This window comes from Toxorhynchites rutilus, chromosome 2 (genome assembly GCF_029784135.1).
Source record: "Toxorhynchites rutilus septentrionalis strain SRP chromosome 2, ASM2978413v1, whole genome shotgun sequence".
In the NCBI taxonomy this organism is placed as follows: Eukaryota; Metazoa; Arthropoda; class Insecta; order Diptera; family Culicidae; genus Toxorhynchites; species Toxorhynchites rutilus.
Window position 1 is genome coordinate 11,152,991 of NC_073745.1, and position 72,089 is coordinate 11,225,079.

Genomic DNA, 72,089 nt, shown 5'->3' on the forward strand with positions numbered 1-72,089 from the left:
CAGAATGGAAAACGAATCTGAATATCTGGCATGGTATGTGTGAAGCCAACCACTCAGTCGCAGAAGCATACACATATCAAGATTGTTGATGTTTATTTGACTCTACAAAGCTGCCAAGTTGGCTAACAATGAGGGGCTTAGAAGGAAAGTGGTGTAAATGCTTTGATCAATTTCTCTTCATCAACTGTTTCTTTAGTTAATAACTCAACGGCAAAAATGTTCTAATTTGAATTTTTCTATAGAATCCGATAGATGAGGTTCTGACATATCTTCCACATTGTCAAATACAGCTGGGAACGTGTTTGCAGCTAAGTTACGACCAAAAGAGAGAGTCGATGTAGAGAAATCGTTGTTGTCACTTACCCCCCTTTCATTTGGAGCCCCTCAAAATCAAATTATGTTAAACTACATTCAGAAAACTTGAGCGAACAAATTGTTGCCAGATAATACAATTGAGATTATTCCTATGAATTACCTGTTATTTTCAATGAACGAAACTAAATATTTTGTTTACTTGATTGGGAAGACGTCACGCTTAACTTTTCAATAGGACCGATCTGTTTTGGTCGATTCTCTTCATCGATATCCTCTACCGTTAAAAACTCAGAGGTAAAAGCATTTCCTCATTTGTTCGACGACCAGGTGTGTAGAAGGGAACTTCATTAATCAAACTATGTGGCAAAACTGGTGTAGAATTTGTCTGCGAGACCGTGGTAATCGAAAAAGAAAGTCAATAAAGAGAATTGATCATAACCGATAGGTCCTATTGAAAAGAACCTTTTCCTCCTTAGAACTGGTCCTTTTCCTTAGAACACAGTTGAAAAAGTTCACTTGGCAACCGGTAATTAAGTATCCGAACACATCTCTAGAGCAACATGTCAAAAGGGCCTATCTTCTTTGATCGATTCTCTTCATCTACATTCTCTTTCATTAATACCTCATCTGTAAAAGCATTTCTTTATGTTTTCGACGATAAGGAGTGTGAAAGGGAATCTCGTTTATCAAACTACACGGAAAAACTGGATCAAAATCTGTCTGAAACACCGCAGTTATCGAAAGAGAAAGTTGATGAAGAGAATCGATCAAAGAAGATAGACCCTTTTGACATGTTGCTCTAGATCTTTTTCGTTTCATTTGTGAGAGGCTCAGAATGAAAGGGGTGTAAGTGATTTGATCGATTTCTCTTCATCAACTCTGTCTTTAGTTAATAACACGACTGCAAAAACGTTCCCGTTTGAGTTTGCTATAGAATCTAATAGATGAGGCTCTGACCACCTTCCATCTTCCACGTTGTCGAATACAGCTGTTTGCAGCTAAGTTATGACTAAAAGAGAGAGCCGATGTAGAGAAGTCGATGATGTCACCTACACCTGTTTCATTTTTAGCCCCTCATGTACGAGTTTTAACTGCTCTAGAATTATATAACAGATAGCTATACGAGAAAGCTACTGCTCGATAACCCAAACATCTGGAGTTCCAATCCCATCGGAGCAATTTTCTTAACTCCTGGGATTTTTAATAAAAACAATCATTGTTTGGGCAAAGCTGTATTTATTCCTCAACATAGTTTCCTTCGAGGGCAATACACTTGGTATAGCGAGTTTCCAACATTTCGATTCCCTTTTTCTAGTGCGGAATGTCTAAAGGTAATATTATACTATCAGGCACGTAGCGTAACCGGCACGGCACGTTTCATGCAAGACGCATATTATTGCGTGTGTTTCAGATGTGTATGCGTATATATAGTGGAACGGCACCGGTCATACACAGCACGTTTCAGACAAATGCATGGAGGAATTCTCGAAAAGAATATTTTGCCGGTGCCGGACACGAACTACACAAGCAAGTGGCACCATACATGTATGTATCGTGCTACTTGCCCGTGTAGTCGAACGTCGAAGTTCGTCGTATGGGTGCGTTCGTCACTCTTCGGTAGAACATCGGTTCAATTACCACTAGCTACGCTTGACTCAATTTCGTCAAAGCGAATTTAGTCTCTCGCTTTCTCCGCTCCGTCTGCGCTGCCGGTCCGTACAGAAAAGTTGCTATGTCTGATAATATAAATACATCATGTATTTGTCTGCCCGTGACGGTACGTACCGTTTACGCTACGTGCTGGATAATATAAAACGGCCTTAAGTGTTTCAAAATTTGCTTGTCAGCCACTCTGCATACTTCCCGTTGGACTCAGATGTATGGAAATGGATTCACGTTTCATCCATTGTCACAAAACGTCGGAAGAACTCGATTACACTTCAACAAGGCCAAACCGGCTGTTGAATCATCAACGCGCCGCTGGTTTTAGTCGACGGTCAGCAAACGCGGCACCCAAAATTGTCGGGCAAAATGTATCCCACTCGTTCTTTTGAAATGCCTACGGCCTCAGCTAACTCGCGAAACTTCACTTTACGATCGTTCTAAACGAGTCAATGCACTTGTTTTACGACTTTTGGATTCGTAGCCTCTTTCGGCCGTCCAGAGCGAGGTGCATCTGCGGTGCTTGTACGGCACATTTTTAATTCACTAAACCACCGGTAAACCAGTGTTCTCGAAGGAGCAAAAGTCGAATAACATTTCGTGAATCACTGCATTGATGGTTCTGGAGCTTTTCCCTTTAAAAAAAACTGTTTGATCAGATATTCCTCTATACGAATGCTCAAGTAGTGACACTGTAAACAACTGTAGTTTGTGAACAAATAAACGTCATGTCATGTAAAATATCATGAAACTTGACACATAAGCTAGTGACAGATGAACCACTCAGAATGAATATTGTTCATTTTTTAATGGCGCCATCTGTTGAAAAATCCCGGGACTTTTAGTCCATGTCGTATATAATCCGTTTATTCATTTAAACTAATTTTCAAGCACATGTTATGTATGTATATCGCCTTCACTTTTCTATTCATGTCAGTTAGGCGCATCATATACCACCCAAAATTTAGGATATATGCTGCTGTATATACGCTGGTTATACGATTTGATGTTTGCTTGGCCAACCCCAGCAAACATTCTTGAATGGTTTTCACGTTCCCTATGGAACTTTTGCCGTCTCAACGTATGCATTAACTAGCATCATTTATTGACACTTAGTTGAGATTTCTTAAGCCAAATAACACGCCTTAAATGTATTCCGAGGTTCAAGCTATAGAATACGCGTGATCACAGTGCAAGTCGAAGGAAATTTCTTTGACGAAAAATCCCCCGGCCAGGACGGGAGTCGAACCCGAACACCCGGCATGATAATGTGAGACGCTCACCACTCGGCCACGGGTGCACTACCCCAGCAAACATTAAAACGTATGACTATCCATAATTGGAGGCGATATACGTACATCCAAGACAAATTTGGATGATATATAATGCATATAACTGGCATATACACGCAAAAATGTGCCATATTTTATACGCATACACTGCGTTGCATAACTATAGAACTACTCCATTATTCTGTGTTTCCAGAGATATGTATGAAATCGGTAGAATTGAAGTATATAGTGTAAGATATAGTGAAGTCTCGATTATATCACTATGCGTTTTTATCACGGTTCGTGGGATACATCACTCTCGATTTTATCACTGAAAATGTTTTGCTTACATCACGTTTTTCGAAACATAAGAAATAATGTGAAAAGTTAAAATCTTCGTTACATTATGGAACAAAACATGAGAATCAAGCAGAAAAAAATAGTTTATAGGATTTATGCCAATTGTAATGATCACCCGTATTCACGGCGCTTACGATTTTTTTTTGCTATATTATTTTGTAGCGTTTAACCTATTGCTTTCCGAAGCTCTTCATATCACTTTCATAGCTTCAGAATCAACAAATATGGATTATTTTGAGTGACTTTCTCTTCGATTGTTTAAGACGGGATTTGCCGTTTCCCAAAATTGATCCGTGTAAGAGGCAGTAGTGGAGTATTTTTTGAATGCTATAGGATGTGACCACCTCTACGCCAAGATTTACGTGTCCGAAGAACTTTGAAAAAAAGCATCAACATATACAAAAAAGTAGGAAGTAAAAAGTATAATAAAAAACATAATTTGTGAGGTTTACGAAAGATTGGATTTTTCGAAGAAACTAAAATACAGTGACTTCAAACATAAAAAGCGAAAAAAAGTGAAAAATAAAAAAATATGCTGAAGATAGAATTTATTTGACCGATAGAATAAATGTTACTTTGAAGACAGACACAGTCAACTAGGAACAGCCTCAAACAACGAGAATGTAACATAATCAATTCTTTGAATAAATTACCGTGTAGGCTAAAAAATTTTGAGTACCTACGCCGTATGAATACCTTCATTTTTAAGAGAGGTTCGGCATTCGATAACTTAATATATCGTATGCGGCAAAATGTTTTCGGTCGATTTTCTGATAATGGATAGTTTCAAGATTTGAAAATTTAGATTTGACTGTTGATCAAGTATATAAATGCGACAAATCTGTTTTATTTGTGAAAACATAACACAAACTCAAACAACATTGCAGAAATTGAAGCTGCATTCGATAGTTTCGACACGTGGTGTTATATAGTATTATGATTTGTTGTATTACGTGTTCATGTGATAAATAAATAATGTAATAAATATGTTTCGATTTATTATGTATGTCACAAGTAAAATAGTTTTAAAATCATACATGTTGGAGCAAGAAATAGATTTTTCATTAGAAAAAAAGTATTTGTTTCGAATATATCACGTTTCCATTATATCCCACGGATTTTTTTGAGCGTGATATAATCGAGACGTTACTGTATAATAATTATCTTCATTTATAAGACTGGCCGTTTGAACTTTATTGTTGTGTCCATGCACGAAACATTGAAAATACTGAAATTCATAACTATAGAACCAGATAGAAAAAACTCTCACTCCTTTACAAAACTAACGTCAAATTCACATGAATAACAATAAGTTTCTTATTCGTAGGCCATCTTTAGTTATGAATCAGTTCAAATAACTCATTCGGGATGGTTTCGATCAAACTGCGTCCTGTTGTAGTGTGTATCTCGTTCTACGCAAAGGATACTGGTCGTTTTAGCTCATCAAATCACTCATACTGCTTGTAACCTGCATCTATCATTCGTACGATCACGTACGGATCACGTACGATTTCCGGATTTCATGAATTGATGCCAAATTACCCAATTATAATGATATTTTTGTTGCGAAAACAGAAGTAAATGATTCTGAAGTACTTCATTGCACTTCTGATTGTTCATTCGTGTTACCATGTTGATGGTAAGCTTTCCAAACTTGTTCTTCGCGAAGTGTGCTGTAGAGAATCTACAATACGTACGTTTCACGATGGTCAACCATCTAACATATCGTGGCCAATCAACCCAAGAATGTGCAGAGGATTAAGGGCCGATTCTTCAACATCAACATTATTAACGTACATAGTCCTCACCTTGAGAGCCTAAAGGGTGTTATGAGACGAGCGGCCTTTAACTTGCGTGGTACGATTTTCAATATCACATCAGACTTAAACACGAAGCAGAGAGAGATGGACAAGAATCAATGCGTCTAAAACCAAATATTGTACATGTTGCCTTCTGGATCCGAGCACGACAGGACCCAATTAGGTAGTAGTGTAGTGATCGACGGCGATGAGTTCGAGGTAGTGAACCAATTTATCTACCTTAGCTCAGTGGTCATTACATTTGCGGCGCCAAATGATACTAAACATAACGAGTTCAAGAATTGATTGAATGTTATTCTTGAGAATTATTCTTTTCGGAATTATTACAAAAAGACCGTTCTAAAGCCGAACTTTCTCAAAAGTCATTATGCAGATTATCCTCATCAACTACTACTCGACCATACCTTTCCGCACCCCCAACCCGGCGTTTATAATCAATTGGGGTTGAAGAATGTTGCCGGAGAATGGTAAGCCCATTCGCGAAGCATCCTCACCGGCATGCATGTGTTTGCTTTGAAAGTCCACTGTCAGTCGAATGGAAGCTAAGCAGTGCAGATGAATGAACGTGTTGATTGTAGTGTGGCAAGCAATTCTCCAAATACTACTCGGTACGAATGGAAATGGCAGAACAGGGATGCAAGCGCACATTCAAGAGAGATGATTTCTTTCACTCCGCTTTGAACAACATTCCGCCATCGAAATATACAAGTTGGCACAAGTAGATCTTTTTTTCGTCCAACAAACCAACGACAGGAAGGAGCGGTTCATACGTGGGTGAAAAGAGACACCTTGTTATGCTGCAACTTGGGCAACAAGCGGAAGAACGGGCAGATCCGCTTTTCATCCCAGTCGAGGCTCTTATGCTATTCATTCGGTTGCTCATTTCGGAGTCTAAGGCTCTGCTTCCTATGTATGTATGCAGATGGTTATGACGATGATGATGATGATAATGATAATGCTGATGACGCCGGCAATATCATTATTGAAATTAGAAAGTGTACTAACGATTATGACTATTTTTTGTCGAGCCAAGAATGAAACTCATGTCAGTTGAAGGGAGTGGTGTCGTACATCAGGAAATCAACTAAAAATCACTATATCACAAAAACATCACGACGTAAGTGAAATTTAACAATATAATAATAATTAAATGGTCACAATCCTTGAGTATAAATTATTATAAAGGAAACAAGGTTTAATCCTTAGAATACGGACATTGAATACTGTATATTTCAATATTTTGAATCTCCTTGAAATATTTCGATTGCGTCAAAAATCAAACACATCTATGACCCTTGATTTGTTGATAATGATTAATTACCGAGAAATCTGTTAATGTGATGCATTTTCAAACCTCAGTGTCGGCCGCTAGGAAGCGACACTGAGGTTTTTCGTCAAAAGAGCGTTGATCACTGGGACTGACAGTTACAAAGTAAGAAAATAAAAAATATATTATATAACACATATCTTCGAGAGCTGGGACCGATACTGATATAGTGTAAGCGCACGTGATGCGGGCTGAATGGAAACCGCAGCAAAAACAGTGTGGGGCTCATCGTGTTAATGACAATGTTCTTCCGGATCTGTAGTCAAATTTTTGATGTAGGACTACGTCTTTCATTTCTGTACTGGGTGTTCAAAGTTTCGAAATTGAGATCGTTACGTTTTGAACATTGAGAAGCATACAACAGAGCTCGTTCAGAATACCCATTCATTGAGAATGGATTTAAATGCAACTTCAAACAAATGTTTACTGAGCCAACGGAGGTCCTACCTCAACCGCTAGTTTGTATCACATTTATAGCCCAAACGACTCTGTTTTACATCGTGCGAGCGAGATTTCACATGCGCTTTGTGCCTGTCCACCTGCCTTGTGTGATATTTTCCAACCTTCCGAGCTTTTTCGATCTTTCGTAAACGGTTGGAGGCTATTTGATGACTAATGCCGGATTTACAATCATTCACATTGAGCGCGATTCTTTTTCTTTAATAACGATTTTTATTCGCCAACCAATCAGAGCAAAGCGCGAAATCACCCATGACAGTGCGAAAAAAGATAGAACTCTCCAAGCTTTTGCTGCGAAAATCGCGTTGCTTTGACAGGAGACGCTACATACATCAGAGAGGTGGAACAAGATATGCTAGATAAGAGGAATGATATATCGAAATGAATGTTCAGCTATATACATATGAACCGCTTCAATAAGTGAGAGCTAAGTCGATCAACTAATGCAAGCATATTGCTGCATAATCATAATTATTTTTACATATTTTTGTTAATATCCTATTGAATTAGCTAGTTTTTCAATCATTAATTATCTGAAATACTTGCATACACACTTCCAACGATATAATTTTGTTCCACCAATCTAGTACGACTTTGTCCATAACAAAAATGGCAGTGTGGTTAGAGGCAAGGCGCCTAGAAGTATATCCTAAGGTGGGCCAACTTGCTAAAACCATCCTTCAGCCATCTTGGAAGTCTACTGTGTTTTGTTTGTAAACAAAACACAATACGCTAGTGCCGAATCTCGCTCCTGATCAGTCTGTCTCTTTCACGCTACAAGCAAATAATTCCCCTTCTGCTTTCTTCCGTACTGCTTTCATATACCGCTCCCCTACCCAACTTAGTGACGAAACGGCCTCACCTAGTACCATAGACCCGTCTTGATTAGAGGGATGCAGGTTTGACAGACAGATTATGACAGATTGTCGCGCAATACCGCGCCCCATTGTAAAGAGTTTCTCTGAAAAATGTCGCGCGTGAGTATATCGCAGACGATTAAAAACCTGCATTGTAAAGGAAGCATAACGCCCAAAAATTTATGCAAGTATTTTGGTAATTGTGAATAATATTTGTCGATCAACTTGCTACTTAGGGTAGGGTATGTTTTTTTTTTTTTTTTTTTTATCTTCGCTTATTTTTCGTCGGCCTATTTCCGCCACTTTAGTGCCAATCACCGACATCAGGGAGGCGACTCCACCTGTTCCTACCTATCAGACTCAACAACTCATGAGCCGGGCCAACTTCTTTTACTTCCGCTCCGAAGGAAGACGTAACCAGAGATTTTTCGCCTCAGAAAATCCCAACGACGCCAGCTGGGATTGAACCCAGGCCGATCGGATTGTGAGGCTGTTACGCTAACCATACAACCACTGGCGCCGTCTCGGGGTATGTTGTTCGTATCATATATTTTATCAATAGTTACATTTGGTAGGTGTAGTATAAAATTGTTGCATATTTTTCAATAAACTACATGAAACTAGTTCGAAAGTATGTACCGTGAGGACATTATGTAGTGCACTTTCAAATATTATTGGCAGCCGTTTAGAGTTGACTAATCAGCAGTTAATCAAGGCGCTTAGAAGTACAGGCAAATCTGCATTTGTGCGACCGGACCGCACAAAAAAGCATAAAAAATCGAACAAAACATCACCAATATTGCTTTAAAACATAGTTCTCGCTAAATATTAAAAAAAAACAATTTTTTTATGCGGCGAATAGAAACCTCATAAAAAAGATTTCCTTAAATAATTAACCCTTTTTTTCTTTTGAAAATCGCACAAAAAAACGCACAAAACCAAGGTGTTCTACTATAGGTGGACCGCAATGTCTAAATTGTAAATTTGTTCACAAAACAAATCGTATCGTTTGGTGACAAATGAATTCGTTGGCAAAATAGCTGCTCGTGCTTTATTGTAGCTAGGTAATTTTCTGGATGCCCATTATAACAATTTCCCATAAGTGCTTCTATTTTTTCAGATATCTACAATAAGCGGTCGAATCATAACAGTGCAGAACGATGTTTTTAGTATATCTTTCCGCTTCTAACCGCGCAATCAATACCTTTCTTACCAAGCAAGATGTACTTCTGTTTGGCTACCATCAGCGGGGGAATGAGTACTATCAGCTTACGGCGATGGTGACAAAAAAATTACGCTGATTGTAGCTCCACTGATTTCGCTCAGGGTGGAGGAGAATGCTGTGCATATACCGGGATGGAGATTACCAGATCCAGAAGATCCGGAAAGGGATATTACATTGGTTTTGCAGAAAGGCTAGAGCAAAAGGAGGTTGACAATGATTGAAACAGGTTCGTGTATACTTTTCAAATTAGTTGTCTTTTGTGTTACTAATTTGCCATATATTACAGGAAAGTAACCAGTTGCGTTGGATTTTAGAGGCGAATGAACTGAAAAGTTTAAAGCCTCTTGAATTAAATATCATCATCATTGCGTTGGATGTTTTAATCAAGGGAAATCCTGAGCCTTGCATTTTGTGTTTTTTTGTTTTGTAAACACCGTAGAAATACTGCTGATATTTGAGATATAAATTAGATTAAGAGAGTGCACTATCTTGCAGGAATATATATTTGCTTATTGTTTCCTTCAGTTATTTTCCTCAGCGAATTGATATGAAACCATAACCACACAACCAAACGTAAATAAATGTGAAAGCTACGTCTCGCTACTCATCTCAAATCTTGTCATGAAAGTGTCAAGAACGAAACACCTATCGTTTCAGCATCTTGCACAAAACTGTATATCCTAAGCCATCTTGGAAGTACAGTAATTAGCATTTAATTAGAGATGGGCAAACCTTTCATGAACTGATCAAAAGAACTAGTTCACCAAAAAGAGTGAACGAACTGCCGTTCTTTTTTGCTGGGCAACAGTTCATATGAACTGTATACCCAGTTCAGAACGAACTGTGTACAGTGGTCGATGAACTGATAATACAGTTCAGAATGAACTGACCGCTGACTGAACTGTGTATACAGTTCAGAACGAATTGTGTATGCAGTTCAGAACGAACTGTATATACCAGTGGATGAACCCCCATTGAACTGACAAGAGCCAACATATCGGGTATCCCACTGACATTTTCCCTTTGTTTTCATATGAATTGAGTATCCCACTGACAGTTCTGCTTGAGATTTTGCTAACGATCCTAGCAACAATCATAGCACCCGGCTGGTATATACAGCTCAGAACGAACTGTGTGCGATGACCGCCGAATGAACTGTGTATGCAGTTCAGAACGAACTGACCACTGGCTGAACTGTGCATGCAGTTCAGAACGAACTGTGTACGGTAAGCGGTGCATAAGAGGAAAGAAAACGAACGAGTGATAGATGAATGGTGCTGCAAGGTAAATAGTTCTTAAAATAACGAATGGAAACAAACGATAGCCCCATGAAATAACAAAAATAATGTGTCGGTATTGCCGCTTTCAAAAAAAAACGCAAAATTTCAGGATACGATGGTTTTAAATTGGATTGTTAAATTTTAAATTATTTACCGAATAAAATTTTAATTTCATATTTTGGAGTTCACGGTAAATATTTCAGCAAGTTGATATGCAAATCTATCTCACTTAGAAAATATAGTTGAAAGCGGAAAGATTCAAACAGTCTTGTTTTATATTATATCATATTGTGCTCGATAATTTTGAGATGGACGTTCGCGGTTTGGGTACAGTTTTGCTATAGCATTTATTGCAATACATCGTAAGCAAAGCAGCACAATGCTAGTTTATGCTGAAAATAATGAATAACGACTCAAACAAAATCAAAATTTCAAAATCAAAGTTTGATTTTCTATTGTGCTAACTTACAATAACTACCTAACTAACAATATCGGACGAATAATGATAAAAACGGCATTTTATGAATGAACAGTCTTACATAACATCCCACACTTTTTATACTTGCATATCCCTCCACTGTACAAAAGAGTGAGTGAATTGCTCAAAAGAACTAGTTCACATAAGTGAACGGTTGGTCACTGAACGGTTCATTAAAGTGAATCGTTTTGCCCACCTCTACATTTAATGCGACATGCCGAGGCACCACTCAGTGTTGCATTGGAGGCGATTTTGACCTGTAATTGGACATTGGCGATGGAAGTGGTACAGTATCGACGTCTGGTGACGACTTTCTATGTAGGGCCATAATTTGGTCCCCGAATTCGACGTTTACAAAAATGTCCAATTAGAGGTAAAAATATCCAATTAAACGTGTCGCATTACAGGTCTGTCCAATTAGGGCGAGGACATAGTAAACGCGGTGCGGTACGATGCGATGCGAAGCGATCGCGTGTTATGACATACTGATCGCTTTAGATCGCGAGTTGTTTTATGTTTCATGCCACTCCATTCTACATGTAAACAACCCAGCAGAAGGATGCTCGATATGATAACATCTCTTCATTTTGTAAACAGTTGAATTGTGAATTTTATCTGTAAACATGGTAAATCGGAAGCCCATAACGTATCGTTTTCATTATATGCATTATGTAAATTGGAATAAAGTTATATGATTTATAGAACAAAACGAAAATAATAAGTTAACTACTCAATTTTTGTTTTCGTTCGATGAGTTCGATTTTTATAAAAATCGTCTGGCAACCTCCACTTGCGTTCACTCGCGGAAAAACACTCCACGAACAGTTTTGCGGCCGGGGATGCCAGGTGATTTCTTCAGGTGTCTTCACATGGTACGGAAAAATGTCTTAAAATGTTTTAACAATCAAATTGAATGAAAATTAAAATTCAAAACCTAATTTTAAACAATGTTTGATAGATTATTCAATATTTATTGTAATTGATATTGTTATATGGCGCGTTTCATTAAACATACCCTGAGTTTTTTGTGTTTATTTCAAATAATATGAACAAAGAATATATTGCGCAACTGTGAACTAAATTTTATTAGTTTAGAAATGGTGATTGACTTGATAAACCTTATATTGAATGAATATCGCCCCAATTCTTCCACAAAAACGGAACTGTTAAAAGAGTTATAAGGCTGGGCTGCACGAAGGTTCAAATGAAAAAAATTGAATGGATGATTCTCATTTGTCAAACATTTTTATAAATAACTCAATTTGTTTATTTCTGCATTGAAGTTTTCGTTGTATCTCAAACCATATCCATAAAACTAAATATTGAAACGGTTTGTAACCGGAAAACTTTCGATTTGTGAAGTGGTCGTGAAAAAAGCGAGTAAATGACATCAAGACAAAAGTCTCCATTGATTACTTAGGATAAAATTAAACAGGTGACACTGATGATGAAAAATATATAATGTCTAATGTCTATATCATAATGTCTTCAAAATGTCCTCACACCTTACACCTTACACGATCAAAATTATTGACAATAAGTGTCTTCAATATCGTGACAGCCAGGCTTTCGACATCCGATCTAACCTCAATCAATATTTTGTCACCTTACACGGTCAATATGGCCATCAACCTGGGAGTACGAAAGTATCCGCGATGACTAGGGGCGACATTCAAGTTTGGGATCCAAACTTTTCTCCATCAGTTTAGGAGGCTCTAAAGCGATATTAAATTGCTTAAATTAATGAAATTATTAAAATTTGGATGAATATTCCTACTTAGCGTTATTTAATTACTTGAAGCAAGAAGTCCTTACCTTAACTTAACCTATTTCCTCTAAATTTTCCTATATTCTAACAAAAACGTATTATTATAATATAAAATCAATTTCAGACTCAATTTTCGTATAAAACTTTCTCACTACTTGTAGAAAAAAAAGTAATTTGCATTCATAATTTACACTTTAAAATCCGTTTTTCCTTCTCAAAAACACATAATTATACTCGCTTCACAAATACAGGCTGTTCCTTTCTGTTTCAGAGATGCCAGTTTTTTTAGTTTGTGAAAATATATGCGAGTTACATTGTCTGCAAGCAAATATTTTTCTTCTATGAATAAGATTATATGAGGGACTGAGAAGTAAAAGGGTGTAAGTGACATTTTCTAGTTTCTCTTCATCGACTCTCACTTTCGGTCATAACTTAGGTGCAAATATATGTGAACGATAGGTCAGATCCTCAATTATCGGCTCAGTAGCAAACTCGAATTGGAACGTTTTTGCAGCTGAGCTATTCACGAAAGAAAATGTTTATGGTGGGAAAAACGATCAAGTCACTTACACCCCTTTCCTTTTGAACATCTCATATGAGGGGGCTTAGAATGAAAGGGGTGTAAGTGATTTCATCGATTTCTCTACATCGATTCTCTCTTTTGGTCATAACTTAGCTGCAAACACATTCCCAGCTGTATTTTACAATGTGGAAGACAGGTCAGAGCCTCATCTATCGGATTCTATAGCAAACTCAAATTGGAACGTTTTTGCAGTTGAGTTATTAACTGAAGAAAAAGTTGATGAAGAGAAATCGATCAAGTCACTTACACCCCTTGCATTCTAAGCCCCTCATATATAGTTTATAGATCATATTCACCCTACACCTTGAATTAACGCCCGTTTTTCCGCCTGTGATTTTTCTAGATCTTCTCATTCTCCAAATTTCATAACGGAATATGAAGAAACACACAACTTAGACTAAAGTGGCTACCCCGTAAAAAATTACCGAGTCCATAGCATTAAGAAATTCTTAAAACGCTGTTACGTTTAATCAACTCTCTCAACATCACATTGTCAGTTTACTTTGAGATTTCTATTTGTATTGCGAATACTACCGTATTTAGCTATTAAAAGTATCAGTTTTCCAAACCAAATGTTTTCATTTATGCTTCCTAGAATTTCTGAAGTTCATAAAATTCAATTGCAATCGCAAAAAAACTAACAAAAATTAAATGTCTTTGTATTTACAGACACGCTTGCAAATCTGGCAACTCAGTCTCGAAGTCCGTGAGGTAAAACGTCAGCATCATGGATTTATATGAAATGTCGCGATATTGATGATCGAAAATCAGAAAATCCGGATTTCTGCGTCGTCGGCTGTGTTCAGCTGTCACTATGCTCTCAAATGTTATCATATTGTCAATAATAGTGATCGTGTAAGATCCGCTTCACATGTGATTTGCTGAATTTACACTTGCACGGTAAATAAAAGTCATCTAATTTACTTGAATTAAAAAAGTGTTCCATTGAACAACTAATTGAACTTAGAGTGGAGTTACCTATTATCGATCGCGAAAATACTTTCAGAAAAAAAAATCTGGGCAAAACATAAGTGTTGGGAATTGTTTAAATAACAAAAAAAATAGTGGGTTATATCTATGATATAACCGCATGTTCACGTGGAACTACCTTAGCTTAGCAATCATTCGTTTGTATTGATTAAATTCTTGATTGAATGAAACAGTTTCCAAATTCAATTGAGTTCAATATATTTGCTCTGTGAGTGAAAAAAATGAACAAATGCCGTGTAAAGTCAATTCATTTATTGTGATTGATTGTTCTTCGTTACAAGTAAATTTAATGACGGACCTTTTACGTTTGGTATGATGACTAGAACAAAATATATGTACGGAAGAATTATCAAACGTTTGATGAACCAGCCTAAGGCTGAAAATCTTTCCAATAAAGACAAAAAAAATTATCAAACGAATATTTTATTTTACATTTCCCTCTGAAGTTTACATCCCAAAAGTGTACATACTTCTCGAATCTCGAATTTGCTTGAAACTGGGAAGTTCATTCGCTTCTAGTGGCTGCACGATTTTCCCAGGTTCCTAAGTTTAGAAGATCATGTTAGGACAGACATATTCCACTCTGCACAAAGGCAAGCGAGGACAAAAGTACTCGCAGTTTGCATTTATTTGCAGAGCCGATTTCCCCAGAAACCTCGGTTTTGAAGTCTGTGTTAGGGAAACACATTTCAATCGGAACAAAAATACCCCCGATTTGTATGAATTTGAAATACCGATTTCTCCAGGCACCTTGGTTTAGAAATCTCTATTAGGGAACACATTTCGGTGGGAACAAAAGCTCCCCCTACTTTCGTGTGTTCTTTTTCTTCTTTTTGGCTTTAAGAGGGTTTAAACTTTTCAGTTCACTCGCCTCTAGGCTCTTTCGTGTGCTTGCAATGCCGATTTCGCTGCTTGGTTTTAAAGTCTGTGTTAGGGAACATTTATCGATGAGAACAAAAGTCCCCCTACTTTCATGTATTTGCAATGCCGATTTCCCCAAGGCTGCTTGGTTTTGATGGCTGTATTAGGGAAACCGTAAATCGGGCCAATCAAAACGATGCAGTTAGGGCTTTTAGATAACGCCTAATATTTTACAGTCATTCAATTGTTTATCTAATGAAAAACAACATTTTGTTAGTTGCGATAGATGCGTAGAAATATTCCCTATCAAGTGATGCAAACATCTCTCCTATCCAGTACGAAATGTTCGAGCTATAAGCATTCGAAATCTTTCATTTTTTCCTGCATGTTCTGTGTTTAGGTTTTCATTTTACCCTCCATATATTCCGGTTAGACGTAGTCCCACGTCAAAAATCACTTATGGGACGATCTGTCAAGTTGATTTTATTTGTTTCGCAAAGTGGACTTAGTGAGCATTGAAACAATGCTTATGATTTTCTATGCGAGCCATTTTTGACATTTCCTTGAGCAACGTCTCCAAAGTTACAATAGATTTACTAGAACAAAATTCTATTTGAATCATGCAATAAAGTTATTCATGTTTTAAAAACAGCCTATCGATTCACTGTGCGATTGTAATTCTGAAATAAACTATAATTTATCAAAGACGAGAGTATATTTTTATTGTAGAAAAAATATCTCTGTAGTAAAATGTCCTACTGAGACATTCTAGAAATCAAATATCAGCTAATTATTTGGCCTAATTGAATTGTCATTGGCTTGAATTCTAGACATATTTTTGTCCTCTACGCACATACGAAATAAGAACATTGAAAAATCTTATCTCCGTGCATTCGTACATTCAGCTAATGCCCCCTTTAGACCCGCCAGCACTGTTCTCGCACTGTCAAACTGTCAGTTTTGTATCTTTCACACACTACACCGGCCCATTTCAGTCGTGCTGTTCGAACACAAAAAAAAGTGAGAAACATTACGGAGCAGAGAGTCAGTGCAATTCGTTCAGCAAAATACAGTAAAAAACCATCGCCAGTATGGCTAACGATTTTGCAAAAAGGTTTCCCGTTTTAAACTTAGCGAAATAGAACAATGGAATCAGAACCCAAAGTTATCAGTGTTACGAAACGGGATGGTTTCGGAAGTGAACGAGTGCTGAGTGCGGTGAGATCAAGGGCTCAGAACAGAAGTGCGTGAAATCAGACGAGAAATAATCGATTTTGAATCGTTCCTCCACCCGAATAACAAAAGAGAGAGTTTTCGTTTAATCGGAAGCGTTCAGTGAGGTTTTTCGTGAAATTTTCATCATTGTACTGATTGTTCTGAGCACTAAGCAAGGTTGTTATCACCGGAATCTCAACGAAAATTGAATCGCATATTTGGAGATTGGCATCCGGACAGTTAACCACTGGTCTCGGTCCGACCTAATCGACTAGGAACGGTGACGTTTGTCTCTGTTGTGAGTTGCAGTTGCACATTGTTTACTCCCCAAGGTGGAAACCGTCGCCTGCTGCCGAGCTGCTCATAAACCTAGGTAAGTGCACGAAGCGGATGATTCTGATCAAGGTTCGCTACTGCCGCTAGCTTTCAATGTGATAGATATTGAATAACATGGAGGCCACCGGGAGGATTTTTCACTCGCTCGACAGCATCAATCTAATTTGTTGCTTTTTTTTTCATTCTCGAAGGCCCCATCTTGCGAGTGTATGCTGTTTTGCTTACACGCAAGCAAGCGAGAAGTGAATAGTGGGTGAAACGTGGCGCTCATGTGGTCTAAATAATTCAGTTCTTAAAATTGAAATTTATAATTGGACTTGAAAAGATTTTTAAAGTCTATTCTGCGGTCGATAGGTCTATCGATAGGAAATTTGAATGAAAATTATTACTCGATCGTATTTGAATACTTTAAATATGTAGTTCTGACCATTGATAAACAATTTTGCTATAAACATTCTAGCATTTCCGTTTAAACTTTATCAATGAAGTAAAATCATTACCAGACATAGTTTTTGTTCAAATTTGTGTTTTATAACTTGCAAAAAATGTATTACTTTAATACATAGAACAAATTAATTCTGAAAACTTAATTATATGATTGAAAATTAGCTCTTTATTTTATTGTTTTTATCACAGAAATGCAACAAGAATTTTATCAGTGTTGAACGCATGATTATAACTCGCTCCAAGGTTTGTAATTATTTATGTTTTACAAATGCTGGAACATTTCGATCATGTAGTATCGATTAAATTCAAACCAACATCAACGTAGTTCGCAAAAGACGCATCTTCCGCTCCTGTGAAAACGTTTAGATATTCAAGACTCTTCTATTGTAATTCTACCAGCCACGAGCTCTCGATCGGGAACTGATCCAGTAATTGCTAATTGCAACACCCCGAAAAATGGAACCTGTTTTAGTATTAACTTGTTTCCCCACATGCAACAGATGCTACTTTAATGTTTCGTGAGCTTTGACGTTCTTTTGGTCCAAACAATCCACAAAACTTGTTTCCAGCACTCATTAAGATTTCTACGCATACTTTTTATCGAATAAAATTTCAAAATTTATATCATGTTCGCTGCAAGTCTTGAAGTTTTCTGAACGTACATTACACTCGAGGATAATCAGTTGCAGATGTGCCACGATGGTCGTACTCGTTTTCATTGTTTCCCTGGTTCGATGAGCCGCTTCCATCAATATCAGATCTTAAAATAAGTTGCACCTCAGTTAGCAAAGCATCCATTTTCTCGTTAAGTCATACGATTTCTATCTCACGCTTCGTGCTTTTAAAACTGACACATTCTTGTTAAATAAATGTTATATTTTTGGTTCAATTCAGGAGATTTTTCATAAAATTCAGTGCTGAGCACTTTTTTGCCGGCACTTCAGTTTGTCGGTTTCATTTCCAGCTTCTGTGTTTAACATATCTGCGTGTCTATTGAGACGCTTCCTTAAATCTGCATCTAAAACATAACAAGCAACAAGCACTAAAAGTAGCGGCGAGGTAAAAATGTTCTATCCTATTTGGTAATTTCTGATTTTGCTGCGCAAACATTCACGAATCTACGGATTTCATTTTTTGACGTGAGACTACATCTAACCGTTCAATATAGTGGCCCATTTCAATAATTCGATGTGTAAAAGGGTTAAGTTTTTGAACGTTAATATCTACTCAATTAATGTATGGATATTGATTCCAAATACACACAATAATTGGAAATATCCTCAGCAATTGTTTATATGCTATACATTACGGTATTCAGCTCACATAAAGTTCAAATTGATGACAACCAGAAAATGGCGTCCACGGTGACAAAATAATCAACTACTTTTTTAAACGGTTTCATTCAACTTGACCTGTTTGTATGTCTGTAGGGTTGTCACACATTAATAGAAATATTTCACCGTTCCTTCTGACTAATTAATCTGAAGTTTGGAACACACCTTTATCTCTGCTTTCAATATAATACAACGTATTCCATTATCTTGAAAAATCCAATTTGACCGCCGCTATAAAATGGCCTTGGTTTAATCCTACGTCTCTCCGGTTATGTTCCCGACATTACCCACCCGTCTTTTTACAAAGTCTCAGTTCGCGAAAATCTAATCGATGGAATATTCTTGTGTAAAATGATTTTGACTACGAAAAAATGCATTCATATAAAAGCTCGTATGCTTGAAATAGAGTAAGAGACGCAATTAAGATTGGGGGTAATTTTGACAAATACACTTCTTTTGAAGCGGACGATTTTTACGAGAGATAGTTGAAAATAACTGAGCTTTGTTGAAATATAACAAATTCAGCTAAAATTTTAACTGAACAGAATTGGAGTGTTTGCAAATACTCTTGAATTTAGATAACAGTGTTATCAAATTTGATTGATTTTTGACTTAGTTCTTTCAAAGTTTCGCTTGCAGACTGGATGAAAGGTCTTATTCAAAAATTTTCCTTAAATAGATTTCTAACAGAAAGTTTTATCGAAATTTTGGCTAAAGCTAGGTAAATTTTACAAAACTGATTAAAATTTGATTAATCATTTATAGATTGACAAGCTCGTTATTGTTAATTATGATTGAAAACTTTCACAATTTTATTTATCTGAACTTAAATTTTGCTTGCGGTTCTGATTTTGCAAAAATGTCTATATAAATGATAGAAACAAGAGAAAATTGTGCTTGAAACTTAGTTCTAATCTTCGTTTCTTGTTCGATCCTTGTTTACGTTTTTTACGTAGGACTACGTCTTACATTAAGGGTGCCAGATCAGAAAACAGATCACGTTTTTATGAAATAAAGTTAACGTTAATAACTACTTTTGCTGCGAACCGATTTCTACGACTTGCATACCAATCGAATCAGAAATTTTCTAAGATTTGTTTTATATGCTATACATTCCAATCCCATAGTCTTTATACGGTTTAAGTTGATGAATATTGGAAGCATTCCCATTTCCCCATACATTTATTCTGTCCGTTTGTGTGCTTTCCCGAACAGAGCTGTCAATAACGAGCAACTTATGCAACCGCTAGAATAGAAACAGTCGGAGACGAATGAATCGTTGGATTTAAAGTCTCCGTAAACAAAGGAAGAGAAGAAGAAGAAGAAGAATAGAAACAACGAAGGGGTATAGCGGAAAGAGAATATTTGCGTATAAGTATTGCATCTCCTCTGAGTAAAATTCTTGGAGAGACGAATGAACTCTATGAGTTTAAAGTCTCTTTAATTCAGAAGGAGAAAAAGAAGAAGAAGAAGGAGTAAAATTTTCAGAAAGACCGAAACAACAAAGGACGCTTATTCTGCTCGTTTTGTATTTTATGTTTCCCCTCGAGCTGTGAACGCTAGCGAATATTCACTTGTAGTTTATCGCTGCAACTCTGTGTGTATCTGTTAGACGCGTGTTTGATGCTTGTTGTATGGCGATGCACGGAAGATGCCTCTCGTTAAATACTCAGTGCAATGCGTGCATTGATATGAAGAAACAAATTGCGACATATGACCAATTAGTGTATTATTCTCGCAAAGGCAAGAAAGAATCGTTACTTCTCGAAATGATTCTTCAAAACCACGCAAGCCATTGAACCCTTTCAGGGTCCCCTGAACTTTTTACTAAAGAGTTATTTATGAAATTTCGACGTATTCGCAAATAATATTCGAAATGATAAATCAACAAATTAAAAAAAAAGATAACGCAGTCCTACGTTCTAAGCGATCGTGTCTCGGATACAAGCTTTCGATTTTTTTTTTGACTACGAGATAATTACTTTTTTAAAGGATTATATTACAGCCAAATTCTTTGACCTATATTCAGAACATTGTGAAAACTTTATGATTACGATGATTATGATTCTATATTCCGTAAGGACGGAATATAGAAAGACGGATGGGTAATGTCGGGTACATAACCGGAGTGACGTAGGATAATACAAAGGGATAATTTTTGTTTTAAATATATTGCTGAATTTTTTTTGAGTTCGCACATTTTTTACTTTAACGGCACATGCTTACAGGACAGAGACAAATCGGGAGGCTTAGCTAAAGGGGCGAGTCCAACGAGACGAATGAACGAAGAACAAAAGGAAGCGACAACAACAAAAATAGCTATTGTATTTTGTAAATAACTTTCAATAACTCTTTTGTGAATAATTTGGTGGCTCTGAAAAGTGCCAATATATTTTGTATCGTTCTCACGATGCCGAAGGTATTATCCTCATTTTGCAGAAGCATTTTTTTCGACAGACTGAATGCACTGGTGGCACTGGCACTGGCACTGGTGTGCTGGATCGGTTCCACGAAAGCGACGGATGACGGGTGTCCATTTGATGAAAACAGGGTGGTTGTTGCTACTGATATTCGTGAAACAATTGCCTTGAAGTCCCCAAAAACTGCAAACTTTTTATCGTCCAATAGTTTGATCGGCATCTTGATCAGCAGGGAGAGATATCCATACGCGCACGCACAATGCATCGATTTAGTTAGGCCGGTGCTTGCACTAGCCCAAACCGTACAAAACTACCGGCCAATCAAATGTATGCGATGGTGTTATGTGCGCATATGCATATTTCTCCATACTGACTAAGTCGGCCAATCAAACTATCGACCATAAAATAGTCTGCAATTTGAAGAGGCTCTTAGAGTATGAACGCCATACAATTAAAATTCGTTGCCCGCTTTCGCCGTTGTCATCGCTACACTTCTGCCGCTCATGACACTGCTCCAGCCTCTCCTGTTGTTGCTGCCGCTCCATGATACAACGATTAGCACATCTGTTCTGCTCCGCGGTTAGAAAAAGAATGATGGTTTTGGGAGGCAACAGCCAAATTTATATCATTCGATTTGCGGTAGAATCACAAGTTGTACCCGAATTATATTCCGCTATTACTCTGGTTGCTCGTTTTGGTCGGAGCCATTTAAGGAGTACAAATCGGACCAATCAAAACGAGGCACACAATGTGTTTGGACAATAAGTGATATTTCACAATTATTCAATTGTTTATCTCAAGAAAAATGAAATATTATTGATTGTGATAGGCGCGTACAAATATTTCGTATCAATTGATGCTAACACCCTTGTGATCGATTAAGAAATGCTCGAGATATAAGCGTTTTGAATCTTTCATTTTTTCCTACTTGTTCAGTGCCTAGATTTTCATTGTACCCCCCATATCTTCCGGTTAGACGTAGTCCTACATCAAAACAACAAAGTATGTTCCAATATATTCATTAACATCAATTTATGCAGTGACCTTGAAAATGGATCATAGATATTCAAAGACCTAACATAACCCATTAACGGGGCCTGAGTACTAGGCATGTAATCAACGCAAACTGCAATACAACGACATGTTTACACGCTAAAATACACAAAACTATTTTTGACGTAGGACTACGTCTTTCATTTCTATACCGGGGTGTAAAATCAAAGCTTCGAAAACTAAAGCGTTACGCTGGAGACCGAGATTTTGAACGTTAATAGCTCTTAAACAACTGACCGAAATGGTATGATAAACACTTCATTCGAAAGATAAAATGTCTACGCGTTCTATACTTGTTACTTTCTGATCCAAAAACTTGTTTCAATAGTCTTAAATTTGCTTTCAAAATAGGCTATTGAAATCACCAATCGGTATATAAGCGAGCGCCGCTCGGAAATCCACTCAGTTCTAATTGAACAGCGATTGGAGCATGTTGTCGCTGTTGTGGTGAATCTCTTCGTTTATCATGAAAGCGCGGATGAACGGTGTCACCAAGAGCCTGTTTGTGCACCTTAGGCCAGAAGGGAATCCATCAGGAGGATAGTGATGCTACAAACGGTTCCCCGGGAAGATCTCGAAGCAGCCGCTACACACACACACATACACGCACGGAATTCTTTCCGTTTGGATCGAGAAAGATCCGGAAAATAATCTGTCAGTTCCTCTAGGAATTTAAAAATACATTTATGTGAAAGAGTTTATTTGAATGTTTTCTATCCATGTAACACTGTGACCAAATATGTTTCAACCAAGTGCTATTAACAGATGGTTATCGAGTTAGTATTAACCACTGGTGGGCTTCCAATATCGAGGAAAATGTGGAAATATCTAATCGTTACTGAAAATAATCTGCCAGTTCCTCTGGGAATTTAAAATTACATTCATATGAAAGAGTTTATTTTAATGTTTTCTATCCATGTAACACTGTGACCAAATACATTAGGTTTTGTGATTTTTCAATCAATCGCAATCAACAGGATAGCTTCTGAAGATTATTCTTCCCCATCAGTAGGATATTTCCGTATCCAATATTGGATGCATAAAACCTTGTGCCTCCAACGTAACGCTCTCGTTTTCGAAGCTCTCCAAATATTCATTCATTCAGAATGAATTCAGATTCAACTTCATACAAATGATCTCTAAATCAACGATAGTCCTACGTCACCCTTGCAGTTATACCATAGATATAACCCACTTCCTGTTTTTTCGTTGGGTTGCCATCCAGCGTCGAGAAGATTCCGGAAAGATGTTATCGTTGCTGGAAAATAATTTGCCAGTTCCCCTGGGAATTGAAAAAAAAACATTCAAGCGAAAGAGTTTATTTTAATGTTTTCCATTCATATAACACTGCGACCAAATAGATTTGGTTTTGTGATTTTTCAATCAAGTGCAATTAACAGGTGGTTATCGAGTTATAGCATTAACCACTAGTGGGCTCCGAGTATCGAGGAGAATGTGGAAAGATGTTATCGTTATCGTCAAGTGCAATTAGCAGGAAAGCTTCTGAAGATTATTCTTCCCCATTAGTAGGATATTTTCGTATCCAGTATTGGATGCGCGCGCAACGGAAAATGTTTCGCATCGCGAAAGTCATATAATTCGATTATTGCTCAGTAGCTGAAAGTTGCACACTCAGGGAGTTCATTCGCCTCTAGTTTGCCTTCCAAATTGCCATCGTAAACCACACCTTCTCTCGATTCAATCGGACAAAAAAGCATACTTAAGCGATATTCTGGTGGTGAGACGCATTCATTTTTCGTGAGGACATCGACAAGAGAACATCGTTGCTGAGGGTGCTGGTCGACGAAGGATCGAGATCTGCCCTGAAACGCAAGCAGTTTGTTTGAAACTGTGAGGGAGGAATTCACAGAGAGAAGCCTATCCTTCAGGAGAAGAGAAGGTGACCATCGAAGCAGCCGCTACACACACACATACACGCACGGAATTCTTTCCGTTTGGATGCCATTCAGCATCGAGAAAGATCCGGAAAATAATCTGCCAGTTCCTCTGGGAATTTGAAAATTCATTCATGTGAAAGAGTTTATTTGAATGTTTTCTGTCCATGTAACACTGTGACCAAATATGTTTCAATCAAGTGCTATTAACAGATGGTTATCGAGTTAGCATTAACCACTGGTGGGCTTCCAGTATCGAGGAAAATGTGGAAATATCTAATCGTTACTGAAAATAATCTGCCAGTTCCTCTGGGAATTTAAAATTACATTCATGTGAAAGAGTTTATTTTAATGTTTTCTATCCATGTAACACTGTGACCAAATACATTTGGTTTTGTGATTTTTCAATCAATCGCAATTAACAGGATAGCTTCTGAAGATTATTCTTCCCCATCAGTAGGATATTTCCGTATCCAGTATTGGATGCATAAAACCTTGTGCCTCCAACGTAACGCTCTCGTTTTCGAAGTCCCCCAAATATTCATTCATGCAGAATGAATTCAGATTCAACTTCAAACAAATGATCTCTAAATCAACGATAGTCCTACGTCACCCTTGCGGTTATACCATAGATATAACCCACTTCCTGTTTTTTCAATACGCAAAACAATTGAAAACATTGAAAAAAATTGGTGACAATATTGTTGCCATCTGCCCGATTAGCGGTAAACACTTCATGGTAAATTTTTTTTTTTGACGTAGGACTACGTCTAACCTTTCAATATATTTCAATATTTCGGTGTGAAAAAGTGTTCCGTTTTTGAACGCTAATACCTCCTAAATTAATGAATGGATTTTGGTTCCAAATACATACATTGATAGGAAATATCCTCAGCAATTGTTTATATGCTACACATTACGGTTTTTCAGCTCATATAAAGTTCAAATTGAGAAAAAATTGGAAGAAAGAATTCTCTACTTTCCCATACATTTTGTCTGCGCTCCCGCAGCAAACAGCTATCCATTACAAGCAATCACGGGTACGGGCGAAACGTATGGTGAAGGAGGGAGACAAAAAAAAGATTAAAAATAAATATAGGCGGTCGCTACAACGTTAACTATATGGCTTTATAAAGTGAGCGATGGTGGGGCTTGGCCAAATTCTATCATCGGACGCCAAGCAGGAAAGACGCTATCTTGAAATTGATTTTCAGCATAAGAGATATCGCTGCATTTGCATTTGTGGTGTGATACCGCAAGAGTGAGAGACAGAAGTTTCAATGGGATGTGGAGCAAGAGAGCCTATCGAAGTGTGTTGAAAGCGGTGGAAACGTCGCGCCGGGTGAATGAGTGGCTAATCGCGCTCAATTTGATAGAATGCTGGAGTTTTTAAACGGTTTTATTTAGCTGTGACATATTTGTATGTTTGTATGTAACATATTTGTCTATGGCGCTGTACCACAATAATTGAAATTTGACCCATATCTTGTTGACCGGTTGATCTGAAATTTGGAACACATCTTTACCTCTGCAGTCATTATAAAACTGCGTATTTAATGATCTTGAAAATCCAAGATGGTGACCGCTACAAAATGACGGATTACATATTTTCTCAAAGCCCCATCAATATGGGTATCAAATGGAAGGGATTGACTAGTAGAACACAGTTATTTATGAAAAATGCAAATCCAAAATGGCGGATTACATTATTTTTTTATAAACTCCATCTATATGGGTATCAAATGAAGGACTTGACTAGTAGAACACATTTATTCAAGAGGAGTGCAAAGCCCAATTATATCACGATACCAGACGGTAAATTCCTATTACGATATGCTCAGTGTTTGCTGAGTGCTGAGATTTTATTTTATCCTTTGATTTTTTTTTCTGTAGTTTTTTACATGAAAAGTTGGACATTCTGGGATCTGTGCTCCACGATATTCGAATAATGGACACCCCTTGGTGTAGTCCTACGTCTTTCCGGTTATGTCCCCGACATTACCCACCCGTATTTTTCATATTTGTATTTTTGATGTTAGTTTCAACAAAAACGTATTTTATTTTAGATTTTCAAGATTTTCCATATCTTTCTGAAATTAAAATTAAATTATCTGTTTCATTGACAACGCTTGGAAAAATAGTCCAAGGATATGATGTACAATATAAAAAAGGAAACAGTTTACATTGACAAATGGCAAGACATATTTGTGTAAGTGACGTCATCGATTTCTCTACATCGATTCTCTCTTTTGGTCATAACATTGCTGCAAACACATTCCCAGCTGTATTTGACAATGTGGAAGATAGGTCAGAACCTCATCTATTGGATTCTACGACATCCAAATTAGATTTATAGAATATTTTTGAGAATAAAAAAAAAGGATAAAAAGTAAAAAGTGAATTCGAAAAAAATCAGTTGTACTTATGTTCTGCAATGAAAAGTTTGTTCAGTTGGAATTAATTTCTTCAGCTGAAACTAAATTCATAATCCGTTATTGTGAAAATAATAAGGAATTTTCAGGCGGAATAAGCTTATCGAAGTACCCGTGGCTTAGTGGTTAGCGTCTCACATTATCATGCCGGGTGTTCGGATTCGATTCCCGTTCTGGCCGGACGATTTTTCGTCAAAGAAATTTGCTTCGACTTGCACTGTGGTCACGCGTATTCAAGAGCTTGCCCCTCGGAATACATTCAAGGCGTGTTATTTGGCTTAAGAAATCTCAATTAAGCATTGATAAATGACGTTCATCAATGACGCTCAATAAATGACGTCATCTGTTAAAAACTCAAACTTCCACTTTTAGGCAAGACGAAGGTCGCCGTGTCCGTTAGTTTGATTTCAGAAAGAGCAAATACAGCATGGATTGCAAACAAACTGTTATTTCTGTAAACTTTTAACAAATCTCAGATCTGACATCACATCTTCTCTGTATGGCTTTGGAAAATAATCGATTGAAAAAAATGTACCAAGAATATCATTTATTAGAATATACTAATACTAATAGAATACATATTTCGATCAACTAGAAAATGTAATGCAGTTAAAGTACAAACATTAAATCCTATGTATTATTTGTCAATATTACGTCTGGATTATTTTGACTCTCGTTTGCGCCCCAAAGACACACTATCCCTGACGGCTGTGACTCACCACTGCTGCTGAGTTATGTTGTACTTCACTTGCTGAGAGCCACACTCTCGTGTCTATGTTAGTGCTGTGTCATAGTAGAAAACATCGCAAATGCAGCCACAACCACACAGAATCCGCACAACGGACAAAGTGAACGATCCAGAAGTTCGCCCCACAAGCGACTAGTTTCTTGACTTGTTTTTGTTCGAAGCGAGCGTTCGTTCCGATAAAGTGTAAAGTGTGTTTCAGCCAGTGAAACCCGTCATCCCCAAAAGTGTTCTCGGTTTCATGTCGCCTATGAATCACATCCTAAAATTACACTCTATTTTAACCAACCGCTGTTTGCAAGAAAGGATTTGCTCAGCTGTGTAAAGTACGTGAAAAATGTATTCCCAGGTGCTTCCGCTGAAGAAAAATAGATATTGGTGGTAGGTGTATGCAGGAATTTTTCCTCCGATCTTCATCGTTTTTATTTTTGGTTGGGCAAATCATCGAAAGAGCATGAATGGTAGCTGACTGCTGTCAGGCGAGACAGCCCACATCTGCACACAAACACACACACGCCCGAAACACCCAACCCAATGGGCGGCTTGAATGGATTCGTGCACAACAGAAGAATCGGAGCGGTGGCGCTATGTTTACATTTTGCTGGCTGCACGATTATGTGTACAAATTAGGGCAACTCGAGGCTGGCACGTGTGTAGTGGTGTTGCACATTTTGCCGTATGACGGGAAGAGAAAACAACAACAAATAAGCAGGCATAACATAACACACGACACGAAGTTGTCAAAAATGGATTTGTTTGACCATATTTTAGTGTTTTCTGTTCAACCGAATGCAACGAAACCCGTCCACAGGATTGATTTTGTGTCGCAAAATGTTTAGTTTGGAGTTTTGTCGATAAGTTCTGATGGAATTCATTGTTCGTGTGGATTAATTGCGATGTGTGCTTGGCCTAGATACAAGGATATTTGTTTCACAACTATACGATTACGATATTAATAAAAGTAAGTACGAGAAATTTATCGCATTCAACAGTATCATATGAAGCACGAGGTGAACTAAAGATTGTATCCACGAGCTTATTATTATTAATATAGCAAATGCACTGAATTAGAGTGGAAAACCATCGACAGCCAAAGCAATCGCTCCACACAACACATGATATACACCTTAATGAATACAATGAACGCTGAAACTCGAAAACGACGCCGCAAAATATCACTTTCCTTTAAAATCGTGAAACAGCTCTGCCATAGAGTGAAGACGGCTTTCGAGCTAATCGACTTTGGTCAAATTGATTCGTTCATTAAGATTCAATTTGAGCCCCCTATTCGCATGTTGAGTTGCTGTGGCAGCCGCCGAGCCGAAGACAAGGAAGTGTAAACTACACTTTTCTGGTAACCACTTATAAATAATGGTAGTGCCGGCGAATCGAATGTCCGAATGTCGACTATATTATGGGTGATCTACGGAACACGCAGTATGTAGCAAATGTGTTAAAACTCGGTGTGCTCCAGAGTTTCTCAGAACATTACAGTCCGGGTTCCATCAAGACTTTGCTACCTGAGTTGCACTTTTACAGTGGATCAATTTTATAGCTATTTTCAGCTGTTTGTTCAACTCAGAATTTGAAATCTTTTTCGAAACATCTGCTTTGTATACATGTGATTCAACACGAAGGTATTTTTCCATTATTGAGCCTTCTTGTGAAGTCTTGTGAAATTGTTTCGTGATAATTACAAATTTTACATACGAGGGGAGAACAGAATAAGATTGGACGATCTTGGATCGACATATAGAGGGTCGTTTTTTTTCATTCCGATTTCAGATTTTTTTGATCAATTGTACTAAAAAATTGTAAAAATCCATTTTTTTCTTCGATTTTCTCGGTCCTCAGATAGTTTTTCAGATATAATAGAGCCCGATTTGATCGTATACATGTTACATGTATATCGTATCTACAGTGTAGGACAAAACGTTAAGACCACCGCTCAAGCGAAAAAATGAAGTGACAAAACTTGGAGAAAAAAAATCCAATCCAGTGCTTCAATATATTTCTAATAATTTATTTGCATTGTTTGAAGAAATTTATATAACATCTGTTCTTAAAACAATAGTCATTCATTAAAAAACGTGAACAACTAAAATGACACGACAAAAATTAAGACCGGGTTTAAAATTCATTAAGTTACGCATCACTTCACGCACTCGATTTGGCATAAATTCCATCAGCTTCTGGCACGTGGCGACCGGGATGGCATACCAACAAGCTTGAATTCTATCCCACAGTTGCTATTTATTCTTCGCCTTCTCCATGTACACAGACCTTTTCACGATGTCCCATAGGTTCTCTTTAGGGTTCAGATCCGGTGACTGCGCTGGACATTCCATGACGTCGACTTTGCTATCAGGAGCAACTTCCACTCGCCGTGCGTAGAGATGCTGTTTCTTGACCCCATCCACCCAGTACAGGGGGCCAACCCCGTACCAGGAGAAGCACCCTCACACCATTATGTCTTCGTGGTATCCTGTGGCATGTAAGCACAGCCTATTAGGCGATGTACCCCAGATTTTCTGTCCGAGCGGATGAGGTCTACCTTCGTTTCATCCGACCACAGTATATTTCGCCACTGCTTTTCCAATCGAAGTAATCCTTCGCGAACTTCCGCCGCGCCTTCAGATGCTTCGGCGTCAGCATTGGAACCATCCGGGAGCTTTTACCGTCTAACCCCTGCTCCACCAGCCACCGCTGAATCGTCCGGGAACTCACGGACAAGCTCAGTTCGTCCCGGATCTTTTTCGAGGCCTTGAAGGGATCTTGCTTATAGGCTCGCTTAATGGCAAACTTTTCCTCGCGCGTTCAGTCGTTTCGGATTCTTTGCGGTCGTGGAGGGCATTAAACAAGGAGGTTTTGGATCGTCCCAAGTACTCTGCGATTTCGCGTTGGCTGCTGCTTGCCTTGGAAATTTCGCGGATAACCATCCACCGTGTTTCCGTACAATTTTACACGCAACCCATTTTTCGTTGACTGCAACTAGAATTCAAGAATTAAACGAAGAAAATTACATACTTCTAGTTTACATTATAAATACTTGCCAGGATCCGAAAAACACAAAACACCACCGAGAAACAATCAATTTTCTTCAAAAATCGGTCGAAACAACACTCGAAACAGCGTGAAAACGAAAACGTGGAACTGGTCCTAAATTTTGTCGCGTCGGTTTTCTACTTTCGACAGCTATCAGTGCGTCTTGCTTAAACGGGTTGCTTTGATTGAGTTAAACTTGCGGTTTTAAAAGATCTCATACTAGAATAAGTGCTCGCCGCTAGGTTTCGTATATACAATATTTGGATTGGCATTTAAAATTAATTTGATTTTTTAGCATTAGAGTGGTGTTAATGTTTTGTCAGACACATTACACATATGGAAAATTACACTGCAGCCATTTAGGCGTAAGAGTATTCCTTCTGTTTCATTTTTCAGTTAAACCGGACCGCAAGAGATAGTTGATATGATCATTATTGTGTTAGTAATAGCACATCAGCTCGATGTTTTTTGTTGTGAGCAGCAGAACTTATATGGATGAAGCAAGGCCAGGACTCCGACCGTGAATTGATCTCCATCACTGACGATTGTTGCGTGGACGAAGTTATTCTTATTCAAAGACGGTCAATTGAGGACCCTGAGTTTTGAACTGACGATCATATTTGATTAAAAAAATCCTACGCATATGGCCGAATTTCCAAATGACAGAGTTATTGAACTTTTTCATTATTCCGGGACTTGTTTGTCTTAAACTGAGGGCTTCCAGGGCAATTCCAGGGTTGCCAACTATAATTTTGAAAAATCATTTAGCATATTGGGTTCTCCATATGGTCGTGCCGATTTTTGGGGAAATAAAAGCATCATTTTTAGGCAGATTATTCAGTTTCATATTCACAGTTTTGTTCCAAAATATTTCGCCATCTTTCACGCAGCAGAAAAATTCTATCCTCCAAGAATATGTTTGCTTCCTCGTCGAAAAATGTTCGAGATCAATTTTACGCTGTCCGTAGACTCGAAGTTTTCGTCCTTGAGAGATTTTTGCAGGGACCTGAACTATGATAATCTGGTGGTACAATATCCAGTTAGTTTAGCTGGTGAGATAGCATATCTCAGACAGACTCCAAAATACTTATTGCTCAGTCATTTCATGATAGATTGATGAAATTTTTGCATCAATCGATTTCGGCACTCCATAACAATTTTTTATATTAAAAAAATATATATATGTCATGAAACTAACTATCGAACAATTGAATAATCTCAACCTCTATCCTAACGGAAATACCCACTTCTCAAGATTCAACGCCGCATGTGTCAAGATTTACGACACATGCGGCGGGTCCCTAACCGAGACATCAAAAGCAAGCTGCCTGGGTTGAATCGGCATTGAAAATACATGAAAGTAGGGGAAGCTTTTGTTCCTACCGAAATGTGTTCCCTAACAAAGACATTAAAACCAAATCATTATCAAAGTGTTTAACGATGTAACTCTTCAAACAAATCCAAAACCAACAGATAGCCTAACGGAATCCTACGTCAACTAGGCGGTCGTGCCTCGGACACAACCTTCCTGTGACTTTTTTTCATCAGAATTAACTCTTTTCCGAATTCCCCGTACCCCCGTACTTTTCCACTAGGCGAAGCTCTGGACAGTTCGGTGGATTTGCTGTTTTTGGCACATATTTGACCTCATGTGCATTATACCATTCCAGGATGGATTTTGCATAGTGACAAGAGGCCAAATCTGGCCAAAACAATCTTGGAGAGTCGTGGCTTCTTACGAATGGTAGCAACCGCTTCTGGAAACATTCCTTCTCGTAGATATCTTTGTTTGTAGTTCTGGTAGAGACGAAAGATATGAATTTTCGGCCACATCTGCATATGGCCTGTCAAACCATGTACTTTTTGGGGAATTTAGACTGCTTCTTGTTTGGGGGGTTTTTGTTGTGTGCTTTTTGCATTCCATCGTGTATAATCTACAGACATGAATGAGAAAGCGCTGAAGTGAACTTCACACAATTTTGTTTTGTTTGGGGGGTTTTTGTTGTGTGCTTTTTGCACGTGCTCCCGTGGCCGAGTGGTTAGCGTCATAACTAACATGCCGGGTGTTCGGGTTCGATTCCCGTTCTGGTCGGGGGAATTTTTCGTCAAAGAAATTTCCTCCGACTTGCACTGTGATCACGCGTATTCTAGAGCTTGCCACTCAGAATGCATTCAAGGCGTGTTATTTGGCATAGAAATCTCAACTAAGTACTAATAAAAATGACGCAAGTAATACTACGTTGAGACGGCGAAGTTCCTCTAGGAACGTTAGTGCCATTGAAGAAGAAGAAGACTGCTTCATGGTTTGGAAACACTCGGCTACGGCATTCCTTCGCATTGCAGTATAAAAAGCGAGATCCGGAAGCTGTTTGAAGTCTTCGAGAACATAAGTTTCATCGTCCATTATGGTGCATGAACATTTTTGCAAAAACTGGGTGTAGAGCACCTTAGCACGGCTTTCAGTCCATGCCTCTGCTTCACTTTTTGTACATATGATTTTGATTTTCCAACCTTTCGAGCCACATTTCTAACTGAAAGGTTGGGATGTTTCTCAGTAATGGCAACCATCTTTCGGTCCATCTGTCTTGCTTTTCGATTTGTTCCGCTTCCAACCTTCCGATCCACAGTTAAGCGCTGGTCAAACGATTTACACACACTAAACACGGTACTTTTCGGCAGTTTTAGCTTTTTGGCCTGATCGCGTACCGACAGTGTTGGATTTTGCTGCCTTTCGCGCAAAATGCGTTTGCGTTCTTCTACTTGATTCGACGCCATTTTACCTAACTGAAGAAGAATGTAAACATGTTGGACATCGAAATAAAGAGGAGGGTTTCAGCTGTCATGTAAGTAAAATATTTCATTGATTAGTGAAATATTTCATAAACTACACTGAAAGAAAAGTGTCCGAAATTTAACGTGGACAGGCTTTAATAGAGGATCAGGTTCTTCCCAAATGATGACAAGTATCGGGTAATAATATTATATTCTAATGATGACTTTTTTGTGGGAATGGCAAGAAAAATATAGACAAAAGTTCAAGTGAGAGTTTGGACTACGTGTTTTAAGCTTTTTAAAACCTCCTAATTCTCTATGTAATCATTTTCATTCAAAATATAACGTTTTGAAGCTGCATTCGAGCGTACTAATCTGAAAGGTTATCTTTCTTTCACGCCAACTTCAAGCTTTGACAGCATAGGTCTGTGAGACCGAGAAATCAATAATTCGTTCATTTCTCAGAAAACATCAACACTACGACTTTGTGATTCTCTCTAGCTTCGTCATTCGTCGTTCGTCATCGTTTAGCCCATAGCATGTGTTGAGGCGAAGGGGACGTGTGTCACTTTTTCAACACTTTCGTTCTAAGACACCGACGCGATTATAGGAGTAACTTTTTTTTTTGACAAGTAACTTTTTCCTATTTTAGAATATTGTTCAAAATATGTATGAATTGTATAAATTAATGCTACTGGCGTGAAATATTTGTTGAATATAATGCGTAAGATCATTACCGGACTATTCTTATTTGATTTTAGTTCTTGTTGTCACCGGATCATATATTATTCGTCGTTAGATTCATACGTGCAAAAGCAAGATATAAATGTTTGACTTTCGTATTGGCTAAATACAACGGTCACACATATACACACTTGTGAAAGAATTGCACTTGGGTGTGCACTTGTAAACTGCAAACTATAAGCTAATCGGTGGCTTATGGCTATGTTTTACAGCTACAGTTTAGGAGATTTTTTTTTTAATATATGGGCTGAACAATATCGACAAGAAATCAAGTCGCAGGAAATTCCTAGAAATCATTTTATATGATCTTTTTTTACCCCATAAAAAAGGCATTAATTTATTGTTTACCAGGAACACAGAGACAAAGCATATTAGAAATATGCAAACTTCATATTCCAGAACCTTTATCATCTGGTAACTTTAAAGATTCTTCTTTTCGAAGAACTCGACCCGAAAAACACGCTACAACTGCATGAAATGTAAAAAATATGTTTGTCTCGAGCTTACAGTTATGGTATGTTCTGATTCTTATACCAATGAAACCTCGATCGATTAAAACGTTTTCATGTTATATTATAGCTCTTTATACTTTCATGAATTATATTCAGTTGCTTATTTTCAATCAATAACAAGAAAAATCGAATTTCGTTATTTGTGTTGGAGTATCAAAAATTACTCTGTTTTGAGGATTACAACAAGTTTATACAAGTTTGGACCGGAGACCTTTTTTTATTTAGGCTTTTCAAAAATCAGGAAGGTTGGCATCTCTGAGCAGTTCAGCTTATATGAAGATATAAAAATTGCTTGAATCGTGGATAGCCTCGTAAGACGAAGACTTCTATCGTAACGGCGTTCGAGCTCTACCAGTAAGAAGGGAAAGTAATGTAGCTAGCGATGGATGATATTTCGGAAGATTCATTTGCGACTTTTCTTTTGCATTTTCATCAAAAAAATAATAAGAAACGTTCGCGTAAAATTGAAACTTGGGGTGCGTCATTGAATTAAGATTCGCGTCCAACACCGGAGCTATTCATGAGACATTAGGGGTTACTCACCAAGCAAATTCAAACGTTTTATGACCATGAGTTGGATGAGAAAAGAGGCAGGCAGGTATTGAATTAAAGAGACTTTAAACTCTGAGAGTTCATTCGTGTCTGGTAAAAAAAAACGGAATTGGATTCCATATGAACACAAGTCCTACGTCATTTTTCACGTACGAAAAAGTATTGCTCAGGCAACAGCAGAAGAAAATAGTGAGCACAGTTAATTCACATAGTGAACTGTTAGGTGAATCCAAATACTTTGTGTGTGATTCAGTGTGTTGTTCTGGGATGTTTTCGCTGATATTAAAGGGTGTGTCACATCAAATTGCATCACGGAAAAAACTCTGTTGAAATTCGCTCAGTAGACCGATCCTTTTGAAAATTTCAGACAGTAAAATAAAAACTATTAAACAACTTTTGGCATTTTCTTTTTATTCATACTTCGAGCCCAAGTCCGTATGCTCGCACCTTCCTCTTTACCCCGTCCATAAGGTTCTGTACAACGTCAGGTTGTAGTTTTTTTTTTAACAGAAATCCATTTTCTCTTGAAGTCCGCCTCCGATTTGACAACTTTTGGGTTCTTCCGGAGGGCCTGCTTCATAATCGCCCAATATTTCTCTATTGGGCGAAGCTCCGGCGCGTTGGGCGGGTTCATTTCCTTTGGCACGAAGGTGACCCCGTTGGCTTCGTACCACTCCAACACGTCCTTTGAATAGTGGCACGAAGCGAGATCCGGCCAGAAGATGGTCGGGCCCTCGCGCTGCTTCAATAGTGGTAGTAAGCACTTCTGTAGGCAGTCCTTAAGGTAAACCTGCCCGTTTACCGTGCCGGTCATCACGAAGGGGGCGCTCCGCTTTCTGCAAGAGCAGATCGCTTGCCACACCATGTACTTTTTGGCAAACTTGGATAGTTTCTGCTTGCGAATCTCCTCCGGAACGCTGAATTTGTCCTCTGCGGAGAAGAACAACAGGCCCGGCAGCTGACGAAAGTCCGCTTTGACGTAGGTTTCGTCGTCCATTACCAGGCAATGCGGCTTCGTCAGCATTTCGATGTACAGTTTCCGGGCTCGCGTCTTCCCCACCATGTTTTGCCTTTCGTCGCGGTTAGGAGCCTTCTGAACCTTGTATGTACGCAGGCCCTCCCGCTGCTTGGTCCGCTGGACGAATGAACTTGACAAATTCAGCTTATTGGCGACATCCCGGACCGAACTTCTCGGATCACGTCTAAACTGCTTAACTACGCGCTTGTGATCTTTTTCACTGACGGAGCATCCATTTTTGCCGTTCTTCACCTTCCGGTCGATGGTTAGGTTCTCGAAGTATCGTTTTAGTACTCTGCTGACCGTGGATTGGACGATTCCCAGCATCTTACCGATGTCCCGATGTGACAACTCCGGATTCTCGAAATGAGTGCACAGGATTAATTCACGACGCTCTTTTTCGTTCGACGACATTTTTCCAAATTTACGAAAAATTGACAGTGAAGCATGGCCAACGTGATCTATACACTCTTATCTGATTATAAGCGAAAGCTGAAGATATAATTCCTAAAAATTAAATTTCTACAGCGTTTTTTCTGTGATGCAATTTGATGTGACACACCCTTTAGTCCTCTCCATTGTCACACGATCTGACCAAGCAACAATTCAGCTTCGAAAGCGTGTTTATAGAATGATTCATAGAATGAATGATGATTTTGCCGTTAAAATTACGCTAATCAAAATTCGAATTTGAACCGTGACAGGAATTTGCCGAAAGCAACACATAACAAAATGTTATCACCCAAAAACAAGTAGACTAATCGTCGACGGTAACAAACAAGGTCGATGTTCCGTTCATCCACGTTTAGCTTATCACCCACATTGGATGGAAACCGAGTATTGACGCTCAATCGTCTTAAGTGTCGAATGATTATCCCACAGTCGGTAGCTTGTTGTTTGTATCAAGAATTTCGAATTCAGTCGAACCGTACGCGCACATGGTCACTAGTAATTGGTAACACGTTCAGAGATCATGAACACATGTAGCGTTTGGTTTGAACACAAAGAACTTACAGTGCGATTACATAACCACAAAGAAATTATCTTGAGGAAAAAAAGATCTGAGTTAAAACTCAAAGAAATGGAATGCAGACCAAAAAAATGGTTTCGAGTGTCAATACTTAAAATACATTATGATTGATGAGTATAATCGTTCTTTACACAATAGCTCATCTTCTCACAACAAAACTAACTCATTATTACAAAACGGCGATACTCTTCGAATATTTAAGGTATGCAAACCAAAACAGCATAGATTCGCGGTTGCATTCTGCCAAGTATTCCGCATCACCAAGCTCTCTATCGGATTAACCTTCATATCTCTCAAACACCGAACCCCGCCAGCTCTTCCCTAAGGGTTCACCCACCTCGAGGGACACGAATCCAATCAGCACGAGAATTCAAAACATCGCCGCTGCCGCCGCCGTCGTTTCAAAAATAGAATCTTAATTCAATGTTTATGTTTTCGTTCAGTTCCGACCGTGTTGAGTTGAGTTGAGTGACAATTTCGTCAAAGAAGCGGCAAATGGCAATTGCTCCACCTTCTTCGTCCGCGCGCCCCCTTTGGAATGTGAAAACGAGTATCGGATGCTAATGGTGGCATGCAGGGAGAGAAGAATAGAGAGGTGTATCGCATAGTGTGGATTCAAAATGTTGTTTTCAACGCAAATTGCCTACGGTCAATGTCAGCGTGATCCACGCCAAGGGTTTAGAGTGTAACGTTTATAAATACGACCCACTTGTCAACAAGTGTGTGATTCGCGCGTGATGTGATCGCGAGCCGATCGGACGGCCTGAATCTGGTTTGTGACAGACAGACAGGTAGGGATCTCGAATCACGCCGTGTTGTATACCACCGGAAACCACAGCCAATTACAAACCCTACCAAGGTGGCGGAAAATTGAACGCTAATGGCGTGTAATCGATATTTGCCAGATGTTACCCAATATCTAGATAATGATATCGATAACGGATACCTACCAGTAATGACATCAGCGTCGAAGGAGAGCCTGTTCGGAGTCGTTGGCGGCAATATCGTCACAAAGTAGTGCACTCGCCGAAGTGATTATTTTTAACTACAAATCGACAAAAATAGCAACAATTTGAGATGTGCAACAACAGCTAAAAGATTATTGGGTGCCTTTGTGCCTGTTCGAGATAAACGCACGCATCAATGGTCGTAAAGATTATTACTCAATCCTGGCACCATGCTGTCTCAATGCAGTGACTCAAACAGTCCCGCTCTGACTAACTTTGTCGGGAAATTCAATGATTGGCGCTGTAAATTGTTCTCAGCCGCAGTCGCATCCTCTTATGGTGGGTACTCTCGTCAGTTTATTGAAAACACTCTTACGAATTGGACGCTCAATATAGAAGACTTTAACACGGTCAAATTCATCATCCCAATTGTGGTAAACGTGTGGACGAATAAAACTCAGATTAAAATAGATCGGCCTCCGGTGTTTACTCCGCGGGATGTTGTCCATGAACAACATACAAAGGCTGGTCAACTAATGACCCACTTTGTGTCACCGCTGCTTCACTAACAGGAACAGATGGAAATAGTGGAAGTGATTCGAGGGTCACGCGTTGGCTGCCATGCCTAAACCTTCTTCCGCAGGCCGGATGCAATGACCCTTTGCCGGCGGTGCAGTTTTTTTCTGTTTGGTCAGTGAAAATACGGTTACGTAGGTTTGTTGTGCATCGCCTAAAATGGCAAAATCGCCGATTCGAGCGAGTGCTGAGTAAGACAGGCTAACTTTGTGTTTGTGTGTGTGTGTCAGTTTATCGGCTAGCAATACTTTTGTTTGCAAGCAAATCAACGTCCAAAGCGAAATCCGCTGCGCGCTCACTATAAATAAATAACATGTGCATTGGGGCGCAAGCCGAGTGAATAGCCTTGCGAAAACTGACCGATGTAACTGGAGGAAGTGGCGATTTACCTGATCTTGTTTTGTGTTAACGTTGACCCACAGACACACAGAAAAAAAATGAAGACCATACGGTAGTGCCTGGGAGTCATAGATCACGGCTGAGCAGAATACACAAAAAGTTTGTCTGTGCGTGCGTGATTGCAAACAAATACGGTACAGATCCGAATTTTTCGGAATAGGACAACAAAACAAGTTCAATTCAAAACCTTCGTGAATGTGTTGAATCATCCCCACGAGCGTTAACTGAGTAATGGAAATCACAGATGAATAGACGAGAAGTTGTGATGACCAATTACAAATGCCGACAACATGTTTGAAATTCAGTGAAGTCCACGGTCATGGAAAATTTTCCGTGGTGTTATCTACGACGAAATGGAAAATAGTGAAATTGGTAATGATTAAGTTCAAGCCTGGTCAAACAGGCATCAACCTTCAACCTTCCGCATAATACCTTAAAACCTAAGACAAGACCACATAGTTGGCTTTTCCTTATTCTTTCCGTCTTTTAGTAGCCCTAGAGAAAATAGTTGAGTTATCAAATTTTATAAAATTTTATGAACGATTATATTGGTGGATGACCATACCTTAGCAATAAAAATTAGTTTATTTTTCGAAATGAAATAGCACATTCAACACAAGTTACAGATAGATTAAAAATTCATCGCTCCTGTTTTGATGCACTGAAAACATGAAATGGCACCCAAAATTAATTTTTGGCATATGTTTTGTCATCCCGATTTATGAAATTAAGTGAGCCTAAAAATAACAAAAAATGTCATGACTCTCATATACTGGTATGGCACTTGAATAATATAAATGGTATAGCAATATATGAACAATATGAGCGAGCGAAGCAATAGGAATTGCAAATAAGCACGCATCAAAGCTTTTCGCATATTTTGCCACATACACGACCCAGAAAGAAAAGGATATAGATTCACCCTTTGTTCTCCTTTCTACTCTTAGAAAACATTTTCCAATTTTATTTTATGATGAGGTGTAATATTATCACACATTTATGCAACTGCACCAGTGTCTATGTGGCCTTGGTTCGATCCCCGTTGACATCGATTTGTCTTTTTTTTTTGACTACATTCCCAAAAGAGATGAATATAGAAAAAAGAAAGAGATGTCTGCTTCCATACATACAAACATTTTGAAGCTTTTGAAACAGATGCTTTTATTGGCTGATTTGATTCTTCAAGACATGAAAACGCATTTTTTCTGCCGAAGATGAAACGTTTCCTGCCAATGCTAGTTTGGGTGTAGAATGAAGGGAGCAGGAAAATATCTCCATATAACCAAATTGTCAGTGTTTTGACTCTGCTGGAAATTCGGTAGACGGCTTTTTCATTTATTTTTGAACAATTGCAATTTCGTTATTTTGTTAATAACTTGTGGTGATTTCCCAATAGAAGACGTTACGTCAACACACCTCCGGTTTTTGGTTTCTTTCTTTGTTGCTAGTTCTGAACTTTAAATTTCATCTGCATCTAGCCTCCAAAAGACCAATAGAGCAATTCCACGCCAAATTAGCCGAAAAATAGCCGATTTTGTTGCGATTTCTTTAAACTTTATACAATCAGATGACCCATTCTAATGACAATTTAATTTACTGATACGCCCTATGCCAATGCCTTTTTAAAAAAATCGTAAATTGAAACCCAGATGTCTGGAACTAGGACTGGGCGATCTTGGATCGATTTTTTTTCCGTTACGATTTCCGATTTTTTGGATCGATTCTTTGTACCCAAAAAAAAATCGTGAAGATCAGGTTTTTTTTAATGTTAGATTTTATTTTCAGTTCAAATTGATTTTTTAGAAATTTTTTTGAGTGTTGATTTTAATATCACCATCTGTTAAATTTTATAAACATAGTACAGGTAAACTTTGATATAACGTACATTTTACTTTCAAAATTGTACGTTGTATCGAAGCATAATAAAGTACTCACAAACGTAGTCTATAATACATTATTGTGTTGCTGTTTTAGTACAGTTAATGAATAATTTCAATCAGAAGACGAAGCCAGCCTTTCTCATGATGTTTCCCTTCGTACTGTTGATTAAAGCTTGATTCATTTAGAATCCGGAATCACAAAACCAGCTGTATTTCGGGATTGATTGAAGGTACAAAACTTGTTTTAGCATCACAATACAGATAATTCATTGTTCTATCAGAAAAAAAATATTGAAAATTTTTTTCCTTTACACTTTGGAAATGTGTACGTTATATCGAGGTAAAATGTACGTTATATCGAGTGACGTTATATCGAGGGTACGTTATAACGAGGGTACGTTGTATCGAAGTTTCCCTGTATCAACAATTGGCTCGCTTCCGAGGATGTCAGATTAGTGGTAGTGAATATAATTGAAGCAGCTGTGTATGTTTGGTCTAGGATTAGGTAATCTTGGATCGTTATTTAGAAGAACGTTTTTCTTCGATTTTTTAGATCTAAGACAAACTTTTTGTAAAACTGTTTTTGAGTATACATCGAATCTAATCTCACCAAAGACCGCCTGACAAATTTTATAATCATAATGGCAACGTTTGGCTTGCAACCAAATTCAGTTTGATAATTCCGTACAAATTCTGACAGGATCAGAACTAGCGACAATCTACTGCAACCAGTGACTCCTACGATCACTGCACTGGAAGGAAAAACGCTTTTTCTCTCGGTGAAGATAATCACAATGATAAAAAATCTAAGGAAAGTAAGGTGGAGGTTTATTCTTTGGAATAATATTGTTCAATGTGTATGATTGATTTCATGCTATCACAAAATTGATACCAGTTGTTGAGTTTCTAATGAAGCTTTTTATTTTATTTATATACTTAAAAGATTCCATAGTGGTACAAGATGAATGCCGTAGATAACACTTTTTTCTGAGATCTATAGGATGTAGAATCATGTATTTTTTTATGTTCAAAGAAAAGACGATACTCATATAGAATCAGTAGATAAATTAGAAAAAACGCTTTCGAACGAAATGAAAAACGAAAATCGATTTGTCAAGATCCATCTTTTTATAATGATCCCTCAACCTCTCCTGGAACCATCCAAAATATAAATGAATAAAAAGTATAGTATAAAAAATATATTTTTATGTTTTTGATTTTATGATTATTATATACCTCCTATATTAATAAATTTCCTTCTAAAAATCTTATTCAATTTGAACGAGAAAAATGTCACCCTGGGCCCCCAGGAATTAAACTCATATGTAGTAGACGGGGCGACGAACGTGTTAATTCCATACCAATCATACACCATATACCCTACTGAAATGTCCAATGTTAGACCGCACGAATTGTTGCCATAGCTTATCGGGAGCACGGAAACGCAACTTAGAGCATTAGATGAAAGGATGAGAATAGTTTGAGAAGCGGATAATTTAGACGCAAATATGCCTAATTCGCACTGAAATGCATATAAAAAAATGCTTCGAAAAAAAAACTAAATGGACGATAATTTCGTCAAATATGCTTGTTTTCATATACCACAAAAAAAAACCACACAAGAACAGAAAACCGCACAAAAACAGATTTTCTTGTATAGCCAATTATCGTCTCATCTCCTCAGATCCAATAGTAAACACTTATTTTGAAAAGGACAGAAGTAAATGTAGAAAACTTCCAGATGAAGTAATATTTCTATTGAAGAAAACAATTGTTGAATCAGGAATAAATGATGATGAATCTGATGACAGTTATGATGTAGAAGAGAAGAAAAAGAAGTTCTTTTTTAATTTGTATTTTTATATGAACTGAGTTGTTTTAATTTGCAATCTGAAAAAAACGTTTATATTCATAGCAGAATTTGTTTGTTTTGAAGGGTCGTCCATAAACTATGTGATCTTTTTTGAATATGGAGGACCCCCCAGTGGCTTTGCTTATGCCCAAAGATCACAAAATAATATGAAAAAGTATGTAAAAAATACTACGGAGGGAGGGTGCCATAAAATTCCAAAAAATTTAATCACGTGCTTTATCGACGGTCCCAAATAAAAAATGGATGCCAGATTCGTGTTCAGCATCCAGAAATTATGTAAATAATTTGTTTTTTTCCGCATTTAACGACTTTGTTTTTTGCTTGGCCACCCATTGTATGAAGTCGCTCCACTGTGCACCGGTGGCTCGCACTAGACTGCCTCACCGTTATTGTGTCATTGTGTAGCATGAACAACAAACGAATGCCACTGTGGAAAATGCCTTCTGCAAGATCATATTTGAACAAACGAAAGTGAATTCCTCAGAAAATCGTTCAATCGGTAAACGCTGTCTGAAATGGAATCTATTCCGATAAAGTGAAAAGCATTAAGCGCAGCCTCAAGATGGAGAGGAGCATGAATTACAACGCCGGCGTGAACGTGTTAATAGCGTTCAAGAAACCCAAATGTTCAATAATTTTTTTTTCAATCTTTGGTCAAAACTTGTATTCTTTGTCTGTTTTTTATAATCAAGTGGTTTCTACATCACAATATATAATTTATATCAAAACACATTTTTGTGTTTTATTAGATTTTGCTATTTGTTAGGTTACGCGCATAGTTATTTTAAACTGAATTTATTAGCCAATAAAATTGAACAAAATTAAATGGAATTGAAGGTAAATGGTAGCTAATAAATTAGTCTACCATCTGGTACAAAAACATTACCATATGGTTGCTTTCCAAAGGCATGAAAAATTATTGAATTTGCTGTTCGATTTTTCGAACAGCTGTCCGTTAATGAGTTGATACGTGCAAAATTTGCTCAAAAACCGAATTCGAATAAAATAGTTACACAAAGTCAAGGTATCTGATTATGTTTCTATCATCGGATAGTTTGGATAGATGTCGTATTCTATCGATAAAGTCACCCATTGCTTTCATTTCACGCATATCACATTTTGCCATGTGTGTAGTGTTGGAAATCCCGGTTCGGCTTTCGACGTGGGTTAGCCGTAATTAGCTGACGATACGGGGACCCGATAGCGTGTTTATTAGCAATTGGATGATAATCAGAACCTAGCTCGGATGAGCTTGACAAATACCATCACTACTGACAAGGGCGACAGATCCACCCGCTTCAACACAGTCTGAAAGTATCTCTGCGAAAATTCCAATTTCAATGGATTTGAAAATATTGCACGCTCTAATGCATCTATGTTTCTACTTTTTATTGAACCGTACCACTCCTTTGATATATTTCACCTTTATAACGAACCGGTGTTTGAGTGGCAGCGGTTATTTATGATTATTTTAGCATCATTATCTATCTCTGGAAGATATCGCGATGTTATTGAATGTTGCATTTGAGGTCGTACTGAGGGCAGATTATGCAGCCAATCCGCAGTCTTTTTTGCATAGTTTCCTATTAAAAATGCACGTCGATAGTAGTTCACCAATCGTATTTTTATTGCAGAATCGTATTAAAAATTCTTCTAATTGGATCCAAACTTAAAATATGCCAACCCATCAAACGTAGCGAATCGGATTGAATATATTATTATTGCTTTGTTGCCTCAAACCCCGGGCTATCCTCAAGCCTTGAACAGTACAGAGTATGACACACTTCGTTTGGGTTGTCAAGAAAAAAGGTACATAACAGTGTAAAGCCAGAACAGTGACCCAATGACTCATGCGTTATAACGATCGGCTGAACTCAATCACCGGATACGATGGCAAAATAGTGCAGCCAACTGATGGAAGACAACACACGAGTGGTTCGGTGTGTATCAACACCGAAAGTGGTCACAGGAAAGCGCTCCGAATGTGTGGCGGAGGTAAACAGAGAATTTTTCTCCATAATGTGAACTACCATTATTGCACTTCGCTTTTCGTTTCCTCTTCAGAAAATTGAGACGTAAACAGAACGGGAAGAAGGCTTAAAGAAAGTGTGTGTGTGTGGCTAATATTATTTTGCGGTGGGGCAGAATTTTCCTTGCAAACAAGCGCTTCCCATAGCACTCTATCGATTGAAAATTGATAAGGAAGTATCTAATTGTGCGTTGGTTGTTTTTCTCTCTCCCTTTCCTCTCCGTTGCAGACAGACATGAAGGTCTAAGCCGCCTATACCAGTTTCACATGGGACTGGTGCATTAGAACTAGTTCAGCTAGCGCGAAAGCAACATATACTGCAAACCAAACCAGATCGATACCCGGCCCCAGGATGGTGTTATCATACTACAGGTAAGTGCACCGAATAACCGCCGCTGCAGCTGCAGTGCAGTGATTTGTTTCGCAGCTCAAAATGGACAATTTCATAACAACTTTCCAAACTGCACTCGCTTCAGATACTTTGATAACGTCTGAAACGCGCATACGAGCGTTGTTGCATCTGGTTTATATAAAGTCGTCCTACACTGACTAGCGGTCTCGCCGTCAGAATGAGTCAACGAGCATCGAGTGCCCCAATCGGAGGTAACAAACAGCAGCAAAAATCTACGATCGTAGCGGCAACATCTGCTAACACAATAGCTGCGGTGACAACAGTAGCAAATAGTAAAATTGCTGCGCCCGTAGCACCGAAGACCGTTGACAAAGATGCCCCCACTGGTGGTAATAAAGATCGTGGCAAACTTTCGTTGACTGCCCGATCGTTGAATTTTGATGATCCCGCTTTGGAAAAGGTGACTTTGAGCGCGCCGGAATCTGTCGAAAAGAAGGATGATTCGAAGCTGAAGAAGAAGGATGTGAAGGATGAGGGTAAAACTAAAACCATTTCAAATATTCCGACGAAACCATCTGTGGTGAAAAAGGATGATTCTAAAACGCAAACGGCTACAGTTGTACCATCCTCCGGTGAGCTTCCGGGATCATCAGGTGCGATCTCTAATCCAGCGGTGGTTTCTGCTTCAAAACCACCTCACAGTTGCAGTGCGAAACAGACGCTAGAGGCCGAAACGAAGCCACATGGCAGTCCATCTAAAGGCAGTTTGAAGAAACTCCACCAGCAGTCGATCAGAAATGAAGAGCCATCCAAACCAACCCTCCTGAAATCATCTTCTGTTCCCAGTTCAGCACAGATGATCACAACGAAGCCTAATGCGGCTGCAACTTCCACCTCATCTCATTCGATCAATCAAATAGCAGCTCCGGTCATCACCACGGCTGCGGCTTCACCCACAGCAACAAGCGCCCCACCAGCATCCGTAGTGCTGCGTCCATCCTCCGGGTCGAGTCTTCAAAAATCTGCTTCGTACCGCAAATCATCCTACAAACCACAGCACTCCCATTCCCTCCGATACTCGGGGAGTGGTAGCGATATCTCGAACTTGGTACGTGTGCGCAATTCAACGCTAGGAAATTCCGCCCCAACACTGTCGATTACCTCGAAGGACGGCAGTTTCAGCCAGCGTCGAGCAACGGCCTCTTCGACCGCCCGAAGCGCAGCGGTCGCACGACACCGTCTAAGTTTCGTTGCCAATATATCACCCAGATCTCACTCACCCATTCCTGCTAGCCCGATCGATAGCCCACGCATCAACTCACCGAACATCATCCACTTTCCGTTTGTGCCGATCAAACGTATTACGAACAAAAACAGCGACAGCCGTCGTTGGTCCGTGGCGTCGCTGCCCAGCTCCGGATACGTGACCACTCCAGGAAGTTCGAACATTTCCTCGCAGTGTTCGAGTCAGGAAAAACTGCACCAATTTCCTCCGGTGCCAACGAATGACGATCTCCGGCTGTTATCGTTGCACTTTTCCAGCAACGATAGCAACCCTGGAATAGAAGGTCGCAATCCAAACCATCACCACGGCTTCCACCACAATCCCCATCACCACCACCATCTGCACCATTATTCCCACCAGCACAGTGGAAGCGGTTTCAACCCTCCAGTGTCTCCCCTCACGCCACAGTATCAGCATTCCCACCATCAGCAGCAGCAGCAGCAGCAACCGCTAAGCCTGCAGTCGCATCCAACCCACTGCAATAGTCCCCATTCGGTGAAATCCGGCGGCAGCAGCTGCAGAGATGAACTCAACAATCCCTGCGGTTGTCGCTCTCCGATACATCGGCCAAGATCTCGCAGTCTCAGCAGCCCTTCCCACTCACCGATCACCGACAATGAGATTTCGTTGATGAACACCTTCTACAAGGAGCGCTTCCCGAAGGCCACCCAACAGATGGAAGAGCGGCTGTCGCACTTCATCACCGAAAATAAAAACATTATCAACGACAGCGCACGCATCTCGCAGCCCATTGTCCGCTTCGTTCACCACCAAGTGCTCGAGATGGCACGCGACTGTCTGCATAAATCCCACGCGAAGCTCATCACGTCCCGGTACTTCTACGAGATGAACGAAAACCTCGAACGACTGCTGATGGAAACCAAGGAAAAATCACCCGAAGCGGCTCCGGAAATCACCGGGGTCATCAAGAAGCTTCTGCTCATCATCTCGCGACCCGCCCGGCTGCTGGAGTGTTTGGAGTTCGACCCGGAGGAGTTCTACCGGCTGCTGGAGGTGGCCGAAGGCCAAGCGAAGGTCACGCAAGGGATCAAAGCGGACATCCCGCAGTACATCATCACGAAGCTGGGTCTGAACCGGGATCCGATTGCCGAGCTGCAGGAGGAACTGAACGAATCGGCCTCGTTGAATACATCAGCGTCCATGAACATTAGCTGTGATTTGCTGGAGAATAATAACTCCTTTTCGCCGAATCAATCCCCGAATCAGTCGTTCAGTGGGGGGAAGGGGGCCCTCAATCGGAGCGGATCGCTGGCATGTTCCACGCCGAAAGGGTCGTTGAACAGCAGCATCAACACGGTGAACAGTAATCAATCGAACAATAACACCCTCGCCAATACCACCAGTAATAACAACATCAACAACAACAATAGTGCGGGAGGAGCAGGAGGGAATAAAAATTTTAAACTACGCGCTGCCAACGCCATTCCCAACGAGAAGGATTACGACATACTAAAGCTGATCTCAAACGGAGCCTACGGAGCGGTATACCTGGTGAAGCACAAACAAACGAGACAACGATTCGCGATGAAGAAGATTAACAAAAACAGTTTGATGCTGCGCAACCAGGTGGAGCAAGTGTTTGCCGAGCGGGACATTCTGAGCTTCGCGGATAATCCCTTCGTTGTGAGTATGTACTGTTCGTTCGAGACGAAGAAACACCTGTGCCTGGTGATGGAATACGTGGAGGGGGGTGACTGCGCAACGCTGCTGAAAAACATCGGTCCGCTTCCGTCGGATATGGCTCGGTTTTACTTCGCCGAGACGGTGCTGGCGGTGGAATATCTGCACAGCTACGGGATCGTTCATCGGGATCTGAAGCCGGACAATCTGCTGATAACGGCGCTGGGTCATATCAAGCTGACCGATTTCGGGCTGTCCAAGATGGGGCTGATGTCGCTGGCCACGAATTTGTACGAGGGGTACTTGGATAGCGAAACGAGACAGTTCTCCGATAAGCAGGTATTCGGAACGCCGGAGTATATTGCGCCGGAAGTTATTCTGAGACAGGGTTACGGGAAACCGGTGGATTGGTGGTCCATGGGGATTATACTGTATGAGTTTATGATTGGTTGTGTGCCGTTTTTCGGAGAAACACCGGAGGAACTGTTTGCCCATACCGTGAATGACGATATCGAATGGCCGGACAACGATGATTGGCCCATTCAAGATGAGGCTAAAGATTTGATCACTGTGCTGCTGCAGCAGAACCCGCGGGATCGACTTGGAACGGGGGGTGCGCATGAAGTGAAAGAGCATTGTTACTTCTACGGGCTGGATTGGAATAATCTGCTGAGGCAGAAGGCCGAATTTGTACCCCAGCTGGATGACGACGAAGATACCAGCTACTTCGATACGCGCGTGGATCGTTATAATCATGAGATTTGCGGCGATGATACCGATGACATGGAAGACTCGCCTCTGTTTGGTTCTTTCAGCTCATACTCACCACAGTATCGGAAGCAGCACAGTATTACGGCAGCAGCGAGTATCCCGGCTTCTGTGGTACCACAACAGCAAGAACAGCTTGCTTCACCACTCCCCGGGACGAATCTATCATCGTCCCTTGCGAAGGAAAAACCCCAGCTACCATCCCTTTTCGAGGACAGCTTCGACACGAATCAACCCAAGCCAATCAACGACATCAGCAAGCTTATTATCACTCCCGAGCTCCGTAAGTTCAACATTAATCCCTCCAAATACAAGATGCCATCAACACCCGATCTGGATTATCTTCCAGAGCTGGCCACACCCGATCGTGAAGATTTCATTAGTCACCTAAATCTTCGTCCGCACGTGCAGCCAACCACGCCGGAGACCCCGGAAACCAACAAGCGATTCAGTGACTTCTACCCGCTTTCCTCCCTGAAGCAACTCTCGACGCCGGAGTCTTCCCAAACCGATAGCGATGATGTCTCTCCACAGATCCAGCGCAAGCGTAAGATCGTCCACAGCCGCGGGATCCTACCGAAGTTCTCGATATCGATCGAAGATGACCAAAGTGGTCACGAAACGTCCTCCTCAACGCCCTCCCAGGTGGTTACCTCCTCGCCCTCCAGCTCGCTGAACAACGTGAACAACCCACGGCACATCGTGAAAAGTGCTTCCGCGCTGGGACTCTCGCTGATGACCTCGTCGGATGATTCCTCCACTGCGATAGCGGCTATCGGTGTTGCCGGCGGAGGAGGGGCCGCTGTGCTTCACAGCGTAACTGCGACCGCTTCGAATCTGTCGTCATCGTCTGGCTGCAGTACCGGCATAACCTCTACGATGCATTCCGCCGGCAACTGCTCGAGCACTGCCAGCTCACGTGATACCTCTCCATGCAGGGAGCTCAGTCCTCTAGTCACTAATCTTAAGCCACCACTAATCATACGGCGGGGACCTCGTGGGTTCGGTTTCACGGTGCACACCATAAGGGTTTACTATGGGGATACCGATTTCTACACCATGCACCACCTGGTTATGGCTGTGGACGAGGGAAGTCCTGCGTTCGAGGCTGGGCTGAGACCCGCAGACTTGATAACCCACGTCAACGGGGAGGCGGTTCAAGGTTTGTATCACACCCAGGTGTTACAGCTGTTGCTAAGCGGAGCGGAGTTGGTTAGCCTGCGGGCCACACCACTGGAGCACACCAGTATTCAGAGCGGCGGCCGGAAACGCGAACCTTGGCAGAGCAAATTCGCCAAGAAAAGCAGCCACAACCGACGGAAACAGAAAAAAGACAACGAGAAGAAACGAAAAACTTCGCTGTTCCGGAGGATAAGCACCAAACGGGCCAGCGCTGAAATGCAGCAAATGGTTGCGGGAATCCAATCACCCACTTCGGTTCCACCAAGTAGAAGCTTCCAATCATTCACGCGATTCCAAGGAAGTCAGCCTAATCTGGCTATCGCAGGAGGTGCGCTACATTCAGCCATTCAACCGATTCCGGCGGCATCTTTGTCCGCTTCTTCCGTTAATAGGTTGAGTTTGTCGCCGTTGAACTCGCTCAACGCCTATCAATCGTCTCCAGCGTCCTCGCCAAGCACTTCGGCACCAAGCACACCAACCGGAACCCTCACATACAACGACGGAGCTCCTCTCTACCAGCGACCATCGACGCTACATGTGCTGAAACACAAGCTCCACTCGTCGCCCTGTGCCAGCAGCAAGGCACTTCACACAACCACGTCAACTGGTCGCCCGAACCGGAGGAAATCCGCCGACCATATGCCGCTATCTCCGCTCGCTCGCACACCAAGTCCTTCGCCACTTCCAGCGTCCCCCACGCGGTCCTCCAGCCCGCTAGCATTCGCGGTTGTGCATCCGCTTGGCTCATCAAACACCACTCAATCGTACAGTCCCGGTGTGTTGCCGAACTCCACCAGCGTCCCGTTGCAACCAGTGCCCGGAATCGTCACCATCAGCGGATCACCAACGCCACAAACCAAGAAAGGGTTCCCCCGAGCCAAAACCGCCGAACCCAGCTCTCCCTTGCTTCGCCGGGCCCTCTCCCCGGACCGGCTGCATCCACGAAGTGCCGAAAGCAAGTGTGTTCTCTCACCGCTCTGCTGCAACACTCCGCTGAAAACACCCCGCCAGGTGACGGGAATCTGGCGCTCGAATCACAATTCCACCATCACCACGGCGACACCGCCCCCCTCGACCGGTGGCCCAGGCCCAGTAACAACGGCTCCCTCGCTCGTTTCACAGCAACCGATGGCGACGGTGGCGACGGCAACATCGGCTTCCGGGAACACGGGAACATCGATCACGTGCACCAACACGGTGGCATCGAGGGCAATTGTCGTCACATCGGTACCGCTGACCGTTGCCACCGCGAGCACAACAACGGTTGCGACCGCAGCAACTTCCACCGGGAAACCGAAACAGCAGCTGCTGCCGGCCATGGTGGACAAGATGAGTATCAAAGAGGATGGTGGTCACTCGAAATGAATCACTCTGTTAACATGATCGTTATTATATATATTTTGTTCCGAAATTGTTTGCTCGTATTAGTTGTTTTCGTTTTAAGGTATGCGATCAAACGCAAAAAATCAATTATTTTAAATTAATTCCGTGATACTCTGATAGTGAGAAATGATAATGTAACACACACACACGGGAGAGAGACGCGTGTATTCGAATAATGTAAAGCTGAGGCAAAAGACGCCTCTATTAAATAGAAGGAAAGAAAGGATAAGTTAACGACAATTGAAACTGTAACGTTCAGCCGCGCGCGCGAACAGTAGTGATTCACGCTTAGAGAATAGAAGCCGCTTGGTTCGAGGAGGAACCAGCATGGAACCATAAATTAAACACTGAGCGTTTTAGTCTAGCTACACCGAAATTATAAACGTATTCGTATACATTAAAGTACTACTCTGTCGAGCGAGCGATTAAGAGAGTGGCGATTTTTGAGGAGTTATAGAAGCATGAAGTAAAAATGAAGAGAAGGATTTAAATTTGTGTGATATTTTGAAGAAAAATAAAACTATTGTAAGATGTATAAATTAATGCATAATGATCATAACAAACAACAACTAGAGAGATAACGAAGCACGAGTAAAGCAAATAATATATAGATTAGCAGCAGCAGCAGCAACCACACAGCGGATAATTTATGGTCGCGCCTCAGAACATAAGTACGATACAAGCAAGTAGCGAATGGTGAGAATTCGTTTTGGGTTGCAATTGGCTATTGGAAAAATGAGCAAGGTCTTATAGAAGGGGTGACTGGAAACGGAAGAAGAATGGCTTTCGGATAGCAGATCAACATGACGAATAGTTTAAGCCTTTTTTTGTTTTAGGAGTATCTATGATCTCCTTGCAAATACGACGAACACTTAAAATAATTGGTTTTCTTGTAATTTGTACTGTATTGCATGCAAATTCGGTACACTGAAAATCTCGAATAATTGAACGAACGAATCACTGATCTGGCTAGTTTTGAGAGTTCCAATTCCTCTTAATCTATTTGAACCTTGTCTCAACACGAGAAAATTCGATAATTACTTTGCAGCCAATCCAATGAAGATATGGACGAATCTTCATGTCAATCATTGGCAGAAATGTCTCAGATTGCAGTGAAACTTTGTGGGTGCGAGAAGTCAATGGCCATTTCAGCAACTTTTTTTACTATTATTAAATTCATCCGACTAGTATGTCTCTAGCTTGAGCTTGGGTAGACTGTACAATTCGTAGTTGCTCTCCGTGATTGACCTGAACCAACCAAATTGCACAAAGAACACACAGAATGACGCTTGGGACTAGCAAATCATTCTCGTTGTGCAATTTTCGGTGATTCGAGCTTTAAATGGCCAATAACGACGCCGGCCACGTCCTTACAGTCACCAGGGGAAGCGAAGGAATGTTAGTATGATATTCGCCGCCCGAAGACCAGAAGGGTCGCCTCTATAGCGTGGTTCCCTAGCGTTTTTCATGGAAGAGATAGTTGTTAGTGGGAATGGATAAGAAAAATCAGGATTCACTGCGGTAAGTGATATGATTCTGAAAACGTGACCTGTGAAACCAACAAGACGGGCGATATATTTCGTTAATCATCGCGTGTACTCTGTATTGAACTCTAATTAGGATGGTGGAGAGTAATGTTTCAGAAACCTGAGAAGGTAACCGAGAGAACTACACGGATATAGAACCTCTAATCTGAGTTTATGAACTCAATCTAGTGTCTGGAATTAAAAACCTAGAAACCAAAAATTAATGCTTTTAGCTACATTTCTACACAAAACATCTACAAAATTGTAGTGTACAAAATACAACTATCACATTGATTTTTCCGAAGTCTGACAGAGAAATTCCGCAAACAAAATTTTGAATGAGGATATTATTCATTAACTCATATCAGCATCATATTCATTTTGACGTGGGACTACGTCTAACCGGAATATATGGAGGGTAAAATGAAAACCTAAACACAGAACATACAGGAAAAAATGAAAGATTTCGAATGCTTATAGCTCGAACATTTCGTACTGGATAGGAGAGATGTTTGCATCAATTGATAGGGAATATTTCTACGCATCTATCGCAACTAACAAAATGTTGTTTTTAATTAGATAAACAAATGAATAACTGTAAAATATTAGGCGTTATCTAAACGCCCTAACTGCATCGTTTTGATTGGCCCGATTTACAGTTTCCCTAACACAGCCTTCAAAACCAAGCAGCCTTGGGGAAATCGGCATTGCAAATACATGTAAGTAGGGGGAGCTTTTGTTCTCATCGAAAAATGTTCCCTAACACAGACTTTAAAACCAAGTAGCGAAATCGGCATTGCAAACACACGAAAGTAGGGGGAGCTTTTGTTCCCACCGAAATGTGTTCCCTAATAGAGATTTCTAAACCAAGGTGCCTGGAGAAATCGGTATTTCAAATTATGCAAGTCGGGGGTATTTTTATTCCGACTGGAATGTGTTTCCCTAACACAGACTTCAAATCCATGGAGCGTGGGGAAATCGGCATTGCGAATTCATGCAAATCGGGGGTATTTTTGTTCCGATTGAAATGTGTTTCCCTAACACAGACTTCAAAACCGAGGTTTCTGGGGAAATCGGCTCTGCAAATAAATGCAAACTGCGAGTACTTTTGTCCTCGCTTGCCTTTGTGCAGAGTGGAATATGTCTGTCCTAACATGATCTTCTAAACTTAGGAACCTGGGAAAATCGTGCAGACACTAGAAGCGAATGAACTTCCCAGTTTCGAGCAAATTCGAGATTCGAGAAGTATGTACACTTTTGGGATGTAAACTTCAGAGGGAATTATTAGTCAGTTAGATTAGTCAGTTGCACATCCGACGTCTTATCTGAAGGAATATACACTGCACCAATGACAAGCTTACATGCGTCTCGGTGTTTGATTAACCAGAGGTGATTAATGAGGTGACCGTGTCCGCTTTTAACAACATCAAACGACGTTCTTGAATGTTGTAGTTCAGACAGTTCAGTTCATGTTTTTATGGGACTTTGACCATTCGATGTTGTATCATCCACCCTTCTCTTTATATATACAGCGCGCTTCGATGCAACGTGATTCTTTGAGTGGCGCGAGAACGGGCATAGCAACAACATTCCGAGAAGCCATGTAAGCTTACTCTCGAATTGAATGGCATGGAGGAATGATGCCTGTTGCATTAGAAAGCATGTACGAGTAAAATCGACCTTTCTTATTCGTTACATTACACATTTTCACTACATATGTCTCGAACAAAAACATGGGTAGGATATTTTTTCTTGATTTGTGCATTCGGAATCAAAATCCATCCATTAAACTAATGTTTTACTTGTAACAATCTGGTGTGTAAATTATCGCGATTGACATGTTCTCCAACCTTTTTTCTATTACAAAGACATGTCATGTTTTGACGTAGGGCTACGTATAACAGAAATACATGGGGGGTAAAATGAAAATCTGAACACCTACATGTTCATTGCTCAGATATTCATTTTACCTCCGAACATTTCTTAATAGATCGCAGAGTTGTTTGCATCAATTGATAGGAAATATTTCTACGCATCCATCACAATGAATAAAATTTGATTTTTCTTCAACTAAACAATTGATTGTGAAAGTCAAGTGTTATCTAAACGCGATTGGCCCATTGGCGATCGATTAATTTGATTGACCCGATTTGTGCTCCTCATATTGTACCGACATGAAGAAGCAATCAGAATAACAGTGGAATACTGTTTTCCCAAAACAGACTCTACCAAGGAACATGGGGAAACACATTCAAATCACTTACACCCCTTTCATTCTAAGCCCCTCAAATACTCGCAAGCTGCGGTTACTTTTCTACTCGCTTGCATTCGGGCATATTGGAATGTATTTCCCCAACTTCAAAACCAAGAGCCTGGATAAATCGTCATTACAGTTACTAGAGGCGAATAAACTTTCAAGTTAGAAACCTCTATAGTACAAAAAATTGAAGCTGAAGTTATTGATTCATGCAAACCGGGGTATGATACAAAATCAGTATGAATTTTTGTACTGCGGAATGTGTTTTCCTAATACGGACCACAAAAGCGGACACGAACACAAAGCGCATTTAATCAATAATCAGTACAAACTAATCATCACTAAGCCAACGGTAGTCCTACCTCAACCTCATATCATAGATACAACTGGCCCATTTTTTTTCTTTCGATTTTTAAAAATACTTTTTATAATAATTTTGTTTTAAAATTTGTTTGACATTTTTCAATGAAAATTTGAACAATTTCTTACATATCATTCTTTGACCAAAATATTGTTGATCTCATAGTTTTTGAGTTAGATTTTTTGTAAAAAAATAATAAAAAATCTGAGCCCTTTCGAAAAATCGTCTATACTTTTTTGTTTTCAATTTCAAGTATTCAAAGTTGCTCAAATGGTCAATGTTTTTACATTCACAAAGTTTGACTGCTGAGTACCATCTGAGATGGTACTGTCAACTCCTGAGATGAGTTGGCATAAAATTCGTCTATAGTATAGAATGATATGCAACTTCAAGTGCAATAGTCGGCGCTCGAAAGTCTAACACAAGTCAGAGCAGGACGACAACAGCCCAAATAAATTACCCAAAACACGTTCCACCTTAGGCCCAAACCATAAACTATGCTAGATGTTGCTCATACCACCCGTTATCATACGCTTAAGCGCCACTTGACCCTACAATCACCAACACGCTCTGAGCAGCTCAATAATGTTTAGAAGACAACATAGCATCCATCGCAGAAGAGGTAAAATATTTCCTGTTTCCGCCACTGATTCCACATCATAAACCACACAATATAGAAGCAGGCTCCGCCAGAAACCGAAAACTCATACCGCAACCCACCCGCCCGCAAGGAAAAGCAAAACAAAACAGCAATAACGTATTTTATCTACCAAAACAAATACAAAAAAGTGTACAGCTTAGAACTTCCATACCGCACAATGCTTCAGTTCCCCTTTGCATACATACAACGAGGAAAATTCCAACCCGATTGAAATTTACCTAATTTAGTTGAGCATCTGAGAAAAACAGGCTAAAACTCATTCGTCATAGGAACCGGGTCACGAAGAGAGCATGTAAGTTATGCAAAACAGGGAAGCGTAAATTGAGTAATCATCATCCACAGAACCGTAAACGAGCCATTCAAGGAATATATACAAAGTGGTAGAAGCAATCATATTATTACTGATTTCAGAAAGAACAACCATTAATTTAATCAAAATGCGTACCAGATTAATTAGACACGGAAACAAATGACATACAAACATACAGAACCACACGAGTGGATTCATCTCACAGTGAAATGTGAAGCGGCGGCGCAATTGAATGTAAAGGATGTATATTAGCAGAACGAAATGGTGAAGAGCAGTATTTCGAATAATTTATTGATTATTCAAGCTACTTTGAGCAAGAATGTACATTAATTTGCAAACCGTTATTAGATCCTCCTCCCACCCTTTCTCTAACATTCTTTGTGGAGGAATGCGAATGTTTAGCTTAACCCGAAATGAGGTTTTTCTCGCCATTGAAAAACGCTGATGTAACTGTTTTATTTCAAACAACACTTCGGCCACTTCTTCGGCGCACTCACCTTCGAAATCGAATAATCGCGTCAGAGGTGAAATTACGTTGCGTTTTTGTTTCTAGAAGGAGTTAAGAATGGTTCAAAAGAACAGAAATAAAGAAGTGTTAATTTATCGCAGACAAATGGAAAGTATGCCACAGCGCGATGTTTTTTTCATCTACTCAAGCCAATGATCAATGTTCATTTTTTCTTGCCGTCTCTGCAGGTATTTGTAACATTCGCGTTTGTTTACGCTGTAAAGATCTGAACAAAAATCCAATTTAAACAAGTAAAAGTTATTTATTCGGAACACACTACTCAGCGCAGGAAAGAGCGGTTAGGTAGTCACACTCGTAGATCCACGAATTGATTGTGAAATTACACTCGCTCGTAACAGGTAAATCATAGAGTCTAAATCTACTATCGGTGTAGGGACGAGGAAGAGAGCTAATTACCACAATTACTTATCGATGTTGCTGTAGTGTAATGGACACATACACAAAAATAGTGAAAAAAATGGAAATGTTAATAAACATGATACTGATAAAGTACCCCGTTTGAATTGAATGCCAGTTTTGTTCATAACATCGTTAGAATTCTTCGAAAATCCACCTCTGAATGAAGCACAGTTCAAACCAGGAATTCTCAAACTATTTTGGACGAGATACCCCTTTTCTAGAATAAAGTGATAACTATAGCCAAATGTCTTTAAAAATTGTATATCTTGTTTTTTCCTATTCATACAGAATACTTACCAATTTAAAAACTTTGCAATTGGTTAAGTGAGTAATATGACATGATTTTCTCATTCATATTCAACATAATAAATAGGCATAAAAGAGTAATTAACAATTATTAATATAAATTACTTACAAATACTGAAGCAGGTAAAAATTTTTTGAAAAAAAATTCATTAAAAGATAATTTCAGTATGGTGAATGAACCTGGTAACTTTCTACCAATCTAATTTAATTTCTTGAACTGAATACATAGACGAGTGTTTTATCCTACAATGGTGCACCCGTGGCCCAGTGGTTAGCGTCACACATTATCATGCCGGTTGTTCGGGTTCGATTCCCGTTCTAGCCGGGGGATTTTTTGTCAAAGAAATTTCCTTCGGCTATCACTGTGGTAACGCGTATTCTAGAGCTTGCCCCTCGGAATACATTCAAGGCGTGTTATTTGGCTTAAGAAATCTCAACTAAGTATTAATAAATGACGCTAGGTAATGCATACGTTGAGACGGCAAAAGTTCCACAGGGAACGTTAACGCCATTCAAGAAGATTATCCTACAACGAATTTCAGAACGCAAATGAACTTGCATCTTAAGGGCAAGTTTGTTATACAGTAAAAATCAGGAGCATGTTTGGACTGGAATTTGAGCGTGACTTCCTTCGTGTTCAATCGCGTATACTGCCGTTCTACGCATAGTTGTCCCATGTTACTTTTTGACAATTTTCACTTTTCTTCATAAAACGATGTTTTTATGCATAATCTTTCGGAAAAACACAAAAAACCTTATTGTTTGTTCCCAGTATTTAAAAAACAACATCAAGTTCAATTGTCCCATGTTGATATTCTAGGCATAACTGTCCCACTATGTATTTTCTGTAGATCAATAATAAATGAATCGATTCAAGTACAGGAATGTTATGTGCATTATTCATATAATAATATAAACTGCTAGGAGTGCTTTTGAAAGAAAAGGGTCATCCATAAACCACGTACACTTTCAGGAAAAGGACATTTGGTCAAAGTGTACGATTATTAACAAAATCCAGAAATGTATGCATCAAGAGAGAAGAAGATAAGGACTGAATTGACTGAAAATGAACTTACGTGGTTTAGCCCCCATTGGTATAATCTAATGGAAGTGTAATGTGTAAATTGAATGTGAAGGCAGCATAATAAACATTGAAATATTTTGGTATAGTTTTTTTTAATATTTTTATTTTTAGGAGATCTATCATTTCAAGCTCTATCACATGTATGCTCTGCATGTCCATCACATTGACGCGCTTCTTGGCCCCTCCAACAGCCTTTTTGAAATCTTCGAAATCCACTACTCGGCAGTTTCAACAGCAGCATGAAAACTGTCAGCCGCCATGAACGTATGACCGGATTCGAAGTATTTCAATACAATCTCCTTAACGTCAACTTTATCGTAGTTCAATAGGAAAACAAGATGTAGGAAAAAGTTCCAGTACTGATACTAGGGATACTACATTACTATATACTACACCACGGTGCCAATTATGTTTACTTTTTTATGCTTTGACACTGTCGTTTTACGCATAGTTCTCAAATGTTACTTTTTGACAATTTTCACTTTTGCTCCATAAAAATATATTTTTATGCATAATCTTTTGGAAAAACACAAAAAACTTATTATTTGTTCCCAGTATTAAAAAAAACAAAATCAAGTTCAACTGTCCCATGTTGATATTCTACGCATAACTGTCCCACCATGCATTTTAAGCCCCTAATCCACCTAGATTGCTTCAATTGAGGGAATCTCTTCACATTTCATTAAACAATAGCTTAGTGCTTATAAAAAACCCGATGCATTGCTAAACTGAAATGCTTGAAGCTTCTGCTAGACAAATGTGTTAGAAAACTTTGATTGCGTTTTTCTCAGTTGCTGATTTTGGAACATGGGACAACTATGCGTAGAACGGCAGTATATGTGTCAAAACCTGCTTTTTCCTCGCCAAATTTTAAATTTTGTACCGTTTTGACTAACATTCCGGACACCTTATTTTCGAATGTAAATATACTGAACTTCAATGTTATAAATCAGGGTTTCTAAAAGTGGTCGATATCCCCCTGGGGTCGACAGAAACGAAAATTGATTTTGGGGGTCGACTAAATATCGATAATCGAATAACACAAGTTCTTATTTGAAATATTTAAGATGCTCCATAAGTTATGTTACGTGAACCACCCTGTTATTAAAATGACCAGGGTTGCCACATTTTATCCTGTAAAATTTTCTGAATAAATCTGTATATCTGTATTTTTAGCAAAAAAAAATCTGTATCAAAAAACTAACGGAAAAAATGGAAAAAGGTTTATTTTCATTTTGAATTTATTTTGTCTTATTTTATTCGTATAAATATTCGTATAATATTAAGTCGTATCAATACAACAAAATAATTAAACATATACGCGATTTATCACGAAGGAAGTCATCATCAAATTCATGTCCAAACATGCTCCTTATATTTTACTGCATAACAAGCTTGCCCTTAGCTTGCAGGTTTATATCCGTTGGAGCTTGAATGATAATGTACTGCTAATTTAATTCAAGAGATTATAAGGAATTTACATAGCTAAATAAAGTGAACTAGAATAAAGTAATTGAAATTTTGTTTTAAATTATTTCAGGAAACTTGAGATGGATCGCGAAATGGGAAAAATGTTATTCAATTTATTATAGACCAAATTATTTTCTCTCCAGCTGGACGAGTCTACATTACCCAGTAATGAAACTCTGTTGTTGGGTATGTTCGACATATTAAAAATAAAAATATGTGCCAAGAAATGATTTTTGCTACATATATGAAGACTGATACCAGAGGAGAATCGATCGATTTTTTTTACCGAAAAAGCTATTCCATGGAAGAACATTGAAACTGATGGTGCACCCTCAATGGTTGGTCGTCATCGTGGTTTTACAGTTCACTCATAGTTACAACTGCGTAAGGTACTGGCCATTCACTGCGTGATTCACAGACAGCATTTAGTAGCAAAAAATCTGAGTCCTAGATAGCTTCAGTCTTTACTATATGTTATGAGTGCTATCAAAAACCTTCGAAGCAATTCTTTAAACACTCGATCATTTGCTCAGCTATATGAGAAAAACGACGAAATCTTTACTTGGCTACTTCTACACGCTGGAGTTCGCTGACCACCGCATAGCAAGATTTTTATCTTTTTTTAATTTGTGTTCCAGCTGCAGGGTGACGATTTCAACTTTTTTTTTTTTTATAATTCGTTTATTTGTACAGGCTCAGTTACATAGGTTTAAAGAAGCCAAACTCTCAACTATACTTTTACTATTAACATGTTTTCTTAATTCTACGGTTAATGAAATAGGAAACCGATTACTCGCGGTCGACTCGAGTTTAGAAGGGTGACACATTTTCTTTAGGAAAAGGATGGGATGTAAGGAGATTGTAACCATGTTCACACTCACACTCACACTCACTTTCACATTCATACTCACACATCACACTGAATTCTTAAACTATCCTCACATCTAATATGTATTAACAATTTAACTTATTCTAATGTTAGGGAACCGATAGCTCGCGAAGGACGAAAAGGAGGAGAAAATGGGGGGGAAAGGATGTAAGAACAATCACACTCGAAGATCGATATCTTTAAGGAAAACATATATTTGGGACATGTAATCAAGGTCTAACCGAGCCAACACATCTCTCACCGGCACATTGGGCTGCCTTCCTCGAGCCCGAAGGGAGTTTTCTAAATTCGATCTGGCGACAAAATATAGCTCGCACGACCAAACAACGTGTTCGATGTCGTGGTAACCATGGCCACAAACGCAGAGATTGCTGTCGGCAAGCTTGAAACGAAAAAGCAGCGCATCTAAAGAACAGTGATTGGACATGAGTCGGGAGAAGGTCCGAATAAAGTCCCGACTCAAGTCCAGACTTTTGAACCATGGTTTGAGGCTAACCTTAGGGATAATCGAGTGGAACCACCGGCCCAATTCATCTTCGTTCCACTTGCGTTGCCAGTTAGCGATGGTATTTTTACGAACTAAAGAATAAAATTCATTGAAGGCGATTTGACGCTGATAAATATCGCCTTCAATTGCACCTACCTTTGCTAATGAGTCAGCCCTCTCATTACCCGAAATGGAGCAATGTGAAGGGACCCAGACAAAGGTAATGACATAACAGCGTCTGGATAAAGCACTCAAAATTTCTCGTATTCTCTCAAGGAAGTACGGCGAGTGCTTTTCCGAGTGCTTTTTTTTCCGGTGCTTTCCCAACGCGATACGGAGACAAAAATACTGAATTCGCTCGAGTTTAATGAGGTGTGTTTTGGCAGCTGATTGAAAACAGAAACTGCCATACTCCATCACTGAGAGAATAGTAGTTCGATACAACATTATAAGATCTTCGGAATTGGCTCCCCACCAGGTAATTGTACGGAGAAAGTTTATTCTTTGTTGACAATTTTAACTCAGATACCCCAAGTACATTTGGAGTCGAACCAGACCCCAAGATACTTGAATGACATAGCATGAGTGATCGGTTTACCCAAAAGTTGAAGCTTTGGTTTTGCTGGTCTATGCTTCCTTGAAAAAACCACCATCTCTGTTTTCTCCGTGGAGAATTCGATCCCTAGCCCGATGGCCCAGGTTGAAAAATTGTTCAAAGTATCTTGTAAGGGTCCTTGCAGGTCGGATTCGTTTGATTCTACGACAGACACCACTCCATCATCTGCAAGTTGTCTTAGGTTGCAATTTTGTGTAAGGCAATTGTCGATGTCGCTTACATAGAAGTTGTACAAAAGGGGGCTTAAACCCATGTAAGAGATCCGACTCACTGCCGAATCTCACGAGAGAGAAAAAAAAGAAAAATTCAAATGTTTCTCACAAAGCAAGTTATATAACATATTATTCAATAGAGGCGGCAGACCCCGAGAGTGTAATTTGTCTGACAGGACCTCTATTGAAACTGAATCAAAGGCCCCCTTTATGTCCAAGAATACTGAAGCCATTTGTTTTTTTTCGGCGTAAGCCATTTGAATTTCTGAAGAAAGCAACGCAAGACATTTTCAATGGGAAACATTCTGTGGGGATCGAACCAAGGCCGGAATGCAAAGCTATTTTACACGACCGCGCTATCCACATGGCTAATGATGCTTCATTTCAACTTGATTGAAACAATATCAATAATCAAAACAAAATTTCAGCAGAGGAGAATATGCACAGTTTCTACATTTGTCAAAATTATCACAAAAGCTTCAAGACCATGTTATATTATCATATGTCACTCAGTTGGACGCATTACGCAAATATTCTACTAAATTGTTTTTTGATCTTCAAAATTAATAAATTAAAAAATAATAAATCAGTGCTAAATCACATCCATGAAATGAGCCAAGGTGATAATGCAAGAAAAGTTGATTATCATCAGCACAGATGAGGCAGGAGTACAACCAATATTGAACCGTATTTTGATATTTTGGTAGATGTGGAAAGATTGGCTTGCGATTCGAATGATTTTATAGTTTGTGAATAATTTGTATTAATAATTATTTATTACACTTGATATTCACTAAATTTTAGCTTTATTTATTTTGTTGTGTATGATGAGAAAATATTTTTTTTTCTGTATTATAGTGACTTTCAACACTTTTGACTGGTTTGTCACATTACTTTCGTTATTTGAAGAATGTCGGGAGTGTGAATTGAACTCGTGTCTTTTTGCGTGAGAGGTGCGGATATTACCACTACGCTAGATCGCCTCCGTGAGAAAATAATATCAAGTTTATTCATTTAACCATTTTCCATTCATTTGAGTTAATGTTTATGAATGTTTTCAAAAAGATAACTATTCAGTAAGGAAAAACACTAAAGATAGGATTTTCAAAGAAAATTGGCTAAAGGAGTCTAAGGTATGACTTAATTCTGGAAAAGAGGTCTCTTACACAAAACAGTTTGAGAACCCCTGTTATAAATAATTCAAAAGAAAATCCGATATTTTTTGGAGTATACACTTCCGTATAACATCATTTACAGGTATCGATACAGCCTATAATTTATAATAATAAGTTTTCCCCACAAAAGTGACAACTAAATCAGTAGTTTCGTGAGTTTTTCAGTTTTTGGAGTTGTTTTCAATATTCGGATTGCTGTTTTCAGATTAACAGCTCAAAAGGGTAAGAATCCACTATAAATGGATAAACAAGTTATATTTCATTAAGGAATCTTCATTAAAATTAGTATTAAAGTAGTGATCGTAATATGAATCATGTTTCGTCGCATTATTCAAATGATGTTGAAACACACTTTTTTCAGGCAAATACAGGAATACTACATGGGCTGAAAAGACCCGGGATCTTTCGTCCATGTCTTCGAAATATGCCTCAGCGATGACTTCCTCATTCGATGTGAATCTCTTTCCCTGGAGCTACCGCTTGAGGTTTGGGAACAATAGGGTTCAATGGGGCCCAAGTATGGAGAATATGGTGGGTGAGCAACCAATTGGAATCGTAATTGGTTCACTTTGGCCATCGCTTTTAAGGACGTATGCGACGGTGCATGCTTGTGATGGTACAGAACATTCTTCTTCACCATATGGGGCCGTTTTTTCTTTATTTGGTCGTTCAGTTTGTCCAATAACGCTGCATTATATTCTTCGGTGATTGTTTTCCCTTCCGCAGGTAATCGATGAAGATTATACCATGCGCATCCCAAAAAAGGAAGACTAATACCTTTACGGCCGACCGTTGGTCTTTTGGGTGCTTTGGCCGGTTTCCGTTGCTTGTCAGCTACTCTGCAGACTGCCTATTGGACTTAGGAGGACTCCACGTTTCATCCATTGTCACCAAAACGTCGAAAGAAGTCCACTCTATTTAGAGATGGGCAAAACGGTTCAATTCAGTGAGCGGCTCAAAGCCAATCGTTCATTGGACCGAGCCGGTTCACTCACCTCGGCGGCTTGGGACCGCATCGGTTCCTTATTCTAGTTAGATGAGAATTTCGCCCTCATTACATTGACTTTAGAATAAATCTCATTGCAAAAAAAATAATCACTATAAATATTGCGCTTTTTTCTGTGTGGCATTTCTACCCATCAGGATTTTTCCGTGCGCGCTTTGTTTCATTGCCATAATTTGCTTTGCGATACGGATCACACGATTTAAAGGGTGTAGAAACAAATTATTAATAAGATTAACAAATATTTCACCATCCGGCATACACCATATGCAGATAGCGAAGAGGGAGTGGGTGCAACCAGACACCGGATACGAAAGCAACGCTTGTCGCTACTGCTAAAAGGACAGTTCTATTCTGCAGCAACAATAGAAAAAGACCTAACACCATTTGTAAACAAATATGTGTAAGCCATTGCTTCGCAAATCGTAGGCCACACACGCGAATCTGATTTTTTTCAGGTTTTCAATTATCATTTAATAGCAAAACCGGATTCCCGCAGAAAATCTATGAAAAAGCTCTAAATCCGAAGGTCGGAAGAACAAAATGTGAATAATGTAGGGGAAGGGTGGTAAAGACGGACACCTTAAGTAAACGTTGATTTTTTTCGTGAACATCACAAAAAAATATATAGCTATCTCACCACAAAAATGGTCTAGGTCTCTTTTTATGATAAAATTTGTCTTTGAGGCAGAAATTTTGCAAAATTAATGTGTCCGGCATCTTTGAAAAAATGAGATTGAGGCGGGAAAGACGGACACTTGTCGGGAAAGATGGACACTAACTGAAAATTCAAGTTAATGTACTCAATAAGTTTTGAAGGACTTCCAATAGACCTTAAAAATGATCGAACAAAAAGGCTAGACTAAAATTACCTAGAAGGTCTTGTAATTTTTCTCATTTTTTCATGTCTGAAATAGCTTCCGGCATTCGGAATGAGAAATTCGGATTACGTTTTAAAGACCGCTCTGCTTATTCGTCCATGATATCTGGTAACACTTGCAAACGTAGTTAGTAGGTAGGCATCTGTTAAAAAAAGAAGGAGGACATAATCAAATTGTTTTTCAAAACAAATTTTTTTTCCCTTCGGTAGAGTGTCCGACCCGACTTGATTAGTTTTTTTCTTCAAAATTTCTGGAGTAAAAATCAGAAAACTTCACTTCGATAAACTGGAATAAAAATGATGGTAAAACTCACGTAACGGAAAATATCCCAACAAATTACTCGATAACAATAAGAATCTTATTTCCTGCAGAAGAAAATTTACGTCAAGCTGCTCTTTGTAGATTTCCTTTTGACGTGGGACTACGTCTAACCGGAGTATATGTGGGTAAAATGAAAACCTAAACACAGAACATGTAGGAAAAAATGAAAGATTCCGAATGCTTATAACTCGAACATTTCTTACTGGATCGGAAAGATGTTTGCATCAATTGATAGGGAAAATTTCTACGCAAAGAATAAAATGTTATTTTTCATTAGATAAACAATTGAATAATTTTAAAATGTTAAGCGTTATCTAAACGCCCTAACTGCCTCATTTTGATTGGCCCGATCTACGGTTTCCCTAACACAGCCATCAAAACCAAGCAGCCTTGGGAAAATCGGCATTGCAAATACATGAAAGTATGGGAACTTTTGTTCTCACCGTAATGTGTTCCCTAACACAGACTTCAAAACCAAGCAGCGTTGGAGAGATCGGCATTGGAAATACATGGAAATCGGGAGTATTTTTGTTCCGACTGAAATGTGTTTCCCTAACACAGAATTCAAATCCAAGGAGAGTGGGGAAATTGGCCTTCCAAATACATGTAAGTCGGGGGCTTTTTTGTTCCGACTGAAATTTGTTTCCCTAACACAGACTTCAAATCCATGAAACGTGGGGAAATCGGCATTGTAAATACATGGAAATCGGGAGTATTTTTGTTCCGACTGAAATGTGTTTCCCCAACACAGACTTTAGAACCAAGGTGTCTGAGGAAATTGGTATTGCAAATTCATGCAAGTCGGGGGCATTTTTGTTCCGACTGAAATGAGAAATCGGCTCAGCAAATAAATGCAAACTGCGAGTTCTTTTGTACTCGCTTACCTTTGTGCAAACTAGAATATGTTTCCTCAAAACAGTCTTCCGGGGGTACTTCTGCACTCGCACGTTTTTTTTGCACTCCGAAAAGTGTTATCGTAACACGGATTACAAAAGGTTGACGAACACCACTCTTTGGCTCGGTTATTCAAGATTGCATTAAAGGATATGCCTTCATATCTTCTGCTCACTGAATTCCTACGCATACCATTTGATGATCAGGCAAGATGTTGATAACCAATTGCTGCGATGACGCCTATTGATTAAACAATATGCGTTCGACGTACATGTCAAAATCGAAACTAAGTGCCTGAAATTCATCAAATCAAGCATCAAACTTGTAACGAAGAACATAATCTATCACAATGCATCTTTTTACTCACAAAGCAAATATATTGAATTCAATTTAATTCGGGAATTGTTTCATTCAATCAAAAGTTTAATCAATACAAACAAATGATTGTTACGCTAAGATAGTCCCACGTCAACCTTGCGGTTATATCATAGATATAACCCACCCATCTTTTTTGTTTTTATTTACAATTTTAACAGAAGACCAGCTTGGTGTACACAGTAAGTGTCAAAGGTATTGATATACTGTATTGCAAGTTCGTGCATAATTGAAATTTAAAATACAAATTTAATTTATCAATCATACATAGGTGTCCGTCTTTCCTACCCTGTGCATCTTTCCCGACTTTTCCCTATATCTTTCCTGCAAATGCGCTGTTAAATGTTAAAAAAAAAATCCGTTAATCGCAGAGAAGCTGCTAGAAAACCCACGGTTTTATGATCCACTGAAAAGCCAGAGATGGTCACCGCAAATCAGGGGTTCTCAAAGTGGTCAACATCGACCCCTTGGGCTCAATATCGGTTTCCCAGGGGTCAACGAGATCTAAAGATCAATCCCTATTAATAACACAAGTTCATATTTGAAACTTTCAAAATACTGCATAAGTTGTGTTACGTGAACCAACTGGTTATAAGAATTACTAATATAATTGTAGAGAGAATTATTGATTTTGTAATTTGTATTAATAATTATTAATTACATCAGATATTTACTGAATTCAATGTCTATTTATTGATGAGATTACGTCAAGTGGCTATAGGGGTTGATGGTACGAGGGTCACTATTTATATTTCGGGAATAGGAACAAAAACAAATAGTTGAGCTGCGAATATATTTTTATTGTTTTTCAAAGTACTCGCCACGATGATCAATACACTTTTGCATGCGCTTAAACCAATTTTCAAAGCATTTATTCCAATCGACACAAGCCTTTTTTTGAGCGATTGTCAAATTATGTGGGATCAAACGTGAACATAATTTTCGCACAGCTAAGTGTTCATGTAAAATCGCATATATGCTGGTGGAACTAATGCTTAGGGATGCCTCAATCTCACAATAGGTTACATGACGATCTTGCTTAATCATTTCGTGCACAGCATCGATGTTTTCTACACTACAGTCAGCACTACACCACTACAGTCGATTTTGGACGACCTTCACGAAACTCGTCGGACAGCGAACTACGACCACGATTGAATTCACTATACCAGCGATACACAGTGGTTTTTGATGGAGCTTCATCGCCAAAAGTCAAATTAAGTTGATTGACGCACTCTTGTTGTGATAATCCACGTCGAAAGTCGTAAAAAATCATCGCACGAAAATGTTCACGATTCAGTTCCATTTTTTTGCCGAGACCAAACAAACTAAATATAAAATAAACAAATAGCGTCCGTATGACAAAATGTTCTGAGTACGTATATCGTCAAAAATGTGAAACTTTACGATGGAACCGTCAGATGAACTCACATGACATCAGTGTTGCCAATTCCCGAAATATAAATAGTGACCCTCGTATCACTTCAATCTGGAAAAGGGGTCTCTGGCCAAAATAGTTTGAGAATCCCTGCTTTAACTCAACATGGTCCAGTACGCTAAAAATATGTAAAAAATCTAAAAGTATTCCAGTCCGCAATACCAAGAAGAGTAGACGAGACAAGTGAGGCGTTGGACGAACTGATAGTGACTGGATGAACTCTGGACCATTCTACGGGTATTTATTCAACGTTTTCTATCCTTGGTTGGTCAAAAAGTAAAACATGAGCTTTTGATCGTTGGTTTTGTCGATGGACATCGTTCCCATGCGTTTCATTTTTCAAACCAATGTAAGTTCTCTGGGATACTGCACTCGTTGAGTTGCGTTTTCAAAATGATAGTGCAATGATTTCAAAACGGGATTTCGCTCCACTGCTTAACAACATCAGAGTGAATTGATACTGATACCAAATACTGATCTATGGAATTCTAAAGTGCGGCCTGCATCCGAAGCATGGGATGAAGCCGAAGCCATTGATTATGAATATTTTCCTGATTCAAATTCAGTTCCCTAATATAAATTCCAAACGAAGAGTCTCTCGTTGATTCCCGCGGATCCTGTAGATGAGACTATTGGCGATCTAACGCAAAACGTAAACGATCAGTGAGACATCTGGATTTTGTTTTTGAACTAAGAAAATGATGCTAATGTAACCTAAAACTCAAAAACAAATCACGTATATTTTACTTCCGGGTTATCCAAGGTAGTTCTCACATGCAGGAATCGTACATTTTTCTACTTGTGTTTGATTGTGCTCTCGAATTTCCTTCTTTAATTCAACCATTGTCAACATTTTTATAGATTTCACTACTGAAAGAGGTAAATAAATAACATGTCATATATAAAATTGCGCAGAATTAAATTTCTTACAAACTCATCGCAGTCAAATAATATTTTATGATTATAACATTGTAATTTATGGAAAGATCTACAAACCTTCCATAAGCTCACATGGCAAAATTTAAAACCATCATCACTTTCACCGCAGCGCCGCCTAGGTGTAGATTTGTACGTTAGATCGCCAATCCCTGCCACAATATTCCTGCACATTTGTGCTGTTCGGAATTTGAGACAGCTGTGTTAAGCATCAGTGAAAACATTCAAGAATCAATTACATTCAACAATCAATTACTCTCGCTAAACAGTACACTTTTTAGACATAGTACCAGTTTAGAATTTGAGACAAAACGGTACGAACTTGTGTACGTTCATCGACTTATTGTATTTTTGAAAAGTACAACATACTTTCTTATTTGTTTAACAATATAAAACCTTGTGTTCAAAAAATAAGGGTCAACTTTTAGTCCTCGTGGACCCCCAAACCTGTTTTCATTTATGCCGACCCTCTGGGAAACAGATATTGACCTCAAGAGGTCCACTTTGAGTGTCACTGGTTTAAACAAATGTAACTTCATAAAATTGATGCACTCGATTGCAAAGTGTGAAAATAATGCCGTTGCATTATTGGAAAAGTAATCACCAACATGAAAGCCAAACGCACACAAATCCACTTTAATTATGCATACACGCACCCACGACGGCCAAAAGAACCAAAAACAAAAGCACCTGGGATAATCTGACAAATTGTTTTGCCGTTAAAATTGATGATCGGTTAAAATCGTTATTTGCCCCAATGGTTCTGTTGCGATTGGTGCGTTCAACGCCAAATGCGGGACCGCGTGATATTGCACCGTTGTTGCGAGCGCGCGCCATCATGTGATAGATGAAGTGTGTATAATTTGGTCTGATTGCCATTTGAAGAGAGAGATGAGGATATCACGGGCTCGATTAAAAAACTCTCATCTCACCACATTACACCTTTATTTTTATTGATTGGGCGTCATTATCGTTGAAATTGATGCAAAACTGATGAGATTGGACGGAAGCCAACGATAGGGGAGAGCCGAGCCGGCGGTAAGGCGCACGACACACACGCTGCGGACAAACATGACGTTTCATGGCCGGCCTGATCATCTTCATGTTCGTTACCCCCTTTTTTCGCTGCTTCAAAAGCGCGCTTGTACAAATTGACAAAATCGTTTTTCGTTTTAATTTATCGGTTTTTGAATTTCACGCCACACAGCAAATGAGTGTGAGAGTCAACAACAGCATCGGAGCTGCAAAAAAAAAAAAGTGAAAAACAAACCCCTCGAATGACAGGAAAATAAATCAATTAATTTAGACTTTGGCTTTACGCTGACTGAGGCGTGAAATGTGGTGCCCGAGTGGGTCTTCCGCATCGTAGTGAAACCGATGTCCATCACACGCTATAAAAATGTCCATCGTCATCAACATTTAGAACATCCAGGGGCTCGGACTGATGAATAACAGAAGGATTAACGGAGGCCGGATGGAGGATGCCGAAATAAGCCTTACCAATCGCTGCACAGGTAGGTAATGAACGGTTGAGAGCAGGAGGTGAGTGGTTGTATATTTTGATGTATAAAAGTTCCAGTAAATCACCGAGCATTACCATAATGAGTTGACATAAGATCGATTTCCTCATTTCGAGTACGGGGGGCGATTCTGCATTTTACCCTCGCTGTTTACCGGAAAATTAACAAACATATTTGCGCCGAATTAATATTCACAAAATTATGGCCATTGAAAAACATCTCTTCATTTGAAATTCAATGTTGTTTATTTATTTTGGATGATTTTTTGTTTAAAAATATTGAATCATTTGGATTTGAATCATTTGTAGACTCATCAAAATATCAGCTCATGGCTCCTTTAGATTTACCAATTTTGATTTACCAAATCGGTATAAAACACGAGTGATCCTGAATGAGTTTTAGTACTTCTGTTGCGTACAACGCAATGTATGAAGAACCAACAAACAGCCGTTCCATCTCTCCAACACAGCCATCACACTCGTACATCGACTCTCCCTCCAAATTTTATATAAATATCACAGCGTTATCGGGAAGAACTCAAACTTAAAGATGACGAAAGATGGCTCAATCGGACATGATTTGGGGGTGCCTCAAAGCTCTCAAAGCTCTGATTTTTTTATCCTCGAAAATCTTCCAAGGGGGGGGAGTATGGGAAATTCAGAAACGTCGAGATCTAGTGTTATCTCGAAAAAAAATTTTTGGCCGAAAATCGACTTTTTGGGACTTAGTCTGAGTGGCCAAAAAATCAAAACTTTGAGTGCTTTGAGGCACCCCTAAATCATGTCCGATTGAGCTGAAATTTCGCACAGGTCATTTTTTAGGACCAATGAACTAAATGTACATGGTCGGTTCTTTAAATTCGATAATTTTTTTTTCCATGCCTTCATTGCCTCCCAGTCTCAAAAGATCGATTTTCGGGCAATTTTTTTTTTCTAGATGACACCAGATCTCAACGTTTCATGCAAGTCATTTGGCATCGAAAAAAAATCGATTTTCCAAATTTCCTTTACTACCCCCTTGGATGATTTTCGAGAATCGAAAAATCAAAACCTTGAGCGCTTTGAGGCACTCCTAAATCATGTCCGATTGAGCTGAAACTTTGCACAGATCATTTTTTGGGCCAATAAACAAAATGTACATGGTCGGTTTTTGAAATTCGATGATGAAATTTTTCCCATACATCCATTGCCACCCTAATGCACATGCATAAGCATGCCAGACGTTGTAGTTTATCGAGCTTTTTATGAGCTGATATTTGTGTAATTTTACTAGCGAAGCGTATGTTAGTCTGGGTCTTACTATTGTCGAGTAAATCCAG

The 72,089-nt window shown here is 39.3% G+C and overlaps 1 protein-coding gene across 8 annotated transcripts; it reads left to right on the forward strand.

The window, feature by feature from the left end:
* The first annotated feature begins 16,254 nt into the window (after nucleotides 1-16,254).
* Nucleotides 16,255-57,273, forward strand: LOC129764758 (microtubule-associated serine/threonine-protein kinase 3). 8 transcript variants are annotated; one of them, XM_055764226.1, is made up of 4 exons: nucleotides 16,255-16,844; nucleotides 44,740-44,882; nucleotides 44,987-48,839; nucleotides 48,906-57,273. In XM_055764226.1, the coding sequence occupies exons 3-4, from the start codon at nucleotides 45,080-45,082 to the stop codon at nucleotides 51,101-51,103; spliced, it is 5,958 nt and encodes a 1,985-aa protein (XP_055620201.1). In that variant the 5' UTR covers nucleotides 16,255-16,844; nucleotides 44,740-44,882; nucleotides 44,987-45,079; the 3' UTR covers nucleotides 51,104-57,273. The 8 variants fall into 8 exon arrangements, with proteins under 8 accessions (XP_055620201.1, XP_055620193.1, XP_055620200.1 ...); XM_055764219.1 differs by lacking the exon at nucleotides 16,255-16,844 and adding exons at nucleotides 38,080-38,443; nucleotides 44,116-44,476 and having other exon boundaries at nucleotides 44,987-57,273; XM_055764220.1 differs by lacking the exon at nucleotides 16,255-16,844 and adding exons at nucleotides 38,460-39,100; nucleotides 44,116-44,476 and having other exon boundaries at nucleotides 44,987-57,273.
* The last annotated feature ends 14,816 nt before the right edge of the window (nucleotides 57,274-72,089 follow it).

What these genes read in the sequence shown, in the direction of transcription:
- LOC129764758 (XM_055764218.1), top strand. Translation starts at nt 45,080, where the DNA reads ATGAGTCAACGAGCATCGAGTGCCCCAATCGGAGGTAACAAACAGCAG.